Source organism: Alnus glutinosa, chromosome 1 (assembly GCF_958979055.1).
Source record: "Alnus glutinosa chromosome 1, dhAlnGlut1.1, whole genome shotgun sequence".
In the NCBI taxonomy this organism is placed as follows: domain Eukaryota; kingdom Viridiplantae; phylum Streptophyta; class Magnoliopsida; order Fagales; family Betulaceae; genus Alnus; species Alnus glutinosa.
The window spans coordinates 18,112,572-18,182,663 of NC_084886.1; the positions used below are offsets into that span (position 1 = coordinate 18,112,572).

The 70,092-nt window shown below is 38.0% G+C and overlaps 8 protein-coding genes and 1 pseudogene across 9 annotated transcripts in view; 3 read left to right on the forward strand and 6 right to left on the reverse strand.

The window, feature by feature from the left end:
• The window catches only part of LOC133875775 (acetolactate synthase small subunit 1, chloroplastic-like), an 11,615-nt gene extending 353 nt beyond the window's left edge, over positions 1-11,262 (forward strand). Inside the window, exons 2-12 of one of the 2 annotated variants that reach the window (XM_062314012.1) lie at positions 662-875; positions 1,532-1,615; positions 1,743-1,811; positions 2,146-2,229; positions 2,365-2,511; positions 4,931-5,017; positions 6,838-6,942; positions 7,056-7,178; positions 8,297-8,449; positions 10,491-10,556; positions 10,897-11,262. In XM_062314012.1, coding sequence (XP_062169996.1) covers positions 662-875; positions 1,532-1,615; positions 1,743-1,811; positions 2,146-2,229; positions 2,365-2,511; positions 4,931-5,017; positions 6,838-6,942; positions 7,056-7,178; positions 8,297-8,449; positions 10,491-10,556; positions 10,897-10,980 — 1,216 coding nt within the window. In that variant the 3' untranslated portion in view covers positions 10,981-11,262. The remainder of the gene's footprint in view (positions 1-661; positions 876-1,531; positions 1,616-1,742; positions 1,812-2,145; positions 2,230-2,364; positions 2,512-4,930; positions 5,018-6,837; positions 6,943-7,055; positions 7,179-8,296; positions 8,450-10,490; positions 10,557-10,896) is intronic. The other variant, XM_062314020.1, reaches the window with a different exon arrangement.
• A 5,460-nt stretch (positions 11,263-16,722) lies between these two features.
• Positions 16,723-20,703, reverse strand: LOC133875810 (2-alkenal reductase (NADP(+)-dependent)-like). The gene is made up of 5 exons (XM_062314050.1): positions 20,365-20,703; positions 19,547-19,724; positions 18,747-18,913; positions 17,955-18,037; positions 16,723-17,302 (listed from the first exon to the last, which is right to left on the reverse strand). The coding sequence occupies exons 1-5, from the start codon at positions 20,593-20,595 to the stop codon at positions 16,924-16,926; spliced, it is 1,038 nt and encodes a 345-aa protein (XP_062170034.1). The 5' UTR covers positions 20,596-20,703; the 3' UTR covers positions 16,723-16,923.
• Positions 20,704-28,839: 8,136 nt separating this feature from the next.
• On the forward strand, positions 28,840-32,271 carry LOC133881329 (uncharacterized). Its single transcript, XM_062320276.1, has one exon. It carries the CDS (start codon positions 28,840-28,842, stop codon positions 32,269-32,271), a length of 3,432 nt encoding a protein of 1,143 aa, XP_062176260.1.
• Positions 32,272-38,912: 6,641 nt separating this feature from the next.
• Positions 38,913-42,933, reverse strand: LOC133875819 (2-alkenal reductase (NADP(+)-dependent)-like). Its single transcript, XM_062314061.1, has 5 exons — positions 42,598-42,933; positions 41,754-41,931; positions 40,948-41,114; positions 40,150-40,232; positions 38,913-39,490 (listed from the first exon to the last, which is right to left on the reverse strand). The coding sequence occupies exons 1-5, from the start codon at positions 42,826-42,828 to the stop codon at positions 39,112-39,114; spliced, it is 1,038 nt and encodes a 345-aa protein (XP_062170045.1). The 5' UTR covers positions 42,829-42,933; the 3' UTR covers positions 38,913-39,111.
• Positions 42,934-48,663: 5,730 nt separating this feature from the next.
• On the reverse strand, positions 48,664-51,096 carry LOC133875790 (chitinase-like protein 1). Its single transcript, XM_062314030.1, has 3 exons — positions 50,619-51,096; positions 49,787-49,946; positions 48,664-49,366 (listed from the first exon to the last, which is right to left on the reverse strand). The coding sequence occupies exons 1-3, from the start codon at positions 51,007-51,009 to the stop codon at positions 48,949-48,951; spliced, it is 969 nt and encodes a 322-aa protein (XP_062170014.1). The 5' UTR covers positions 51,010-51,096; the 3' UTR covers positions 48,664-48,948.
• Positions 51,097-54,738: 3,642 nt separating this feature from the next.
• Positions 54,739-57,606, reverse strand: LOC133858624 (2-alkenal reductase (NADP(+)-dependent)-like). The gene is made up of 5 exons (XM_062294096.1): positions 57,116-57,606; positions 56,798-56,975; positions 56,171-56,337; positions 55,557-55,639; positions 54,739-55,371 (listed from the first exon to the last, which is right to left on the reverse strand). The coding sequence occupies exons 1-5, from the start codon at positions 57,353-57,355 to the stop codon at positions 54,993-54,995; spliced, it is 1,047 nt and encodes a 348-aa protein (XP_062150080.1). The 5' UTR covers positions 57,356-57,606; the 3' UTR covers positions 54,739-54,992.
• A 1,409-nt stretch (positions 57,607-59,015) lies between these two features.
• Positions 59,016-60,136, forward strand: LOC133881411 (uncharacterized). The gene is made up of 2 exons (XM_062320373.1): positions 59,016-59,030; positions 59,765-60,136. The coding sequence occupies exons 1-2, from the start codon at positions 59,016-59,018 to the stop codon at positions 60,134-60,136; spliced, it is 387 nt and encodes a 128-aa protein (XP_062176357.1).
• Positions 60,137-60,355: 219 nt separating this feature from the next.
• Positions 60,356-62,145, reverse strand: LOC133875802 (2-alkenal reductase (NADP(+)-dependent)-like). The gene is made up of 5 exons (XM_062314039.1): positions 61,745-62,145; positions 61,457-61,637; positions 61,184-61,350; positions 61,002-61,084; positions 60,356-60,914 (listed from the first exon to the last, which is right to left on the reverse strand). Exons 1-5 carry the CDS (start codon positions 61,979-61,981, stop codon positions 60,536-60,538), a joined length of 1,047 nt encoding a protein of 348 aa, XP_062170023.1. The 5' UTR covers positions 61,982-62,145; the 3' UTR covers positions 60,356-60,535.
• A 6,198-nt stretch (positions 62,146-68,343) lies between these two features.
• On the reverse strand, positions 68,344-69,333 carry LOC133881503 (2-alkenal reductase (NADP(+)-dependent)-like; annotated as a pseudogene).
• Between the last annotated feature and the right edge of the window lie 759 nt (positions 69,334-70,092).

A 70,092-nucleotide genomic window follows, 5' to 3' on the forward strand; every position in this document is an offset into this window, starting at 1 on the left:
ATTTGATATATTTGCCATTTTTTTCCATTAATTACTCGAGTGCTGTGATTGTTTATATGTTATTTATTTAAATCTGAGCTCAAAGTATGAAACAAACACACACTCTCAATGCAATATTATAAATATATTTAAGTTTTGTGTTTTGTGTTCTGGTTTTATAAATATGTTTGAACTAGTGATCCCTCTGGTGGGTCGTGATAATCCTCCTTTTTTTTGGGTTAAAATTTGTTTCTAATTCCATAGTCCAACAATGTCCCTTATATGTACAGTAATTCCTTTTATATATAACAAGTGTTACTATCTAATATACAAAAGGGATAAGGAAGATATGATTCATTTCATATCGTAATTGCACTTTTTAGTATAGTATCTTTGAATTATGTTTCGGCACCAATGTAAAATCATTCCATTTTACCTTATAGGATAATGGATTTTTCTTGCGTTTGTCTTAATTTATTTTTCTTTTTGGCAGATCAAAAATATAAATGTTTCTTGGACCTTGATTGATTTTTTTTTGCTTTCTATATAAATAAGATGAATTATAATGTCATGTTTTGGGTGAAATGAAACAATTAGGTAATTAAGTTCTAAGTTGTTTGTAGAATGCTTGACTTGACCTCCTTACTTGGTTACCATACTGCCTTTTTGTTTCTGCATCCAGGGTGAGACGACACACAATTTCAGTGTTTGTTGGAGATGAAAGCGGAATGATAAATCGGATTGCAGGGGTTTTTGCAAGGAGGGGATATAACATCGAGTCCCTTGCTGTTGGTCTGAATAAAGACAAAGCACTCTTCACAATAGTTGTGTCTGGGACTGAAATGGTGCTACAACAAGTAGTGGAGCAGCTTCAGAAGCTTGTAAATGTTTTGAAGGTTATAAGATAGCTCTTGAATTTTTATATTGCACTTTTTGTTTGGCACATTATCTTTTCTTAATGAGACATTCATATTAGTCTATTGGGGAAGGTATACATATATACTCACATAGAGATATCGTTCCCTCCCAACTTTTCACACAACTAAAAACACAACTATTCTATGTGGTAGGGAATCATAGGATAGTTGTGATTTTTTTTTTTTTTTTTTTTTAAAGACCCTGTGATTCCTTGCCATATAAGATAGTTGTGTGAAAAGTTGGCAGGGAATCATATCTCACTCACATATATCCAGTAAAAATTGTTTTATTTAAGTATAATTTGTTATAGATTTCTTCACTAGTTAAGTTTTTGTCTAATATTGTAGGAAATTTAAGATGTGGAATCATATATATCACATTTTGAGATTCTCCATTAGCATCACGTGTACAACTGGCATACTGAGATGCAAAATCATGACTAGCACGATCGAGCCCCAATAGTTTTCAATATTTTCTGTCTATACCTGGATCTTTGTCCCAATTAAATTTAATCGAAGTTTCTCTTAACTCATTTATGTTTTTGCGTGTTATGTTTATTTTTTTGGTCTTTCAGATTATTGCTTGCATCAAAATCCCAAATTCCTTAACTTTTCACTTTTGATCTCATAACCAGGTTGAAGATATATCAAATGAGCCACAGGTAGAACGTGAACTAATGCTCATAAAAGTTAATGCAGATCCAAAGTACCGTGCCGAGGTAGTTGCATAGGAAATTTCTAAATATTGAACATTGAGATTTTTCTTGAATCTGATGAGATATTTTTGTATTTGATTTTTTTCCATTTTCTTCAATTTCCAAACCTGGTTTCTTGGTTGATCTTCAGATCATGCGGTTGGTGGGCATCTTCAGAGCAAGAATCGTGGATATCTCAGAAGACTTGCTAACCATTGAGGTGATCATTGGCAAAGTTTTACCATTCCTTTTTATACCATATATCATCTACACATTGAATGAGCAGTTGAAAAGTTGAACTCTTACATATAACTTAGTTAGAAACTCATAATTTTGTGTGTACGTGCACGTGTGCGTATGTGTAGAGAATAGGGTGTGTATAAAGCGTCCTTGGGAAATTATTGTTTAAATTAGCTGTTGCTTGTTAAATTGACCCGCTCAGCACTCTCAGACTGATCATCTTACTGCAACAAAGCAAGCTTAGGAATGAATCTGATGGAAATTTAGGTCTTTGTTGGAAGTTTTGCTTGATGATCTATTCGGAATTGGTACAGGTAACTGGAGATCCAGGGAAGATGGTTGCTATGCAAAGGAATTTAAGCAAGTTTGGAATCAAAGAAATTGCCAGAACTGGAAAGGTTCACAACTTCCCTCGAAACTACTTGATAGATTTTCTTCGTCATTATCCTTTTCTCTTTTCTTATGGCACATTGGTAATTTATTATTTGAACATGCATTCCATATGTTAATGTCTGAAATGTTACACCTAGTAGATTGCATTGAGAAGGGAAAGAATGGGTGCATCTGCTCCATTTTGGAGATTCTCAGCAGATTCATATCCAGATCTTGAAGAAACAATACCTACTCGTACACCTCTGCGGAATACAGAACTCGATGGCGGAACTGATATGTCTGTAGGGGTATGAGCTTCTCTAAGCTTTGACTCTTGTTTTTTTTTTGGGAGGGGGGGAGGTGGAGTTCCTAACAAATTATACCATTAGTAGTTACCTGTTTTTGTTTGAGGATGTGGCGCGTGAGTTGAGTTTGGATACTTTTCATAGGTGACTGTGAGTTTTAGAATCGGACATTGGTATGGAATTGTAATGATTGGGGTTTGTAGATTGGGCTTTGTAAATAGATATGGGGGAAGAAGTGGTTACCAGAATTAGCTGTTATTAGTTGTATATTTATTAGCCCTAACAAAAGAGATTATTGCAATTGATTTGTAGTTACCTTCAGTTATCTTTACAATGGCCTTGTTAAGCAATTTTTTTTTTGATAAGTAATAAGTTGGTCTTATTAAAAGCGTAAGGCGCCTCTAATACACCGGTAGTATACAAGAGAACGCACCTAGCTAGAAAGTGAAAAACGAACAAGAAATTCATCAAAGGTAAACGACAACGGTGACACAAAAGCCACCGTCCAAAGATACAACGTATAAAAAAAAGAAGCTAAAATATCCTCCGAGGACCTCTCCAAATCCTCAAAACACCTATCATTTCTTTCCTTCCAAACACACCAGAGAATGCATGTCGGCACCATCTTCCAAATAACAGCACTCCTCGACCTACCAGCCGTCCACCAACACGCAAACAAGTCAAGGACTCTCAGAGGCATAACCCAAGACAAACCAAAATGAGAAAAAATAGCACTCCACATAGCGTATGCAACATCGCAGTGAAGGAGAAGATGATCCACTGATTCCCCGCTTCTCTTGCACGTGCAACATCTATCCACCACAATGACATGCCTTTTCCTGAAGTTATCCACCGTTAGGATCTTGCCGAGAGCCGCAGACTGCGCAAAAAAAGCCGCCCGCGGAGGAGCCTAAGTCCGCCAAACACTCTTCCAAGAAAAGTAACTTCTCACATCGCAAGCCAGAGAGCTAAAGAAAGACCCAACCTTGAACAAACCTTTTTTGGAGGGGATCCACCACAATTTGTCTTCACTACCTCTATTAAAACTGACCGAGTGCAATACCTGGAAAAAAGCAGCAAAGGTATCCACTTCCCAATCATGTGCTTCTCTAAAAAAGCACACGCTCCACTAATTGAAGCCATCCACAAGCTCCACATTATCCGCAACTGAAGCATCCTTCGCACGAGCAATTCCAAATAAAACAGGAAAAGCTTCCTTAAGAGTTGAGTTCCCACACCACAAATCATGCCAAAATTTTGTTCTAGTCCCACCTCCCACCTCAAATCTAGAGAATCCTACAAATTTCTTCCACCCTTTCCTGATGTTCTTCCACAACCCCACCCCAAAAGTACCTGTAGGCTCTAGGGAGCACCAACCTCCCCATAAACTTCCAAACTTGGAATCCACCGCTATTCTCCACCAAGCTTCCCTCTCAATCCCATAACGCCACAGCCATTTACCTAATAGAGCCTTGTTAAACACCACCAGATTTCTAATACCCAACCTGCCTTCTGAAACTGGAGAGCACACTTTAGACCATTTCACCAAATGATACTTGAACTCATCACCAATTCCTCCCAAAGGAAATCTCGTTGTAGCTTCTCAATTCGAGCACCTACACTTGCCAGGATAGGAAAAAGAGACAAAAAATACGTGGGCAAGTTGGCAAGAGTACTCTTGATGAGGGTAACTCTACCTCCCTTGGAAATGTATAACCTTTTCCAGCTGGCCAACCGACGTTCAACCTTCTCAATAACACCATCCCAGATATGAATAGATTTGTAGGAAGCCCCCAACGGAAGGCCAAATTATTAAGTGTTGAACTCTTTTTATATATATATATATATTTGACAAATATCATTAAAAGCGTAAGACGCCCCTAAGTACACATGAAATATACAAAATGAAACACCTAACTAGAAGGAGCAAAAAGAACAAGGAATAGTGCTGAACTCAATTTTTTTTTTTTTATGTTTATAGCCCTGTCACAAAGGTTTTTGCCACTTCTGCATTTTGTATACCTGTATCTGAACCATAGTCTAGATACATTTGTCATGACAGAGTTACTAAAGAAAGTTATCTGTCCTACTATTTGAATTTGTGCTATTTGTTGCTCCTTTCTTTACTTATTTACTCCTCCCATCACATAATGAGTGGCTCCGTTGATAAATGCACGAATTTGAGGAGAAAAATCAATTCTAAAACAATTCATACTTTTAAATAAAAGTTTCGAAAATTGTCCTCTTTTTGTCATGGGTGTTGTGAGAAAGTACAAAAATTAAATGTTTTAACTTGTGCATGTGGACATATGTAATGGGACAAGCAAAGAAGCTAATTCAGCCTCTAATCATGGGATGGAGGGAGAACATATGAAGGTAACCTTTTATTGAGTATTTGATATATTTTTATTTCTTCATGAAGGGAGATGTTTATCCTGTAGAGTCTTATGATGGATATGCAATCAACCAAGTTCTTGATGCTCACTGGGGTGATCTCAATGATGAAGATGTAAGATAACTTATCGTTGCTTATGATCCTTCCATCTTCTTCTTCTTCTTCTTGGAATCATGGTCCAACTTGACTGATAACTTGGCTGAATATGCAATCCCTGTTGTTTATTTTGGAAGAAATTGTAATAGTTGATTTCTTGATGGAAGCTATTGATTTCCTTTTTGAGAACTATAAATGGGCTAGATGAGACCTGATCAATCTTAGTTGGGCAGTCTGACATAAAAGTAATTAGTTATTTTGAAACACATGGTGAAGCCATTACAGACCACCTCACTTTTAACTTTTATACAATATGCTAGACACATTTAATTTGTGGTAGATCTGTCCAAACTGGTTCTTGAGCTTCCAATTCAATTCTAAGAAAAATAGTGATGGCTCTTCTTAGTATAAAAGATGCATGCTGTTGCATTTTGTTCCACCATTTCATGCTCAGGAAAGACCAGAAATCCCCTGGAGCATTCTGGTAGCTTCTGAATGAATCTAGCTGCTGATGCTTGTGGGATGTTCATGTGGATGAAGAATATATATACCAACAAATTGCATTCTATTTATCTGTTGTGATAATTAAACAATCTACTTTCTACTTGAGTTTCTTTTACTTCTTATCTTTCTAAGGAACCTTGACTGCTTTGTGGATAGTTCATTACATGTACCATCTAACATGAAGAAAAAGGGTAATTTGAGTCTAGTTGATTTTAGCAGGAAGCTCATAAGTAATCTTATAGAACATTTGATGTCTTAGTCAACAACCTTAGCTGTGTATAAAAATAAATAAATAAAAAATAAAAAATTGACAACTTGGGTTTTAGCCTTGAGAGATTCTAATTTGAATTTGAAAGTTTCATGAGCTTTTTCAGAAATTTAACATTGAAGCTCAGTGGAGTGGGCCATATTCTACAAGTTCTGGATTCACCTCTTTTTTGATAAGTCAAGTTCTGGATTCACCTCTAAATGGTGAATCATAAATATGTTTGATGTTAAAGGGATATGTCTAATCTAATTTTTTTTTTTTTTTTTACCTTATGGCCTTATTGCCTTATGACTATATATATGTTAAAATAAAAATAAAAATATAAAATATAGAGAGAAAAAGCAGAAGAGGAACACCAGAACTTTGGGGTAGTTCGGCCTTAGAGGCCTATGCCCACCACTAGAAAGTGCCCTATAGGGAAACATCTTGATCTTATTGATTAAATTTATTTGTGTTACAGATGACTCGATTTATAGGGAAAATTAGATTGGTGAAGTGAGCTAAGAAAGTAATCAAATCTATAGATTTGATTAGAGATAGATATGGTAAATACATAAATAGAAAATCAACAAAAATATAGAGAATATCTATATTCTAACATCCCCTCAAACTCAAGGTAGGAGCTTGAGTTTGGAAAGGAAAATAATTGGCATTTTCTTTAAAGATATTTCCTTTTCCTGTCTGAAGCGGATCTGGCGTGGCAATGACAGAAACAGATCCAGTGGTGGAGTGTGGTTTGGCCTTAGAGGCCTACATCTACCATTAGCAAGTGCCCTATAAGGCTACATCTTGATCTTTTGACTTGATTTATTTGTGTACTGATAACTCTAATTATAAGAAAAATGAGGTAGGTAAAGTGAGCTAAGAAAAGTAATTAAATTCCTACTTATTTGATTACAAATAGATATGGTAAATACATAAAAAAGAAATCAACACAAATATAGAGAATATCTTATATTCTAACAATGCAGCCACATGACAATTGGTCAGTTGGTGATAGTGAATGAAGTGGTTATTACCATTAGTTGTTTTATGTGATGCACATTAATGCTGGGGCTATTTTCAGACAAGTGGACTTCGATCACACACTTTATCCATGCTTGTAAATGACTCTCCTGGAGTTCTCAACATTCTCACAGGGGTTTTTGCTCGAAGGGGTTATAACATTCAGGTACTCTCCTTTTGTTGTTTTTCTCTTCTCTTTTTTCTTTTATTATTAATGAAGTTTTTGTTTGCGAGGTTTACTCATCTGTTCTCTCACTTTTCCTTATTTTTTGTGATTAGAGTTTAGCTGTTGGACATTCCGAAGTTGAGGGGCTCTCTCGCATTACAACTGTTGTTCCTGGAACAGATGAATCAATTAGCAAGTTGGTGCAGCAACTCTATAAATTAGCAGATCTTCATGAGGTGAGGAAACTCAACTATGAGGAAGGATGCATTGCATCATTAAATAAGAAAATAACATGTGTAGAATCTCACAGTTTTGACAAGCATGGAAATATTGGATGTAATGCCATCTTCATGCATGCTGTGGACCACCCCCCCCCCCCCCCCCCCCCCCCCCCTTCCCCCCCCACACACACACACACTCACACACAGAGATTTATATTGGTGAGGCTTCTATTCTTCTAGGTAATAACACCCACATTAGTAAATGATATTTTTTACTCAAAAAAGTGAATAAATATCTAGGAGATACATTACTTAAACTCTCACTTCCTTTTCCTCCTCTCCTTTTGTTCACCCCCCCAGGTAAATATTATAGCTGACATCAAGGGGTAAAGCTAGCCATCAAAGAAAAAGATAAACAAAGCATTAAAGATCGGGATTTTAATTAGTCAATGTAGAAAAATACTGGCTTGATGGAAATTGCAGTGAGATGTCTTGTGTCTGTGGAAAAACTGGATTAGAAATCTTGGTGCCTTTTCAATTATTTGAGTTCATTTGTGGAGACCTGCTAGTCAGAAGGGTCCTGATTTTCTATCTTAATCAGTAAATTGGAATGACTTTATCTTAATCTCATACATGAAGCATATACTGTATGACTTTAAGTAGATATGTCACACATGTTTTGTGATGGGGGGCCCCGCCCAACATTTCCCTGGGAAGGGAACTTGCCATTGCCTTAATACGTAATTGTTCTTAATAAATATTTCTCGTCTGGAACTTTTATCACTATCCAGATGTGATGTTAATCGGTTAGTGCATAAACATTTGATCATTTTAGATCCCTGATTTTTAATGTTTGTATGTCTTAGGTGGGAACTAATTTCCTGTAGGTTACTGTTCTAATGCTTGTATGAATTACAGCAATCATAATGGGTCACTCTATATCTGACAAATTACAATTGGAACCTTTGTCCTGATGCTTTTGTGGGTACTCACTGGTCAAGTTTGTTGATGATTTGGACTGGCTGTGAGGAAGTCTACTTAAAGGGCTCAGAGTTATGTCCGAGTTTTTATAACTCCCATGGCATGATTTCTGGTGGTCCAATGGCTAACTGATGGCTGGTTGATTCTTTCAGGTTTGTGATATTACCAACTTGCCATTTGCTGAGCGAGAATTGATGTTGATAAAGATTGCTGCTAATGCTGCTGCTCGACGGGATGTCCTTGACATTGCCCAAATTTTTAGGGGAAAAGCTGTTGATGTGTCTGATCACACAATAACCCTTGAGGTAATCTTTTTAATTCCAATAGAAATTTCTCAAGTCTTATATAAGAGTATCTCTTGTCCATGTATTTTGATGCCAAGTATTTGATAGAGAATGTGGGAGTCTTTGTTTAGCAGGAGCTACATTTATGAACTTACAAGCTGCATGCTAATTAGTTTTAGAATGAAGAGGTGGAATTGTTTATTCTTCACATCAATCCATGTCTGTAGCTAGTTAGTTTCCTATTAAGGAGATGGGATTGGATATTTTCATTTAGCATATTGGTCAACATTCGAAGTCCACAATTATGCCCTACAGTCTGCATTTTGTTTTGAAATTTTGTACTTTCAATTCTTTTTCTGTCTGCCTTCTTTGGAAAGGCATAGTCTGCAGTGGTTTTAGAGCTGTAATGATAAAGAAAATACTCCATTTGTAACTTAGATATTTTGTACTTCCACTTCTTTTTTTGTCTGCCTTCTTTGGAAAGGCATAGTCTGCAGCAGTTTTAGAGCTGTAATGACAAACAATATTCCATTTCTAACTTAGATATTTTATCAGGGCCCTCTCTCGTGTAGCTATGTTTTACTCAGCTGTAGTGCTTTTCAAAACAGGTCCAAAACAATATTCCATTTCTAACTTCTTAGATATTTTATCAGGGCCCTCTCTCGTGTAGCTACGTCTTACTCAGCTGTAGTGGTTTTCAAAACAGGTCCAAAACTAAAAAGAACTTTTTAGCACTTGCCAAACCCACCTCTCCATATATTGTTCATATCTGTCTGCTAATTTCAAAAGGACCATGAAGAGAGGCTAGAAGTTTGTCTTTTCTAGCGTCCCATCCACATTCCTATTGGAAGGTATCAGTATGATAATATTTGCACACTCATCTGCCCATTTGCCTTGGTTAGTCCAGTTACTAATACTATGCATTATTTTGCAGTGGGTATCCTAAAAAAGCGAATAGTATTTCCAGAAGTTGTGTCGTTTATTTCGTTCTATGTAGAAAATTTTACCTTCTGTTTTATATGAAGTTCCTTTGAAAGATTAGGAGTGAGAAAAATGCTTAATCAAATTAAAATGGCTAATCAAACTGAATTTAAGTTTTTATTAGAGACCAATACCCAAGGACGACTAGACCCATTTAGAAGAGGAAAGATTAGATGGCCTCAAAACTGATTCCTAATAGTCGCTCTCTCTCTCTTTCTCGCTTTCACACACACACACACACGGAATTACTACAGTCAGATTGCTTCTGGTTGCTCACCCTTTGAAAACATCTCTGCTTGACTTAGGCTGCTCATTACCCTAGCCTAACTGGTAACCGCATCATCATCTTGCCAGCTTGTCTTTAGTACTTCTTCCATTGTCTACACTTCTTGGAAATGCATTCGTTTTCTTTCTCAATTGTTGATATCCTCTCTATTTCATTTTCCTCTTATAATGTGTACGTTCAACTTTTAGGTGGGTGTTCAAATTTTGGACCTTGCCATGAAAATTGGAGTCCATTGTGATTATGTAATGCAGTATGAGGATATGAAAGTTGGTAGTGTGATATGTAGGTATTACACTATATATGGATATCAATAGAACTATGAGGCATTTTTGACTTGTAAAGAAAAACTAAAGGATTAAATTGACGGCATTTCATATTCTATGGATAAGGCAATGGATGTGCAATAGGTAGAACTTGAGTAGATACCCTGGCCTGAACAAGTAAACTGATCCATTACTGGTACAGATCATTGTTTTCCTTATTGAGCGAGGAAAATTGACAATTATGAATTCTTTTTAGTAGTGCATCACATACCTTGAAATTCCCCACTTGTTTTTTTTACTATATTTTTTTTGCTGGTGTAGTGTAAATCTAAGGACTATTTGAAATAGTTGCTACATAATAAATGCGATCCTTGTGAAGAAAGATGCATGTTGCTTAAATACGGTGTTAATGGTGTATTATCTTCCTGCTGTCAATATGAATGAACTTTGTACTTTCTTGGTTTCTTCTAGTACTTTCAGGCGTTTTTTAAACTGTTGATACTAAAATTTGCTTCTGGTACTTGGATATCAGCTGTCAGGGGATTTGGATAAGATGGTTGCACTGCAGAGATTATTAGAGCCCTATGGCATTTGTGAGGTTTGTCTCGCAATCTTTACCTTAAGTTGTATTTTAAAATTTTAGCGTAGATGCTATTGTCTTAGGAGCCTCCAATTGAACCAATTGTTCTATCTTGAGTGCCAAAGATGGATTCCACTACGACCACTACGGAAAATGTGGTTGTTCTAAAAATTTCAATTTCAATTTCTTTTGGGTCCACATGAGCAACTGCAAATAAGTTTTGAGAACTCATAGCTTTCAGTTGCATTGTGCTATTTTGGATTCTTGTTGCCATTCTTGTTTTATCTTTGTAACGTGCCTTGATGCACTACCACAGCTGTATGCAGACTTTTATGATGATTTTGCCTCTTCTATGTAGGTGGCACGAACTGGACGAGTAGCACTGGTCCGCGAGTTGGGTGTGGATTCCAAGTACCTCCGTGGATATTCTTTTCCTGTATAATTTGAGGACTTGGGGAAGCTTCTCTTGCAATGTTGGAGAAGCTTGGTGAGGTAGATGAGTGCCATGCGCACATGCAGTTTCTGTATTTATAGGCTTGTGTTTCTTTATTTCTTTCTTTTCTTCTTTTTTTCCTGGGGGGGGTGCGGTTCTTCTCTTTTGGTTGTGTTAGGATGTCGACTGGGAGGAAATTTTGTAAGAATGGGCACTGGAAATGCTGAAATGGCTCTAGCAATATGACTATAATTTGTGATAGATTTGGTCAAAAGTCTTTTCGTTCTCGTAGCTTATCTGTTGGATTATTGTAATGCTTATTTGCATTAAAATATCTTATCACGTCCGTCCTTCAATGAGGTCAAAGATTTGGAGCTCCCTCCTATAATATGTATTAGATGTAGGATGCATGCTTTTACGGGAGAGAACACTTTTTTTTTATTATTATTATTATTATATTTTGTTATTTTTCAAAAACATGTTAGGGTTGTTTTTTTGAATTCAAATTCTACTCAATTTTGATCTCTAACATTTTCTAATTTTGTCTCGTATTCTCTAAATCATCCAAACATAATTTCAAAAAACAATTTTTTTTCGATATTCGTAATTTTGAATATAATACAAAATAGTAGAATATAATATGAAAAAAGATTCAAAACTCAAACGAGCTAACATTTCAGGGGGCCTATAGTTTTTGGGAAATGACAGTATACATGACGTCGGTCACTCTCGAGCAACTACAATAATTTCGCAAATCATTTTTCGAGTTTGAGTTTTTTTTCCTCAAACCACCGAATCACCGCTGGACTACTATCAAGCCAACATTGGGCCATCCCTAGAACAACGTCGAGTCACTCCGGGCCATCACCGAGCCACCAACGGACCACCGCCGAGCCAGACCACCACCTCGAACCATCATCGAGTCACACTGAACCACCACCGAGCCACCCTTCGAACTACCGTCAAACTACCACAAGGGTACCGCTAGACCATCACTGACAACCGACGGGCGTCCTCAAGAGCACTGTCGGAACTCAAATTCTAAGATTTTTTTTTTTATATTAATATTTTTATGTTGTGAATAAAAATTGATTTTTATATCTTAATATGATTAAATGAAAATATAAAACAATATTTGTGCTTTTCCGTACGCGCCAAACGCCGATAAATATTTTTAGCGAAAAACATTTTCTGAGAACTGATTCCCTTGAAAAACAAGCGGAGCCTTTGGAGAGCAAACCTCATAAAATCCAGCATAAGCAGTAATACCAGGCATACCTAGACATAGCAATCCAGAATTGTGAAATATTGTAGCCTACTTATATGTGAAGAATTAGGATGAATAAATGAAGAAACTTGCCAAGAATTCTAGTATAGTAGGACAGAGGCACATCATTGCGTTCAATTTTAGTCGGTTTCTCTGCAGGTGGTGTAATGAGACTATATTCTTCCCACCCTGTTATTCCCCTCACCAAGTCGCCTTTCCTGAAGTTTGGGTGACCAGAATCCAAAACTTTAGCCACTCCATACCCTCTGATTGGCTGCCTTGTTTAAACCACAAATTCATCAATGCAAGCACTATTCGCCTAAGCTAATGGGTTTATGAGCTTGAAAGAAAATGGGGTTGGACTGATCATGCCTCCCCGAACCGGGCTTGAAGGAAACGAAAGAGGTGGAAGTTTCATAGTTTGTCATAGAGGTTTTTCAGCAGGATTGCGTTGGAGCCTTGAGGAACCTTCAGTTTTATGATCTCTTGGTTAGTTATAAATAACCAATGAGAAGGGGTGTTTGTAACAACCTTGACCTTCTATTAGGGTAAAATGTACGCTTTTAGCACATAGAAGTGGCTTTAGGGAAAGTACAGGCTCGGTCTAGAACATGATTATATGGTAGAGGACGTGTTGGGAATCAGCTCCTATACGCTGGCCCAATTCCTTAGTCGACTACCAGGAGGTCCACCCGAAAAACTCATTCATGATCGAAGCCCATTAATGGCTCTCACGAAGGGTGAATCTCGATCACTAATCGGGATCAAGAATTCATTGGCCGAGACTCGGTCAACAAGGCCGATTGATATAAAGACTTATCTGTTGTTCAGTAGATGAAGAGCTCTAACAATGATTTAACAAGACTTGTACTAAAAAGGGAATCTTTGGACCATACCTTTTTAGGATCCCAAGATACAGACATGTCACATCCAGTAGCTTATAGTACCTAGGTGTGATCAGTCTATCATGTGTTCCCTAAATCAAGGGAAAACGTCATCATGTCAAGTAAACATATTGAATTTGACAACTTAACCACCTTACCTAAATATGGGGGATGGCAAGAGATGGCCAACATGCCACCTCGAACGTTCAACTAATACGTATAAGCGGATGAGAGAAAGGTAAAGAAATTCTTCAAATACTCCTTAACTTCCTGCAATTCTTTAAGCCCTTTCTCAGACATATCTGAAATAGGCATCCAAGCTATAATCCACCGGCCTGCTGCAGCAAGCTCCTTTAACTAATTTTCCTTCTTTTGCAAGATCTCAAGAGCTAAGGATACTCCTTCAAAAGATCTTACTCGAACACCAAAAAACTGTCTCAACAGAATGGATCACTCCATATGATTTGAATAATTAAATTTTAAGACCTTCAGATTAATGACATGGTTGGTTGAATGGAATGATTCGCAAGTTAGCAATAGATGGGCACAACTTTGAATATCCACAGGACAAATTTTAATAACGTAGTTTAATTCTCAAAAAGGATGTTAAAAAAACAAAAACAAAAACCATAGCCTACACTGCCGTATCCGTCACTCACACTTTTGAAGCACAAAGAATTTAAATTTCAAAACTGTGGAAACATGATATAAATTAGCTACAAAATGGTTCTCGAAGCTTAGTGTTTTCTTAGGGTGATTTTTTTTTTTTTTTCGTCAGTTTTTATGGCCGGTGGTTGTAGTCATGGTCGGTGTAGAGAGGTTCCGAATGAGGAAGTCTCCTACCATGAACGTAGTGTGCAAGACGTGATGATTAAAGACTTGCATAGGCAGGTTGGAATATCAATAAAATTTCAATATTTCAAAGTTATTCTATGTTTGCTTCTTTGGGGTGACTATGTTTTTCTCCTCCCTAATCGTTATTTTATTTTTTCTTGAGTTCCGTTTTTAGGGAAGAGAACGACCATAGTCGCCTCAATGAAGCAAACAAAGAATAACTCTGAAGACTAAAATATTATTAATACTAAAAAACTGAATTTAAAAACAACATATACTAGAGGCCTTTATAAAGGCTAGGTTTCGAGTAATCTCCAAGCAAAATACTTGGAGAAAATGAAAATATAAAAACACAAAAATATTCCTAAACTTGGAGACAGTAAAATTCTTGTAGACAAATAAATAATCTTCAAATATTATTACAAATTCTTTCCATTCTTGTGCTGATCTTATTCCCAAAATATTCTTCAAATATTATGTCTAATTCTCCTCCATCAGTCTTCCCAGGGTGGAAAGAATTCGTCCTCGAATTCAAATCAACTTTACCTTGATCTTTCGAATGTCCAATCAATTCCTTCAAACTCGTACTTCTCAATACTAAAATAACTTGATATTGGAAGAGAAACAACTTGCAACCCATCACAACTTGTCTTTGAATATTAGATATGAATTTTCTCGCACCAACTTGAAATAAATCAATCTTCACACGTCGTTCATTTATTTTCTCCGATTCATGTTCCATAAAAGTCTCCCAAAAAGGAACAATTCTTTCTTAATCACAAAAATTAAAATCATCTTCCAACACATTGAAACCAACATCCAAACTATTATTAGGAGATTTTGATAGAAAATTTTCAATCCCGAGAAAATCAACATAACTAATTTTCTCATGTCTCAACTGAGATCCTTCATTGTATAGACTTTCATCAAACACATAGTAGTACATACCTGTAATAAATCCTCTTTGTTAGGATAGATGTCACAGATTGGTGGAGAGACCCAATCTACAAAAAAATCTTCCTCAATAAATTCATCTTCATCTTCCACATGAGATGAATTTGGTTGATAGGTTTGAGACTTATTAACAACAATCAAGGCGGTGAGAGTGCTCGAAAATTCTGGAAGCTTAACTTTGAAGCCTAAGTCTGCATGTTGCTTATCTCAACCATGTTGTTCTAGAACCAGAACAGGGTTGTGATACGGGTTCTCAAAATTAGATTTTGAATCGCGATCGTCAATATAGATCTCCAAGTTTTGCCCTGGTAGATGCTAGGTTAACTCTACAACCTATCTATGCAAATCTTTAATCATTATGTCTTGTACACTGCGTTCATTGTAGGGGACTTCCTGATTTAGAACCTGTCCACGCCGACCACGATCACCAACCTTGAAAAACTGACGAAAAGTTGATCCCAAGAAGACTCTAAGCTCTAATACCATCTACGCTGCACAAAACTAAGATTGTTCTGATAGCGTATGATAGCCGTAAAAGTTAAAGAATTGAAGACTGAAAAATGGAACTCAGGAAGATGGAAAAGAATGATTAGAGAAGAGAAAGACCTTAGTCGCTCTAAAAAACCAAATAGAGAATAACTCTGAAGACTGAAACATTATTGATATTCAAAAATTTAATTGAAAAACAACATAGACTCGATGCCTTTACATACTGGGAGAAAAAGAAAATACAAAAATATCCTTAAACTTGGAGACAAACAAAAATTATTGTAGACAAAGAAATAATCTTAAGATATTATGCCAGATTCTTTCAATTCTTGTGCTGATCTTATTTCTAAAATATTCTTCAAATATTATGTTTGAGTCTCTTGCATCAGTGGTTTGTAGCTAATTTCTACAAACTAATATAATAAAATGACATGTATTCTTAAAGCATGTGAGAATCGAATTCTTTCTTATTAATGATATTAAGAAAACATATGAGAAGTACATACTATAAGAAAAACATGTGATTCTGACATGATAAGGGACACATGTTACTTAATTAAACTAGTTTGTACGAATTAGTACAAACCACTTTGTAGCTAATTTCCGTCTGTGGAAATAATGGTAGATATTAAATTAGAGAGAAATTCTAGCTTTTCCAAAAAAATTCCCCAAAAATTTAGTTTCCAAATGATGTATCGCCATCTCATGCAGCTTATGCCTCTATTTACTAAGACAATAGATCACATAAGATGATGATACATTATTTAGGAACTAAATTTTTGGAGATTTTTTTTTTGGGGGGGAAGCTTGTGTTTTCTCTAAATCAGATCATTTCTTTTCTTTGACATGTCCACACAAAAAGGGGATAGGAAAAATTCGAACAAGTGACATTCGCTTCATGAGACGTGATCCCCATCCGAATGAGCCACCTCTTAAGGATTAAATCAAATCACTTACTTAAGGAAAGAGTATGTCAACCAATTATATTTCACAAAAATACCCTAAGTGGCCGGCCAAAATGGCTGGATAGGGGGGTTTCCCCCTACCTCACTGCCACGGTCGATTATGAATGAATCGACACTTGTCAGGAAAGCTTTCAAGAATTGAAGAAGCAGTTGGTATATGCACATGTATTGATAGAGCTGTAATCAAGTTGAGCCAAGTTTAAGACTTTTAAGACTAGCTCATTTATGAGGATGCCTATTCGAGCCGAAGTATGAAATGTGTGTTCATATCTACATTCTCAACAATTGTATGGTAGTCGTATAATAATATACTAAATAGCATTAGTCGTCAAATAAATATAGTGCAGCAATTCAAAGCTATAGGGAACAGAAGTACTTCCAACTCAAATATATTCGTGATTTAAAGGACACAACAACATAACACTTATTGTTCCAAAAAAAAACAACATAACACTTACTATTATGGAAACACAACTCCTTTGAGAACCAAACACTTCCCAAAAAGACCTATAGAAGGTACATTTTCAGTAGATGACCTTCCAGGGGACCTGAAAGTCATTCATTCACGAGCAACCACCACTACCTGTTTCCCAACATTGCGGCCAGTGAAGAGCCCTACCAGAGCTGCTGGGGCACTCTCTAGGCCTTCAGCTATGTCTTCCACGTATGTAATCTTCCCTTCTTTGATGGAAGGCAGAACCAACTCAAGATAATTTGGGTACTTGTCATAGAAACTGGGAGCCAGAAATCCTACCATTCGGGCCTGTTTCAGAATCAGAGCTGATAAATTATGCACACCTTCAGGGTGCTCAAGGTTGTACTGTGAGATCATCCCACATACAGCAATGCGGCCATGGTCCCTCAGGTTCTGTAGCACCGCATCAAGCATCTTTCCCCCAACATTCTCAAAATATATATCAATACCTTCTGGAAAGTACCTGGAAGAAAAACACAGCAAGGCACTAGATTTTAGCAGCAGCAAATACCAAATAGCAGATCGCAATCTCTTGATATTCCTTGCTCATTATCAGACAATCGCCTATTCACAAACCTCATATGGGGCTAAAAGGACATCAATTCAAATCCTGGATATTCAAATTTAGAGAGATATTGAGAGATCAAGAATTCTCACTATTTCATAGATCTGTTATGGATCGGCTATCCCCCCTAGCTGAGCCGGTTTCCCAGGTATAGACTAAAATGAGCATCAAACCCCTTTCTTTTTGTTTACCTTTTCTCTTTCCCTTTTTCTTCAACAGAATTAGGGCACTATTCTAAATGGTTTATCACCAAAAGTGGTAATCAACACCGATTTTGGACAAAAATAATACAACTTGATTAGCTTACAGATTTGAGCATCCCACTGTTTCTAGCAAATGGGTAGCAGTGTATATTGCATTGAAAAGTCAAACTAATCCACTATTTAAACCTTGTTTTTCGACTGTAAAAGTTTCAAAAGCAATATGAAGGGATGTACTATTTCTTGAGAACAGGGGCGTCCAGTATTTACTTCAGTATCTAACCAGAGGCCATCATTGAAAGCCTCATATGACATTTTATATTCTGATTAGAACACGTATTAATACTAACCTTTGCAAAGCTGCAACCAAGTCAGGCTCTTCTTTGTAGTTGAAAGCCTCGTCGAACCCAAACTTGCTCTTCAGCAAATTGACCTTATATCGTAGACAGGATAAAGGAAAGCAACAAAAGCAAACAGCAAAAAAAAGAAAAGAAAAAAATGCTGGTTAATGAGTTTTCCCCTCTGGTCAAGTACACTAACTCTTAAGATTAAAATTGCCGAAGAATGATAATCAGCACGATTCAGATCAATTATCTAACATGATTATTGGATATTGATATAAAGTCAATTTTGACATGAACACATGGCCACTCCCGTAGAATTAAACATAAGTGACACAGGAATTAATCATCTTAAACATATATGTTCATAGATGTTATGGTATTATGTTTGCATGCAAAGGAACCATAAATAGTAAGACAATTTTGATAACTAATAACATTATGTTTCTTCTGCTAATAACAAAAATTCCATAGCATCTTCATGGCTCTGCACTGATCTTAGGTAAACAAAAGAGAATTTCTTTAAAAGTCTTGAAATGAGTGTAGGGAATGAGTGGATACAAGAGCCTCGCATCCACTTGTGCCTGACAGTGTCAAAAATCATATGCTCTAGCTATGAAGAGAATGAGAGTTCTTTATGTAGGAGTTCAAGATGCAGAATATCACCATTATAACTATTTATTATGGATAGCAGATGAGTTGAATGATACTAATAACCAGATCAGCCACATTGCATTATAAAGGGAACTGCAGGTACTCTATTAATTAAATTGACAAGTCGAACACACAATCAGGACTCACCTTATCATTGGTCCCAGCACTTCCAACAACATAGCAGCCCAATAGCTTCGCAAACTGTCCAACAAGCTGGCCAACTGCCCCAGAAGCTGCTGAAACGAAGACATACTCTCCTTTCTTAGGAGAACAAATCTCATAAAGGCCAGCATAAGCAGTCATACCAGGCATACCTACATAAAACAAATATTTAGATGAGCTTCGAGCATCAAGAAAGATACAGCATAATAAAATGCCCATCAAAATTAGTTGCTATAAACGATCTATAATGCTTATAATCACTATGGACAGCTACAATCTTCAAAAGTAACTTCAGCTCAGTAAGCCAACAATGCCAGAGATCTAGCCAGGTAATTGTAAGTGTCCCAAGTGCAATGGCTCAGTTTTATTGCCATACTCACTGAAAGATTCAAAATTAAACAAGTTGTCTTTTGAAGTAACAGCTGATCATTTTATTACATTCTCAAAAGAGAAGAGAGAGGAACATACAATTGTACAAATTCATATTCTATTTCACAAGAGCATAAGAATTCAGAGAGAGAGAGTTCAGCTTAACCAAGAGCTGTGACAACCATTGGGGCCAAGCTATCTTAAAATATTGAGATGCATATTCCTAGACATCACCATAAACGTAACAAGGTGACTTAACAGTAAACACTGACAAATGGGCGTAATATACTCAATGAGAATCCTTAGCATTGTATAGCCTAAGGGGACGATAATCGTCAACTTTTTTCTCCTGTTTAGCACACCAAACAGCTAGACAAAACAAGATTAGAACTGGGAACCCGAAAGCATTAACTTACCAAGAATTCCAGTATAGTAGGAGAGAGGCACATCAGTGTCGTGAATTTTAAACAGAGACTCAGTTGCTGTAATAAGACTATATTCTTCCCATCCAGTTATTCCCCAAACCAGGTCGCCTTTCTTGAAGTTTGGATGCCCAGAATCCAAAACTTTAGACACTCCATACCCACCAATGGGCTGTAGTTTCAACATCAAGGAACAATCATTAAAATCAAAAGACCCAACATTTTTAGGCATGGTTATATATAAATTTAAGCTTCTATTTGGCTACCGGAATCCAATTACTTAACTAACTCCTTAATTATATTTAATTTATTCGACCCATGGTTTGAAAAATTTGACAACCACTTGTAACTAACTAATCCTTGCAAAATAGATCTTTTTATTGGGTTCCAAATGTCAAGGTAAAGTAATAGCCAACTGCAGGGTGATCATTCAAGGCCATCAAGATTCACAGCAAAAATTGTGACTTTAGTGAACAAAGTACAGACTAAAATTATGTGAAAAGAAAAATTGAAAATTGAATGAAATCCAGCCAGAGTATCAATAGAAACAGAATAATCCCCATTAATTCACAGTTTTTTTTTTTTTTTTTTATGAAAAAATAATCAAAGAGGTTCCTTTTTTTTTTTTTTTTTTTTGGTTGTTTTTCTTTTCACATAAACAGAGGTAGAAGAATCAAAACCCATCTATGATCTAGTAATTGCCTCCAAACCCAGAATTTCATTTCCACTTTTGAGGCAAACAAGTAGAGAATAAAAATAATTCCCTTCATTCAAAACTCTGAATCATAACATGGGACAGAGAATCCACTGACCGAACCGGGTTGGAAGGAGCCGATGTAGCTGGCAATAAGGGGCCGGCTCATACGGCCACGCATGTAGGGATCACAGGACAAGTAGAGGTTCTTCACCAGAACCGCCTTGGAACCTTCGGGGACCTTCAACTTTATGCTACTTGTCGTCACGCACATGTCGGACTCCTTGGGAGAACCACTGACATAGTCCCTGAATATCACCTGCTTGTTGCTCACTTCCTCGCCTGCCATTCCAAAACTCTCTCTCTCCGCGTAAAAGTAAAACACAGAAACACAAAGCTTTCAGAGCGACCGTGTGTATTGTAGGAGTCCGAGTGATTATTGAGGGAGTGGTCCGAGTGGAGTAGATATACATCCATATATAGGTGGAAGGCTCCTCTGCTTATTATATCTTTAATTTAATGGATAGAGTAGTAAACGTCAGCTAAAATGATTTATCATATTTTTAAATACTAAAGAGAAACATTATTATTATTATTATTATTATTATTATTTTTCCTATTCTATGAGAAACATTGAAATATTTTGATGCAATAATAACGATGGGACCAAGTTATTTGGAATTAACTTTTTATCTAGCTAGGTAGTGACAAGTGTTTTCTTTTTTTTATTAAAACGTGAGAAGTACTTGTTTTTTCGATTGTATATGCTTCTCAAATGTTTTTTTTTTTTTTAATAGTTTAGAAGGCACAAATCACTTTTAGAAGCCGATATGTATGAATTTTTGTGTCCAAGTAATCATTTACAATGTGTTTGAAATGGCGGGGCTAAATAATTTGTAATAATTAAATGGAAATCTACACTTAACTTTTTGATGATTTATCATTTTAAAGTTTTAAATGTATCAAACTTTTATATGCTTGTGTTTCTTTATTTCCTTTTCTTTTTTTTTTGTTGGGAGGTGCGGTTCTTCTCTTTTGGTTAAAAAAAATTATCACACATCTTTCAATAAAAAGACATTAAAGGTTAAAACTCTTAATTTTATTTTTATTCATATAAAGTAAAACATTTTAAAATATTTGTTCACGTAAGTGTAATTTATAACGAAAAGAAGTATAAAACAAAAATAACAAAAAGAAAATCTAAATTCTAAATATTACAATATAAATGTTGTAGTTTTTTCAATAATCAATGTGGTGCTGTAGCTTTTTCTTTTTTCTTTTTAGCACCTAAGCCAAATCCTATAAAATAAAACAAAATTTTTCACTCAACATTTTAATGCAATCAAATTAATCCTCTCACATCACGTTCATTATTGTTTAATTGAATAAATTTTTACCTTAATTTGCTTTCAAAAGCACGTAAAACACTTCTATAATTTTTATTTTTATTTTTATTTTTTATTTGCCTTATTTTGCTTCTAAGAAAGCTAGAGGTGACGGTTTCCTGTCTCCTTCCGGTTGCCGGGGTAGGAGGTTATTTGTCTCATTCCTCTCTAATCTCGCCTTCTTCTTCAAGTGGTGATCATGACGGAGGCATATGGGGGTTTTCACAAGTCCTCATTGACGGATGGGGAACAGAAAGGGATCGAAATCAGTTACCTTGAAACAGAGAATTTACGAGCAAAGGGTTCAAAGTGTCTTGTAGGAAGGCTAGGTGTTCCAAAGAAGATCCACAAAGAAGCCTTCAAATCTCTCCTTGTTCGGATCTGGTGTACGGTGGGCAAAGTTTAAGGAGATCCAAGAGAACTTATGGTTGTTCAAATTCTCTGAAGATAGCGACAGGCAGCCAGTTTTGGATGGTAGACCTTGGTGCTACGATCTGGGTTCAGATCCATGATATGCCGTTAGGGTGCATGAACGGTGGAATTGGTCACAAAATTGGAAGTTCGCTGGGAAGGGTGGAGGATGTTGCTGTAGCGGAGGATGATGTGGGATGGGGTCGGTGTCTCCGGGTCAGAGTGGCAATCAACTTGTATTAGCCATTGGATCGGGGTCGAGCACTAATCCTTTCGGGGAGTTCTTGCTGGGTTTCTTTTAAATATGAGAAGCTCCCGGTGTTTTGTTCCAAATGCGGTAGAATTATTCATGACCCAAAAGGCTGCCCAGTGATAGTCTCCAAGAAGCAGAATTATTCGGAGGGGGCGGCAGCCTGGGGATCATGGCTGAGGGCAGATGATGGCTATAGAGGACCAGGGTTTTCTGAGGGGCAGCGGACACGATCAGCCTCTCCGGTTCACCCTGATATCGCATTAGCTGAGGCGGTTCCGGCGGCGGGTGATACAGGAAAGGAAAGGAGTCATTCCCGAGATGTGTCTGACGCGAGTTCCGCTCCTCAGCCAGTTTCCAAAAAGGGTGGCCATAATCGACGCAGTCATAAGGAGTTTCAAAATGGAAAGGAAGAAAACGGTCAGGAATTCAAAAAAAGGAAGGATTCGGGAAGATTCTCGGAGGATGCAGTGGAGACTCGTGGCAAAATCTTTGAAAAAGCCCGCCTGTGACGCGGCAAAGGATGGACCACGTGGAAATCTTGGTGGGCCGCATTCTAGAGGTGAGACGATTTATAGGGCTAGTGGACCATCCAAGGGGCCTGTGTCCAGTACGTAGGGCCAACCACAAGCCGAAAAAGAGCCACACTGTGTCGAAGATTCCAGAATCTTTTGCTCCTACTTTGCAACCCAGTCAATATGCAGCAAAGTCAACAACAACTGCCGAGCTGGGTTCGAGTAAGACAGTAAAAGGAGGAATTCAAGGAGGGTCGCCTCTTAGTTCGACAATCCATTCGAGCGGAGGAGGGAGCCTAAAATACTGGAAACGGGTGGCTTGGGGGGTCATTGAGGCTCCAACGACAGGAGTCGATTCTGGACCGGTTGTGCTTGATCAAAATAACCCTACAGCTTTTGAGAGGTATGCCTTATTAGCTAATGGGGATGAGAATTGTGAGGCGGTGGATGCGAAGCAGCCTCGCCCTTCGCAATGAGTTTGATAGCCTGGAACTGCCGAGGGCTGGGGAAGCCTCGGACAGTTCGTTAGCTTCTCGGGTTGGTGAAGACTAAGTTTCCCCACTTTCTTTTCCTTATGGAAACGAAGGTGTCTTTGGTTTATATGCAGAGAATAAGGCCATCTTTGGGTTTTGATGGCTTGTTTACGGTGAAGCCTGTGGGGAGAAGTGGAGGATTAGCTTCGTTATAGAAAGATATGCACTCTGTTTCTTTACAGAATTACTCCCGATGTCATATAAGTGCATATATCTATTTACAAGGCTCGGAGGTACCATGGAAATTTACAGGTTTTTATGGACACCAGGATAAAGCTCAACGTGATGATTCATGGAAAATCCTATCCTTTCTACATCGCCTCCAACCATCAGCTTGGCTATGCATGGGAGATTTTAATGAATTGTGGACAACTCCAAAAAGTACGGGACTACCTAGACCTTACAAGCAAATGGAGAGCTTTCGTAATGTCGCGCACACTTGTACCACAAAGAATTTAAATTTCGAAATGGTGGAAACATGACATAAACTACTTATAAAATGGTTTTAAGAGCTCAGCGTCTTCTTGGGATAAATTTTTTTTCATCAATTTTTATGGCTGGTGGTTGTAGTTATGGTCGGTGTGGACAGGTTTCGAAAGAGGAAGTCCCCTACCATAAACGCAGTGTGCAAATCGTGATAATTAAAGACTTGCAGAGGCAGGTTGGAATATCAATAAAATTTCAATCTTCCAAAGTTATTCTGTGTTTGCTTCTTTGGGGTGGTTAGGTTTTTCTCTTCCTTAATTGCTATTTTATCTTTTCTTGAATTCTCTTTTCAAGAAGAGAATGACCATAGTCGCCTCAAAGAAGCAAACAAAGAATAATTCTGAAGACTAAAATATTATTAAGACTCAAAAACTGAATTGAAAAACAACATAGACTAGATGCTTTTATAAAGACTAAAGTTTTGAGTATTCTCCAAGCAAAATACTTGGAGAAAATGAAAATATAAAAATACAAAAATATCCCTAAACTTGGAGACAAAGTAAAATTATTGTAGACAAATAAATAATCTTCAAATATTATGATAGATTCTTTCCATTTTTGTGCTGATCTTATTCCCAAAATATTCTTCAAATATTATGTTTAATTCTCCTTCATCAGTCTCGCCAGGTTGGAAAGAATTTGTTTTCAAATTCAAATCAACTTTACCTTGATCTTTCGAATGTCCAATCAATTCCTTCAATCTCGTACTTCTCAATACTAAAATAACTTGATACTGGAAGAGAAACAACTTGCAACCCATCACAACATGTCTTTGAATATTAGATATGAATTTTCTCGCACCAACTTGAGATAAATTAATCTTCACATGTCCTTCATTTATTTTCTCCAATTCATGTTCCATAAAAGTCTCCCAAAAAGGAACAATTCTTTCTTAATCACAAAAATTAAAATTGTCTTCCAACACATCGAAACCAACATCCAAATTATTATTAGGAGTTTTGATAGAAAATTTTCAATTCCGAGAAAATCAACATAACTAATTTTCTCATGTCTCAACTGAGATCCTTCATTGTATGGACTTTCATCAAAAACATGGTAGTACTTATCTCTAATAAATCATCTTCGTTAAGATAGATGTTGTAGATCGGTGGAGAGATCCAATCTACAAAAAAAATCTTCCTCAATAAATTCATCTTTATCTTCCACATGCAATGAATTTTGTTGATACGCTTGAGACTTATTAACAACCGTCAAGGCAGTGAGAATGCAAAAAATTTCTAGAAGTTTAACTTTGAAGCCTAAGTCTCCATGCTACTTATCTCAACCATGTTGTTCTTGAACCAAAACAGGGTTCTGATACGGGTTCTCCAAATTGGATTTTGAATCGCGATCGTCAATATACATCATAAAGTTTTGCGCTGCTAGACGCTGGGTTAACTCTGCAACCTACCTATGCAAATCTTCAATCATTATGTCTTGTACACTGCGTTCATTATAAGGGACTTCCTCATTCAGAACTTGTCCACGCTGACCACAATCACCAGCCATGAAAAACTAATGAAAAGTTGATCCCAAGAAGGCGCTAAGCTCTAATACCAACTGGCGCTGGACAAAATTAAGATTGTTCTGATAGCGTATGGTAGTAACAAAAGTTAAGAATTGAAGATTGAAAAATGGAACTTAGGAAGATAGAAAATAATGCTTAGAGAAGAGAAGGACCTTAGTCACTCTAAAAAAGCAAACAGAGAATAACTCTGAAGACTGAAATATTATTGATTATTGAAAAACAACATGGACTCGATGCCTTTACATAGGCTAGGTTTTGAGTATTCTCCAAGCAAAATACTTGCAGAAAAAGAAAATATAAATATACAAAAATATCTTTAAACTTGGAGACAAAGTAAAATTATTGTAGACAAAGAAATAATCTTCAAATATTATGCCAGATTCTTTCAATTCTTGTGCTGATCTTATTCCCAAAATATTCTTTAAATATTATGTTTGAGTCTCATGCATCAGTGGTTTGTAGCTAATTTCTACAAACTAATATAATAAAAAGACATGTATTCTTAAAGCATGTGAGAATCATATTCTTTCTTATTAATAATATTAACAAAACACATGAGAAGTACATAATAATAATAAAATAAAAAAAATGCTTCTCACATGCTAAGAGACACATATTACTTTATTAAACTGGTTTGTAGGAATTAACTACAAATCACTTTGTAGCTAACTTCTGTATGTGGAAATAATGGTAGATATTAAATAGGAGAGAAATGCTAGGTTTTCTCATATCAATAATGTCTAAACAAACCCTTATCACTTGTCTCATTCTATGGTCGACCCACATAATATGCTAACCTCTCCCCTGCTTTCCACCTTACAACCAAAACAAGGGGATCCTTTTTATTTTTTGAAACACTCAAACAATGAAAACGGACAACTATTGTCTCTATTCTCCCTCCAAACTTCCCAACAATTTTTTTTTTGATAGGTAAGAGATCAATTTTATAGAAAAAGCGTAAAGCGCCCCTTAGTACACTAGCAATATACAGGGAAAACACCTATCTAGAAATAGAAAAGCGAGTGAGAAAGTCAGAAAAATAAATAATCAAATGATGGACATAAGCTGAAGTCCAACAATACAAAGAATGATAGAGCAAAGAAAGGATATCTTCCAAGGATCTTTTCAAGTCTTTAAAACTCCTATTGTTTCTTTCCCACCATAAGCAACAAAAGATATAAATAGGCGCCATTTTCCAAACAGCAGCACTCATTTATCTACCAGATGACCACCAACATGCAAGCAAGTCAATAACCCGTCTAGGCATAACCCAAGACATCCCGAAACGGCTGAAGAGAGAATTCCACAAGCTAGAAGCAACATCGTAGTGGAGAAGAAGATGATCCACAGTTTCCTCGGTCTTCTTACACATGCAGCATCAGTTGATCACGATAACATGTCGTTTCCCTGAGAGTCAAGCCCAAATACCTACTGAAGGCCAACAAAAAATGATATTGACTGACTGACTACAAGTTAATAAAAAATTTCGATGGCTAAAGAGACTATAAATTGGAACTACAACATATCATTGAAAGCATTTTATCCAAACCCTACTGCCATGTCATTTCAACCCAGACGTGTTTCGTGGATCAGCTCACTATATAGAGTACAAAACATGCACGAAATACAGAGTCTGTACTAAGAGAATACTCAAAAAAGCAGCACGTGTTTTCTAAAAATTTAGTTCCCAAATGAAGTATCGCCATCTCATCCAGCTTATGCCTCTATTTACTAAGACAATAGATCGCATGAGATGATAAGACATTTTTTGGGAACAAAATTTTTGGAGATTTTTTTGGGAAACCTTGTGTTTCTCTAAATCAAATCACTTACTTGAGGAAAGAGAATGTCAACCAATTATATTTCATGAAAATACCTTTAAGTGGCTGGGTAGAGGGGTTTCTGCCTACCGCATTGCCAAGTTCAGTTATGAATGAATCGACACTTGTGAGGAAAGCTTTCAAGAATTGAAGAAGTGGTTGGTGAATGCACCTGTATTGATAGAGTTGTAATCAAGTCGAGCTATCAGTAATATTATCTCTCCCTCAACAACCGAGAATTCAAATCACACTCAAGATCAAGATAAAACTCAACTAAAATTGAATGACCTATTATTATGTAAATTCAAATATAAGTTTGATTGTATAGTTATCTCACAACTCTTGTATAACTGAATATTCTATATATACATCATCCTAAAACACATTATGGTAAGGCAGTAACAACAAGCAAATATAAGATTTTACATGGAATCAGAGCCCTAATGACTCACGTCCAATTTTCTCCACATTCAGTTTTTTTTTCTCCACCATGTCTGCTCCTAACCCGATCCTTGTCTTAGTTCCTGCTCCGGTCTCTAACCCACCACTGATTCCAGCCCCTCTCCCTACCCCTACTCTGGTTTCCACCCACTACCAAACCCCTCCCCTTGTTACTTTCTCCAATTATAATCCTATCAAACTCACGAAGGACACCAATCCTATTTGGCTACCTCAGATTGTCCCACATCTCAAAGGTGGAAATGTATATGGTTATGTTGATGGATCCTTCCCATGTTCACCTCAAACTATCTCTCCTCAACCGCTAATGGTGTTACCTCTGCCCAACCCAATCCAGCATTTCTCCACTGGACCATGCAAGATCAGATTATTCTTAGAGCCATCAATTCTGCTCTCACCAAAAAGATGCTCATGCATGTCACACGGTGCACCACTTCTAAAGCCACCTGGATTCTTGAGACTCTCTTCACATCTCACACCAAAGCCTGCACCATGCAAGTTCATTTTCAGCTAGCCTCCTTGAAGAAAGGTAACTCTACTATTGTTGACTATTTTTAGAAGTTTCATGCCCTCGTCGATGCCCTGGCTATTGTAGAAAAACCCATTGATGATTTCGAACAGCAAGCTTTTCTCCTTGCTGGCCTTGGATCCGACTACTATCCCTTTGTCACTTCTATCACCACTCGGGCTGATCCACTGTCCATAGAGGCACTCTATGGTCACCTTCTCACGCATGAAATGCGCTTGGATCAAAACCAGACTTTTGTGGCTTTATCTGTTTCTGGTGCAAATATTGATGCTCGTGTCAGCTCCTTCCGGGGTGGTCGTGGCTCCCGTCCATTTCGTCCTCATGCATGTCGTGGTCTTCTTCCTTCTCTGTCACAGGGCGTTGGTGATTGCGGGCTAAACAGAACTGTTGAAGTCAAGAACTGAAGATATGTGAAGAAGAAGATAGAAGTGAAGTATTGTGGTCGTGCAGAGCTCATCGAAATGCTCATGGAGATAGGCACCCTCGAAGTTGCCATATCTGTAATTGTTTATTGATTCAGTGTTAAATCCATTTTAATTTCTTCTTCCATTTCTCTATTTCTCTCCATTTCTATTCTAAATTCCCATTAAACCAGAAAACGTGTTACAAATTGGTATCAGAGCCTCTAATCCCACTGCCACTCTGATTTCCTGTCTATGAGAACCCGCTCCACTACCATGGCTGAAGGAAATCAAGCCCGATCTCTACTTGATGCCGTTACCCATGACCAATTAACAGGAGCCTTGCAAACCCACAGTGCTTATCAGACTGACTGGAACAACAGGACTGCTGCCCAGATCCAGAATTTGCAAACGGATATGTTGAAACTGCAGAGAAATCAGGAGGAGATGAAGCTCCATGCCGAGACTCAATTTCAGCGTATTCAGGATATGATCTCGGGAATTCCTGGGTGCAATACGCGGGGTAAGGAGAAAGAAACAATTCCCCCGTTGCCCACTCAACCTCTCATTTTCGGTGGAGGTGAAGGTTCCGGAGGAGGAGAGGGAATTTTAAAACCGAAATCAGTTCGGTTGGACTTTCCCCGATTCGATGGGGACGACCCAGAAACGTGGTGCTGCCGGGCAGAGCAATTTTTTGAGCTCTACAATACACCAGCCGAGCAACGGTTGTCTATCACTTCCTTCCACATGGACGGAAGAGCGTTAGTCTGGTTCAGGGAGATGCGTGCCAGTAACTTGGTCACTACATGGCCCGAATTCATTAGATCCATGCAGGTTCGTTTTGGTCGTGGGTCATACGACGATCCTATGGAGAAGTTGTTGAAGCTGAAACAAGAAGGACCGCTGGATGATTATAAAACGCAATTCGACACCCTAGCCCTGAAGGTTCAAGACCTGCTGGAGTCACATAAGTTGAGCTGTTTCCTTGGAGGCCTCAAGGATGACATTCGGCTACCGGTGCGAATGTTCAATCCCAAAACATTGGTGGACGCCTACTCGTTAGCACGAATGCAGGACGAATGTTTGCATAATTTCAGGAGGTATTCTAGACCTTCTTTTAATTCTGGTAACTACCAACACTCTACCCAAGGACTAAGTGTTAATCTGCCCGTTGGGTTTAGCAAACCTAATCTGGTTCCAGGATCAATTCGGACCTCCTATCCGAGTCAATCCAAACAGAGTTTCCATGCCCAATCAGGGAGTGGCCCACCTGGCAAGGAGGGACTCAAACCGAGCCAAGCTCTGGTTCCGGTTCAAAAAATCATGCAGGCCCAGGCAGAGGAGAGGAGGCGCAAAGGGTTGTGCTATTCCTACGACTCGAAGTGGACACGGGGACATGTTTGTGCAATACCGAAACTGTTTCTAATAGAAGCAGTTACGGAAGAGGCAAGTGACCAATCTAAAGACCTTGATAAAGGTGAAGAAGACCCGGGTGAATTTTTTTTAGAAGAATTTTCGGAAATATCTTTGAATGCCATAACCGGGGCCCCCAGCCCGCGCACTATGCGAATTATTGGAATCTTGAAGCATCACTCAATAGTCATCTTAATCGACTCGGGAAGCACGCACAATTTTGTAGATACAAAATTAGCGGCCTCGCTTGGTATCCGGTCATCGATTCAAGATGAAATACAGGTGAAAATTGCTAATGGGGATGAAGTTCCTAGTCCGGGACGTTGTAAGGAAGTGAAGGTTAAAATGCAGGGGTATACTTTTCGTACTGAACTGTTCTTCCTGCCATTGGCGGGCTATGATGCAGTGTTGGGAATTCATTGGCTTCGAACATTAGGGCCCATTCTATGGGATTTCAAGGAACTAAAAATGGAGTTCCAGTATGAAGGAGTCCGCTGTCTGCTACAGGGGCTGAAGCAAGGTCCACCAGTGTGCCTAGAAGAGGGTGACAATTTCCGGCTCCCTAAACATGAACGGAAGGGTGTGGTTTTACAGTTGATGGACATCACCACAAATGACTCACAGTCGAAAGGAAGCTCAGCCAAGACCAGCCAGCTGACTGTGCCACCACCGGTGGCCGAAGTCCTCCAACAATTTGAAGATGTTTTTCAAGAGCCCCATGGACTACCTCCACGACGAGTACTTGATCATGCCATTACCTTGCAGGAAGGGGCGCAGCCGGTTTCAGTTCGTCCATACCGCTATCCCTTTTACCAAAAGGAAGAAATCGAGAGAATAGTCCAAGAATTGCTGCAATCGGGAGTTATTCAGCATAGTCATAGCCCATTTTCCTCCCCGGTGCTGCTGGTGCGCAAAGCGGATGGCACGTGGCGCATGTGCATGGACTACAGGGCTCTAAATAAGGTAACCATCAAAGACAAGTTCCCTATTCCAGTAGTAGATGAGCTTCTAGATGAGCTTTGGGGAGCCAAAATTTTTTCTAAGCTAGACTTACGCTCTGGCTACCATCAAATTAGGGTTGTAGATTCAGACTTCCCTAGAACTGCCTTTCGCACTCATGAGGGCCACTACGAGTTCTTAGTTATGCCCTTCGGGCTAACTAATGCTCCCTCCACATTTCAGAACCTCATAAACCAGATATTCCGCCCTTACTTGAGGAAATTTATTTTAGCCTTTTTTTATGACATCTTGATTTATAGTAAGGACCTCGACACCCACATCACTCATTTATCCCTTGCACTGGACACCTTAAGGCGGAATCAATTATTTGTTAAGTTGTCTAAGTGTCGGTTTGGGTGTTCAGAGGTGGACTATTTGGGCCACATTGTCTCGGCGCAGGGGGTCTCAGCTGATCTGGGAAAAATAAAGGCAATGGTGGATTGGCCTTTCCCTAAGACTCTTAAGGCACTGCGGGGTTTCCTAGGGTTGATAGGTTACTACCGTAAATTTATAAAAGGGTATGGGTCAATAGCTGCACCTCTCACTTCTCTACTCAAAAAGAACTCTTTGGGTTGGACCCCTGCTGCTCAGGAGGCTTTTGAGGCTCTCAAACTGGCTGTTACTCAAGCCCCTGTCCTAGCTTTACCCAACTTCTCCCAACCCTTCTTAATTGAATGTGATGCAAGTGGGGTGGGAATTGGGGTTGTTCTCATGCAGGACAACCGGCCTATAGCTTTCCTTAGTCAAGCCCTCAAAGGAAAGGCTTTACACATGTCCACTTACGAGAAGGAACTCTTTGCTTTGGTCACCGCTATCCAAAAATGGCGTCCCTACCTGCTGGGAAAACCCTTTGTGGTTCGGACTGACCAACAAAGTCTAAAATTTCTGCTTGAGCAGAAGGTGGGCACCCCTTTTCAGCAGAGGTGGCTCACTAAACTCTTGGGGTACGACTTTATAGTGGAATATAAGAAAGGAGTAGAGAACCGCGTTGCGGATGCCCTATCGAGGAGAGAGGTTGATGCGGGTGAAGTATCTTTAGCCTTACTCTCAATTCCTCATTGCAGCTGGGTGGATGATCTCAAAGCCCAATATCAAGAAGATGAAATACTTAAACCCTTGTTGGAAAAGTGGCAGCAGCATGAGCTGGATACCCATAGGTTTTCTCTGCGGGATGGTCTCCTTTTCTACAAAAACAGAATTCTCCTAGGGGGGTCACCTACTTTGAAAGCTCAAGTTTTATCGTATGTGCATAGTGATCCCATGGCCGGGCATTCGGGGTATGACAAGACCCTATAGATGGCTAAGAGGGATTTTTATTGGAAAGGGATGCGAAAGGATATTAAGAAGTTTATCCGTGAGTGTGACACTTGTCAGCAGAACAAGTATGAGAACACCTCACCAGCTGGATTACTCCAACCACTTCCAATTCCTACCCGGGTCTGGACCGATATCACCATGGATTTTGTTGAGGGATTACCTTTATCCCAGGGACACTCGGTGATTCTAGTGGTGGTGGACAGGTTGTCCAAATACGCCCATTTCACCTCACTGTCACATCCCTACAATGCAGCTAAAATTGCCCAGTTATTCATTGCAAATGTGTTTAAGCTACACGGCATGCCTACTTCCATAATTTCTAACCGAGATCCAACCTTTACAAGTACATTTTGGAGTGAGTTATTCAGGTTGCAGGGGACTACATTGAAGTTAAGTACTAGCTATCATTCACAAACGAATGGACAGACAGAGATCGTCAACAAGTGCCTAGAAAACTACCTAAGGTGTTTTGCTCAAGACACCCCAAAAAACTGGACTTTTTGGTTGCCTTGGGCAGATTTTTGGTATAACACTACCTGGCATGCATCTATAAAGATGACACACCGTTTGAAGCAGTTTATGGGGTACCCCCACCCCACCTATTGAGCTACATCCCCGGAACCACCAGGGTAAAGGCTGTGGATGAAGTTCTCCGGAACCGGGAGCAAATCCTCAACCTTTTACAACTCCACATCAAACAGGCCCAACAGAGAATGAAAAGGTATGCAGATCTACGAAGAACAGAGCGGAAATTTGAAATCGGGTAGCAGGTGTACCTCCGTCTGCAGCCGTACCAACAATCGACCGTGGCTCATCGCCGGTCCCTGAAGCTAGCTCCATGCTTCTACGGCCCTTTCCTCATCATCCGCAAGGTGGGCGAAGTCGCCTATGAGCTTGATCTACCATCGGACTCCCAGGTACACCCGGTTTTCCATGTGTCCCAACTGAAGCTGAAATTGGGATCCTCCACCTCTACTCTACCTCAGCTTCCCCCCGTCGACTCTAATGGGGTTTTTCGACCTGAACCCGCAGCAGTCCTGGACTGTCGCTCTCGGCCATGGAATAACCGGCCTCTCATCAAGTTGTTGATCCGTTGGGAAGGCCAGTCCGTCGACGACGCCACTTGGGAAGAATTTCACGGCCTCCGAGATGCCTATCCACACCTTGTGGGCAAGGTGTTTTGAAAGGAGAGAGTATTGTCACAGGGCGTTGGTGATTGCGGGCTAAACAGAACTGTTGAAGTCAAGAACTGAAGATATGTGAAGAAGAAGATAGAAGTGAAGTATTGTGGTCGTGCATGAAGCCACGTGGCTGAAAATGGGTGGAGCTATTTTGGTGTTATGCAACTAGGTGTCTATACGGTGCGTTTGAGGGGAGTAAGCCTCCTGTGGTAGTAAGCCTCCTGTGGCGTTTTATCCCTTTAAATTGCCGTTTTATGCTATTGTCGTTTTTTACTCTTTGTGGTGCGTTTTGGCCTGAGCTGCTTTAGGGATGTATATAACCCACAGCTAGCACAGTATCGAGTAGCTTTTGAATTGTATTCAGCAGACACTTGGAGGTTTTGGCATCCTCGAAATTGCCTAAGTCTATGTTTTATCAGTTTTATGAATTAATTCTCTATAATTCCTTTCCTCCATTTTCCTTTATTCTTCCCAAAAATTCCTAAACAGGAAAAACCTGCTACATTCTCATGGATATTCTTCCTCTCAATACAATAGAGGAAGGGGGCGTGGCAAGTACTCTTCTTTAGCATCTCGCCCCATCTGTCAACTATGCCAGAAACCGAGCCATGTGGCCTATGATTGCTATCAGTGATACAACAATGGTTTTCAAATGAACTCAGCTCCTCCTATGAATGCGTTTGTAGCTTTTCCATCCAACATAGTGGATGCTAATTGGTACCTTGACTCAGGTGCATCTCACCATCTCACCTTAGATTTAGTCAATCTTAACATCATTGTTGAAGACTATAATGGTTCTAATCAGATCTGTGGCGGTAACGGTACTATGTTATCCATCGAACACATTGGCAATGCTAAAATTTTCACTCCCACTTCTCATTTTTTCTTACAGAATGTTTTACATGTTCCACATATCACCAAAAATTTACTCTCTGTTCATCAATTTACTAAATCTACTGACACGTACTTTGAATTCCATCCTTTTCATTTCTTTGTGAAGGATCGCGTGTCTGGGAAAATTATTATGCACAGGCAGAGTAACAATGGCCTCTACTCCATTCTCACTTTATCTGCTTCAAATAAATCACCCTCAGCTTCTGCCTTGATGGGTGAATGAACCACTATTTCGAACTGGCACTCCAGATTGGGTCATCCCGCTCTACAAGTTGTGTGTCGTCTTCTATCTAGTTTTCAGCTTCCCTTCAAGCATGATCTTGCTCCTTCCAGTTGCTCGGCATGCCTCAGCTCCAAAAGTCATTCTCTACCTTTTTCTTCATCTCATATTCATAGTGATGTTCCTTTAGCACTTATTTACAGTGATGTTTGGGGACCATCTCCCATTTGTTCTTCCTCGGGTTTTTAATACTATGTCTCGTTCTTAGATGATTATAATAGGTACTCTTGGCTTTTTCCCATTACGTGTAAAAGTGATGTATGTGCCATCTTTAATCAATTCCAAATTTATATTGAACAATTTTTCTCTTATAAAATCAAATGTGTCCAATTTGATTGGGGTGGCGAATACTGCTATCTCTCTAAAATTCTTCAACAAAAAGGCATTACTCATAGACTGTCGTGTCCCCATACTCACCAACAAAATAGTGCTGTTGAACGTAAATATCGTCATATCATTGAAACTGGACTTGCTTTACTTTCTCATGCTAAAATGCCTCTTCATTTTTGGGATGATGCCTTTGTCACAGCTTGTTACCTAATTAATCGCATGCCAAATCTCAATCTTCATCACAACTCTCCCTTTGAAATTTTATTTCACTCTACTCCTGATTATAATTTTCTTAAAGTCTTTGGTTGTGCTTGTTGGCCTAACCTTTGTCCTTATAATAAACACAAACTCCAACCTAGGTCATTGCAATGCATTTTTATGGGTTATAGTCTGCGTCATAAAGGATACAAATGTGTTCATCTCCCTACAAAATGTATTTATTTTTCTCGGGATGTTATCTTTCAAGAAACCATTTTTCCTTATGACTAACCCGTCACCTCTCTTATCCTCTCCGCACAGTAATCTAAATTCCTATCAAACACTTTCATCTCATCAACCCTCTGCTACACGTTTCTCTCTCCCTTACGTGAATTCAAATTCACAACTCTCTCTTATACAGCCTCTGTCAACTTCCCAATCTCCAGCTCATGCTACACGTCCTATCCCTTGCTCACTATAGTCGAAACAGTCCTATCCCTTACTCTCTTTGGGGGTTGGGCCATTCGTCAAATCGACGTCAACAATGTATTTTTGCATGGCACCATAACTGAGGAAGTCTTTATGTCTCAGCCCCCTGGCTTCTCTCATCCTTAATTTCCAGATCATGTCTTTAAACTACAAAATGCACTCTATGGACTCAAGCAAGCTCATTGCACCTGGTTTTCCAAATTGAGTACTCGTTTATTGGAACTTGGTTTTTGCTTGCTCTAAATCTTCTGCCATTAATACACTATTGACTCTGCTCAACACTGATCTCTCCATCAAAGATCTTGGTCCACTGCATTTCTTTTTGGGTATTGAAGCCATCAATAACTCTGCTGGGTTTCTTCTCTCTCAGGAACATTATATACTAGATATTGCTGCACCAAAATGGTTGCAGCCAAGCTTGTGTCTTCTCCTATGTCTACTACTACCAGTTTATTTTCATTTGATGGAACAACTTTTGATGATCCCACCCCATATAGAAGTATTGTTGGAGCTCTCCAATATCTATGCATCACTCGTCCAGATATTAGTTACACAGTTAACATGCTCTCTCAATTCATGCAGAAGCCATCAGTTCTTCACTGGCAATCAGTCAAATGCCTTATTCGGTATCTCAAAGACACCGTTCATTTTGGTCTACAATTTCAGAGGTCTCATTCCACAACGCTACAATCTTTCATTGATGTAGACTAGGCAGGCAGTCGTGATGACAGACAATCTACCGGAGGCTACTATATATTTTTGGGCCCTAATCTCATCTCTTGGAGTTGCCGAAAACAAGCTACAGTTGCTCGTTCCAGCACCGAATTTGAGTACAAAGCTCTTGCAAATGTTGCTGCTGCAGAAATTACTTGGCTCCAATCTCTCCTCAAAGAACTTGGAATTCCTACCCATCTTGCACCAATCTTATGGTGTGACAAAATTGGAGCCACCTATCTCTCCTCCAACCCCGTCTTTCGTGCTCGGACCAAGCATGCGGAAATTGACTTCCACTTTGTTCATGACATGGTTGCTTCTAAATCCCTGGATGTTCGGTTCCTCTGCAGTCGCGATCAACTTGCAGATATTTTTACCAAACCACTTTTCGCTTCATGATTTGCTCTTCTTTGCAGAAATCTTAACATCATTACATTACCGTCCAGCTTGAGGGGGCGTATCAGCAATATTATTAGGGGTGTGCAGATTAACCGATTACCGCCTACCGACCGCCTACTGAACCGCGACCGAACCGAAATTGACCGCCTATCGACTTAACCGACAAAATTCGGTTCGGTAGTCGGAAGAGAATCTTTTTACCGAAATGTGGTCGGTTCGGTAGGCGGTCGGTTAAGCGGTTAACCGAATTTCTGAACCTTCCCGAACCGAAAATTAACCGACTGCCTATATCGAAACAATGTCGTTTTAGTGATAAAGAAACGACGTCATTTTGTATGGAGTATATATTCATTGCATTCTTCTGCTCTTCATCAGTTTCGACTATTTCGTGAATCGTGATTCGTGAACCTCCTTGCCCAGTTGCCCTTGACCTAACCTTGACGGCATTGATGCCTTGACGGACGGCTTTTGGGCTTTGGCAATCCGACTATCCCGATTCCCAGTCCCGACTCCAGTGATTCGGCCATTCCTGGATCCCCTCTCCGCCTACCGGTTGCCGCAGCGCCTCCCCGGGACCCAGAGTCCCCACGACCCCACAGTCCCCACCTGGCCACCTGTGAGTCGGTGACCTAGTCACTTGCCTAGTGCCGAGTCGTCGACTGCTCAGTGCAGCAGTGCTCAGTGACGAGTCTGCCAAGTGCCGACTGCCCTCTTCTCCGTTTTTTTTTTCTTCTTGCTTTTTCAATTTTTTTCCCTACAGGGTGCAGACATGCAGCTAGCTAGTAGCTGATTCAGTTGAACATTAAGTAATTTAAATTATTTTTATTCAAGTATTATTGCATTAATGTATTATTGAAGAAAAGTGAAGTAATTTTGTAATTTATTATGAATGTATGATTGCGGATTTGTGCCTTTGTGGACTGTTGTTTGCACTCAGTAGTCAGCACTGACTCACTGAGTGTTTGAGTGCATAACAGCATAAGTGAATCAACTAAATCAAGTGATAAGTGCTGAGTGCATAATGTGCATACAATGCGTTTGAGTATTTGACATTTTAACTCATTTTTCAATTTGGGCTTTGGAGTTTTGCACAAAGGCACAAAGCATTGAAAGCAGTGAAACTTGAAAGCACAACACAATTGCACGTAATGCATGTTTCAAATTTTCAATGTTTCACATTAGCAGTCACCAGGACCACTGTCAATCTACCAATGGACCACTTTTCCAATTTTTTCTTTTTATGTATTATTGTTTTTTTAAATTTTATTTTTTTATTTTTTATGTAAAAAAGTAAAAAGGACTCAAGGTATAAGAAATTATGAAAATAATTTTGGACAGTGGACTAGTGTCAGGTGTGTTGGACTGGTGGTGCTGCCGTGCTGGGCCTGCTAGCCCAGACTGCCCAGTGGCCTTGCTGGCTGGGCTTGCTGGCAAGTGGCAAATAGCCAAATACTAAAAGTCTAAAAAATAAAGCATATTGATATGGGCCTTAAAAATTAAAATTATTTTGAGTCTTTTTGACCCATTAAAAAATGAGGCCCAAATTAAGAAGGGTTAGAAGGCCCATTTTAAGGCTTAATCTTAACCATAACCGATTAACCGACCGCTTTAACCGATCGTTAACCGACTCTTTAACTGATCGCTTACCGACCGCATTAACTGCTTTAACCGCCTTAACCGAATACTTCGAAATTTTTTCTTGTCGGTTAAATGTCGGCGAATTAACCGACTTAATCGACATGGTCAGTTAATCGAACCGACTTTGCCGATTTAACCGACTTTCGAACTGCTGCACACCCCTAAATATTATCTCTCTCTCAACAACCAAGAATTCAAATCACACTCAAGATCAAGATAGAGACTCAACTGAAACTAAATGACCTATTATTATGTAAATTCAAATATAAGTTTGATTGTATAGTTATTTCACAACTCTTGTATAACTGAATATTCTATATAGACATTAGCCTAAACCACATTATGGTAAGGCAGTAACAACAAGCAAATATAAGATTTTACACGAGTACTGCTTAAGAATTTCAAGATTGCCTCATTTGTGAGGATGCCTATTCGAGCCAAAGTATGAAATGTGTGTTCATATCCAAATTCTCAGCAATTGTATGACAGTCGTATAATAGTATAATAAATAGCATTATTCGTCAAATAAATAAAGTGCTACAATTCAAAGGTACATGGAACAGAAGTACTTCCAACTCAAATACATTCGTGATTTAAAGGACATCAACATGACAACAACATTACACTTATTATTATGGAAACACAACTCCTTTGAGAACCGAGCACTAAACAAAAAATTCTATAGAAGGTACATTTTCATTCACGAGCAACCACCACTACCTGTTTCCCAACATTGCGGCCAGTGAAGAGCCCTACCAGAGCTGCTGGGGCACTCTCTAGGCCTTCAGCTATGTCTTCCACGTATGTAATCTTCCCTTCTTTGATGGAAGGCAGAACCAACTCAAGATAATTTGGGTACTTGTCATAGAAACTGAAAGCCAGAAATCCTACCATCTTGGCCTGTTTCAGAATCAGAGCAGATAAATTATGCACACCTTCAGGGTGCTCAAGGTTGTACTGTGAGATCATCCCACAGACAGCAATGCGGCCATGGTCCCTCAGGTTCTGTAGCACCGCATCAAGCATCTTTCCCCCGACATTCTCAAAATATATATCAATACCTTCTGGAAAGTACCTGGAAGAAAAACACAGCAAGGCACTAGATTTTAGCAGCAGCAAATACCAAATAGCAGAATGCATTCTCTTGATATTCCTTGCTCATTATCAGACAATCGCCAATTCACAAACCTTGTGTGGGGCTAAAAGGACATCAATTCAAATCCTGGATTTTCAAATTTAGAGAGATATTGAGAGAGATCAAGAATTCTCACTATTTCTTAGATCTGTTCTGGCTCGGCTATCCCCACTAGCCGAGCCGGTTTCCCAAGTATAGACTAAAATGAGCATCAAACCCCTTGCTTTTTGTTTACCTTTTCTCTTTCCCCTTTTCTTCAACAGAATAAGGGCAAACTAGTCTTAAATGGTTTATCACCAAAAGTGGTAATCAACACCGATTTTGGGACAAAAATAATACAACTTGATTAGCTTACAGAGTTGAGCATCGCACTGTTTCTAGCAAATGGGTAGCAGTGTATATTGCATTGAAAAGTCAAAACTAATCCACTATTTAAACCTTGTTTTTCGACTGTAAAAATTTCAAAAGCAATATGGAGGGATGTCCTATTTCTTGAGAACAGGGGTGTCCAGTATTTACTTCAGTATCTAACCAGAGGCCTTCATTGAAAGCCTCATATGACATTTTATATTCTGATTAGAACACGTATTAATACTAACCTTTTCAGAGCTGCAACCAAGTCAGGCTCTTCTTTGTAGTTGAAAGCCTCGTCGAACCCAAACTTGCTCTTCAACAAATTGACCTTTATATCGTAGACAGGATAAATGAAAGCAACAAAGCAACAAAAGCAAACAGAAAAAATAAAATGCTGGTTAATGAGTTTTCCCCTCTGGTCAAGTACACTAACTCTTAAGATTAAAATTGTAGAAGAATGATAATCAGCACGATTCGGATCAATTTTCTACCATGACTAGTGGAAATTGATATAAAGTCAATTTTGACATGAACACATGACCACTCCCGTAGAATTAAACATAAGTGATACAGGAATTAATCATCTTAAACATATACATTCATAGATGTTATGGTATTATGTTTGCATGCAAAGGAACCATAAATAGTAAGACAGTTTTGATAACTAATAGCTATTATGTTCTTTTTTTTGGTAAGTTAATAACAAAATTTCATAGCATCTTCATGGCTCTGCACTGATCTTAGGTAAACAAAAGAGAATTTCTTTACAAGTCTTGAAATGAGTGTAGGGAATGAGTGGATACAAGAGCCTCGCATCCACTTGTGCCTGACAGTGTCAAAAATCATATGCTCTAGCTATGAAGAGAATGAGAGTACTTTATTTAGGAGTTCAAGATGCAGAATATCACCATTACAACTATTTATTATGGATAGCAGATGATTTGAATGATACTAATAAGCAGATCAACCACATTGCATCATAAAGAGAACTGCAGGTACTCTATTAATTAAATTGACAAGTCGAACACATAATCAGGACTCACCTTATCTTTGGTCCCAGCACTTCCAACAACATAGCAGCCCAATAGCTTCGCAAACTGTCCAACAAGCTGGCCGACAGCCCCAGAAGCTGCTGAGACGAAGACATACTCTCCTTTCTTAGGAGAGCAAATCTCATGAAGACCAGCATAAGCAGTCATACCAGGCATACCTACATAAAACGAATATTTAGATGAGCTTCGAGGATCAAGAAAGATACAGCATAATAAAATGCCCATCAAAATTAGTTGCTATAAGTGATCTATAATGGTTATAATAACTATGGACGGCTACAATCTTCAAAAGTAACTTCAGCTCAGTAAGCCAACAATGCCAGAGATCTAGCCAGGTAATTGTAAGTGTCCCAAGTGCAATGGCTCAGTTTCATTGCCATACTCACCGAAAGATTCAAAATTAAATAAGTTGCCTTTTGAAGTAACACCTGATCATTTTATTACATTCTCAAAAGAGAAAAGAGAGGAACATACAATTGCACAAATTCATATTCTATTTCACAAGAGCATAAGAATTCAGAGAGAGAGAGAGTTCAGCTTAACCAAGAACTGTGACAGCCACTGGGGCCAAGCTATCTTAAAATATTGAGGCGCATATTCCTAGACATCACCATAAACGTAACAATGTAGGTGACTTAACAGTTAACACCGACAAATGGGCGTAATATACTCAATGAGAATCCTTAGCATTGTATTACCTAAGGGGACGATAATCATCAACTTTTTTCTCCTGTTTAGCACACCAAACAGCTAGACAAAACAAGATTAGAACTGGGAACCCAAAAGCATTAACTTACCAAGAATTCCAGTATAGTAGGAGAGAGGCACATCAGTGTCGTGAATTTTAAACAGAGACTCAGTTGCTGTAATAAGACTATATTCTTCCCACCCAGTTATTCCCCAAACCAGGTCGCCTTTCTTGAAGTTTGGATGCCCAGAATCCAAAACTTTAGATACTCCATATCCACCAATGGGCTGTAGTTTCAACATTAAGGAACAATCATTAAAATCAAAAGACCCAACATTTTTAGGCATAGTTATATATAAATTTAAGCTTCTATTTGGCTACCGGCATCCAATTACTTAACTAACTTACCTATCAAAAAAAAAAAAAAAAAAATTACTTAACTAACTCCTTATTTATATTTAATTTATTCGACCCATGGTTTCAAAAATTTGACAACCACTAGTAACTAACTAATCATTGCAAAATTGATCTTTTTATTGGGTTCCAAATGTCAAGGTAAAGTAATAGCCAACTGCAGGGTGATCATTCAAGTCCATCAAGATTCACAGCAAAAATTGCAACTTTAGTGAACAAAGTACAGACTAAAATTATGTGAAAAGAAAAATTGAAAATTTAATGAGCCCCAGCCAGGGTATCAATAGAAACAGAATAATCCCCATTAAAATTCACAGTGTATTTTTTATGAAAAAACAATCAAAGAGGTTCCTTTTTTTTTTGGGTTGTTTGTCTTTTCACATAAACAGAGGTAGAAGAATCAGAACTCATCTATAATCTAGTAATTGCCTCCAAACCCAGAATTTCATTTCCACTTTTGAGGCAAACAAGTAGAGAATAAAAATAATTCCCTTCATTCAAAACTCTGAATCATAACATGGGACAGAGAATTCACTGACCGAACCGGGTTGGAAGGAGCCGATGTAGCTGGCATTAATGGGCCGGCTCATACGGCCACGCATGTAGGGATCGCAGGACAAGTAGAGGTTCTTCACCAGAACCGCCTTGGAACCTTCGGGGACCTTCAACTTTATGCTACTTGTCGTCACGCACATGTCGGACTCCTTGGGAAAACCACTGACATAGTCCCTGAATATCACCTGCTTGTTGCTCACTTCCTCGCCTGCCATTCCAAAACTCTCTCTCTCTTTCTATCTCTCTCCGAGTACAAGTAAAACACTGAAACACAACGCTTTCAGAGCGACCGTGTGTGTTGTAGGGGTGTGAGAAATGAAGGGGGGGGGGAGTAGGTATACATATATAGGTGTAGGGCTCCTCTGCTTATTTCTTTAATTTGCATGGATAGAGTAGTAAACGTCAGCTAAAATGATTTATCATATTTTTAAATACTAAAGAGAAACATTATTATTATTATTATTACTATTTTAATTTTTTTTTTCTTTTCTAAGAGAAACATTCAAACATTGATTAGATTTGAATTATTTTGATGCAACAGTGGGACCAAGTTATTTGGAATTAACTTTCTAGCTAGCTAGGTAGTGACAAGTGTTTTTTTTCATTTGAGAATTAAAGTATGTTTTTTTTTTTTTAATTGCGTGTGTTCTCACATATTTTTTTTATTTTTTATTACGTTCATATATATATATATATATATATACACGTAAATTGAGGGAGAGAAAATGACATTATTTGTCATGACCGACGACTTCAAGAGGGGTGGTTAGAATAAAATGACATGATGGTGATATTTTGAAGAGATAAGGAGGTTGAGAATTAAGTGTAAATTGACTTTGTATGCAGTTTGAAAGCAAATAAAGAGGATCTGCCGAAGGATGTGTGGTTGTGGGTGGGCGTTAGACCAGAGACTATTGGCGGAGATAAGCGACCTTCTTGAACGTTTGAATTTTGACTTATTTGATTGCGGAAATCTCTCCCTTTTTTTTTCTTTTCTTTTTTTTTTTTTTTTTTTTTTTTTTTTTTTTAGCTTAATTTTAGCAATTTATGGAGCAAATAATTAATAAGAGAAATATATATGTCGTAAATATATCTTTTATGGGAAGGGTTTGAAGTTTGAACCACATATTTCTTCTATGTGGTTTTTCCCACCTTTTTAATGCGTGAGTTTGATTTTTGGGGAGACATTCCAGAAGAGAGAAATTCAATTGGCCTTTGTTTGGTAAGGGAGTGTGAGTTAGGGATGGTAGTAAGAGTAATAGATGGGATATAAAGTAAAAAAAAAAATTTGTATAAAAAAGTGAAAAATAAAAAATAAAAATTGTATTGTAGTGAATTTTTTATTTATTTAAATTATAATAAAAAATTATTGATGTGATATAAAATTAAAATATTTTGAAAAAATTGTTTTTTAAAAAAGTGAAGAAGAGGAGGGAGAATTTTCTTTCTTTTACCAAACAAGCCAAATAGGATTTGCTTAAGAATTTTCTTTGAATTTTGAATAGTAACCATACTTTGACCCATTTGATTGAAACCGACAAGAGCGTTCAATCCTTTAAAATTTTCTTTGAATTTTGAAGTACTACCCAATTCCTGTCTCCCAAACTACGGAGAAAGAATAACTCTACTTATTTATTTATTTATTTTAAGATGCGCCGTTAAAATATACTCTACATCTCATTACTTATTTTGAAAAATTATTGTTTCTTTTAAGCTTAAAGAAAGACTAATTAAAAAGCGAAGTAAAGTTTAGAGAGAAATTAATAAAATAAGAGATAAACAATCCGCGATGATTCTTCATTCGTAGCATTTTCTTTAATATGATTCTCGCAAATTAATTTTATGTCCCATTTTGACATTTTTTGTGCTCGATGTTTTAAGAGATATATTACTAGCAAAATAATTTTGTACAATAATATTGATGTGTCCATCATTTTTAATTTTTTTTTTTTAAAAAAAATATTATTATATTAGACATATCAGTATTGCTATGTAAGAATTATGCAAATAACATATCTCATGTTTTAAAAGGTTAAATTCAATTTTATTACATGTGGCTTGTCTTGTGTCAAAAAGCTATTTTGAGTTTTAGAAACCGACATTTCTACTGTTTGAGTTTTGCATATCTGTCAAATTACTATTTGCATTCAATTTTCAATGCAAAAAACAACAATTATGTTGCCATGCAAGCAACTAGCTACGTCAACTCCAATAAGATTGTGCCATATATATATGTCACACTATGTGATACTTAACACATCAATATCACTTGTCACATTAGTATTTGGTAATTATACCCTTATGTTAAACAATTTCTAAAATAATAAAAAATTGGCCAACTCCCATCACATGGTTGGTGTGTAGATCTATCCCTCCGTAAGGGGTGGGTCATGGGGCTTCCATGACCCACTAGCGGAAGCGACCCCGATAAGGGGTGGGTCGTAGGACCCCCACGACGAACTTGTGGAGGGTGCCTCCGCGACCTCCATGAAGGGTTGGTTACGAGGGCCATGCGACCCCCCTTGTGGTGGTCAATGAACTTCTCGACCTCATGTGCCTTTGTGGGGGGATTCAAATGCGTAACTTTTGCGAGGGGTTGTGGAGCCTTTGTGATTGACTCATGAAGGTTGCATTATTGTAAGGATTTGTAGAAGTACGACCCACCTCTCACAGAGGGGATCGTGGAGCTCTGCAATCCTTTGTAGAGGTTGCATCTCTGTGAGGGGTCATGGAGCCTCCGTGACCAACCCCTCACATAGGAGATCATGGAGCTCTGCGACTCCTTACTGCATGGGGTTGTTGAGGCACCGTAACAACCCACTCTCACAAAGGGTTGATCTAAATGTCAGCAACGGGAGGAGAATTAATTAGTGTTTATTTGTTTTTTAAATTTTTTTAACATAAAGGTATAATTGTAGTTTATTATACTTAATTAATATGTTAGATACTAATGTAGGAAAGGGAAGGCCATCTAGCTCTGATATTTTTCTCCAAAGGAAAAACTGAAGAAGGAAAAGCTTTGAGTTTGCTTGGTTTTTGCTCGGGGGGGGTGGGCTTCACGCCTTCCCCTCCGGGTGCTGGTGTCTCTCCTTAGCCTTTATGGTTAGGGTGGTTTTTTTGTTTATCCTTGACTTGTTTTCAGGGGTGGATGGTCCGTTTCTCCAAGCTTTAGGGCTGTTGGAGGTTTGTTTCTTCACGGTTGTTTTGAACCGGTGGAGTTTTTTTGGTTTGTTGGTTCTTTGTTTTTCTGTTGTTCTTTGGTGCAAGCAGAGGTTTCAGGTGCTGGGGTTTTCCAGTGAGCTTCGTGGGGAGGATGGCGTGTGTTGTGTGTTTTTGAAAGATTTGTTTGGATCGAAAATTTCCGATCTAGATCTACGCTTCTCTCTCCATGATTGCACAACACCGGCCTCACGTTTGGGTTCCCCGGCGTCCTCCGAGTCCCTCGACGTTCGGCGTGTTCTCCACCGCCCCCTCCTCACCGGCGCGTGGCAATCACGCACCAGAGACCTTCCTGGCGTGTGATGGCCATGTGCCACTCTCCCGGCTTCCTTTCCCTCGTCGGACGGCGGTTCTCGGAAGATCATTCCTTCACTTCACCGAGGCTCTGTTTGGGTTGTATTGGTTTTTTGGTTTTCTTAGTTGCAGTGGTCCGGCCATCTTCGTTTGTGGGGGTGTTTGTTGGTTTCTGTATTATTTAGTTAGATTTGCAAGCTACCTGTTAGATGCTTGGATTTTATTGGAGTTTTTCGCTTTTTAGCGTAGATCAACCATCTTTTTTTAGTAGTGGTGCTTATTTGGTTGGGTGGCTTCCAATGTATGATCTTATAATCTTTGGGTGTTTCTTAGGTAGTTTGCTCCCAAATCAGAACTTAATTCTGATTTTCTGTTTAGAGAGTCTTTGGTATTCTTTAACATTGTAATGAGATCTTTGCGTCTTTGGTTTGTTTTAATGAAAGCAGTACCCTTTTATAAAAAAAAAAAAGAAAAAAAGAAAAAAAGATACTAATGTAGGAAGTGATGCTGGCGTGTCAAGTATGAGATGGTGTGATGCAGACATGATGCAATCATACAAGAGATGATGCAGCTACTTGCCCCCTTGACAGCATGAAGTTATTTTTGGGATGAAAAATTGACAAAAAGTAGTAATTCAATAAACATGTAAAACCCACACGGTAAAATTATTGTTATTTTTGAAAAGCCAAGTAGCTTTTTGATAAAACTACAAACCATAGGTAGTAAAATTAGATTTAACCTTTTTTTCTTTTTCTTTTTTTTTTTTTAAAAAAGAAACACTTTACGTTAGACATCCATCCCTTAATCATACAACCAAGTTTCAAATTGACCATTTAATTTGTAGGACTCAATATGTGGGTCCTACCAATTCAGTGGTAGATTTAAAAATGAGATGTGTAGAAGATGGATTTGTATCATTTTTCATAGGAGTGGGCACGGGATGAATTTCTTCCATTTTTGCCCCCGAACCTGCACTTTGCGGGTTCCAAAATCCCTACCCGTGGCTCGGCAAAAATGTGTTGTATCCGGGGGTCTTGGGTAGGGGCGGGGCGGATTGGGTGAGTATTCTGCACAACCCACTCTTTCCTTAACCGGCTACTAGCTGCAACATAAACACAAATACCACAACCAACACAAACACAAACACAACTACACCACCACCAACATAAAAACATAACTCTCTTGACACTTGAAAAAAGAAAATAGTAAGAACAAATAGTTTGAAAAAAGAGGAATTGAAGAATACCCATTTTGTATTTGGGTTCTGCATATTTTTGGAAAGAGTGGAGCTTCTGAGGCAACAACGGCTTCTGGAAGCTTCGATATCCAACGATCTAAGGTTGATGATGGAGTGCATTGTCAATCCATTTGTGGATGTGAACTTCGTTGGGGTTGTGTGCCTAAAGAGCGGCGCAGGGACTGAATTGGAGAAGAGCGGAGAATGACTAAATTGGAGCAACTTACGGAGAGGCAGAACCATGAGCTTTTTCATACTCAGAAACCCTCAAGTTCATATTTGGTAGAGGAAGTGAGGAACATGACCAGAAGATTCTGGTGAGGAGAGACGAGAGAGGGGTGAGTGTGAGGCATGACTTGAGTTGTGGTGAGTGGTGTGGCGCATAGTTACTGGGTTAGGATCTTAGGGTTTTTTGACAAAGGAGGGACTTGGCTAAGCAGCACAGGAAAAGAAGTGAGGAGCAAAGGGGGGGTGGGGGGTTAGGGTTTTTTTTTAGTTCGTTTAAGTTTAGTGTGGGGCGGGCGGGAGGAGTACCTGGGGTTTTAAAAATCCTAAATCCACAACCTGCCCCCACAATTTTACAAGAATTTGACCTCTACCCCCAATTTTCAAGCCAAAAACCGGTCTTGCTGGCCGGGCCGGGTTGGGTTTTGCCCACCCCTAATTTTTCATTTTATTTAGACCTAAAACTATGGCATGCACATGGCTCCACCCATGCATGCTTGTAATGTGCTCTACACATTACCGCATTATTATGTACGATCTTCTCAATTTTTCATTCTTTTTAAAGGTCCAATGGGCACATAAATGGACCATATAACGAGTATTTTGCATTCTCATCAAACAATGGTGTCAAAGACGGTGAAAGTGGGCCTTAGAGCAATGTTAGCAGCTTGACAAATACTACTATAGTAAACTGAAAATAATGCTCATAACCACTCTAATTATGTTATGATAGTGCTCATAATAGTTTGCTTGTTTGTTTTGTGTAATTCGTGTAGATTGCATCAGATTTAACAAATATACATTTCCTTCCATGAAACATCCTTAGCTCAGTTGCTGGAAGTCATTAATTATACATCACCATCTAAAATGAATGCATTTTGAGGTGGTTGAAAATTTCCTACAAATTAGTTTGTAGGAAATGTCCTATAAACCAGCTTTTAATAGAGACATGTCCCTTGAAATGCTTTTTTTAATAGCTTAATACCTGTACCACTTCTGAGCACAATACTTGTAGTCCAAAATCAAGCCACACGTCCTAATCAAAACAAAGAAATTTACCAAAGGTAGCACCAAATTGGGACGAGAAAGCATGTCTAAATAGAACATATTTTAACTTTACAAATTTGTAATTGAAACACAGAACAACAAGATGGTTCATAGGGTGGTACATATATTGCACAAGAACATACTCCATAGAAACGAATGGGTCTCAAAATCTACAAAGCAATAACAAAGGGCAGCGGTAAATCAATACACACATTATAACTGACCTTGGTATGGGTATAACACCATCTTTGCCAACTCTTATTAATGGTTTCTCCTTGAAGAGGCTCAGTCCAACAATACCATCAAATAGAGCTCAAGAAGACGCAGTGTTGGGAGATTTAGTAGGGTTAAATGCAGCCTGCTCGGCACAAGAGACCGCCTCACTGGGACCTGCCTGCTCTCGGCTGAGTCCCATGAGGTCAAGGTAATATAGGTAATGGGAAATGATTGTGTTCATAGAATCATCATCACCCTTGCCACAAAGGAAATCGCCGTAGAGAATGTTCATTGTGGTACCAAAACCAGGAACACGCTTAGACAAAGTGTCATTCTTAGTAGGCTTCCAGTTGCCAACAAAGGCATCATGGGCTGAAGGCTGTGACTTCTTGATTGGGGTAACCCACCTCCAAATTGCAGCCTGGAAAGCAAGGGTAGCATTCTGCTCAATGTATTCTGGATGGTTCAACAGATCTACTTTCAAAGCCTCTCCTGTTGCACCGTAGTTGTAGTTCCTGTGGTAACAACATCAATGCCAGATACTTAATAATGTGATCAATTATTATAACTATTATTACTTTTTCTAGGAGTTAGTCCATATATCCATGCAAAAAAGGCAGGCAAAAAAGAACAAATTACGAACTATGAGTGAAATGAAACATCATCTTTGACCTATAAAACAATTCTAACCACTGTATGAGCCAGTTATCTAGTAAAAGATGCTTCATTTCATCAGTGAAGATGCTTAGTAAGGCAATCAACAAACTTATGTACAAGTAGTATACAATCATCAACATTTCATATTCAGTATTGCCTCTTCAACTGACTAAAATCTTTCACAACCATAAAAATTAAGTTAACATTAAAAGATTAAGGTAGAAAACAAATAAAACAGCTGGAAATGGAAGTGGGTTCTAAAATATACGTATACAGACCAGTAGATCGGCAAGGCACCGCGGCCATAGTATTCAGCTCCAGGAGTACAAGGGTAGGTGTATTTGTAGGTGTCGTCGCAGTACGTCTGGCTGGGACTCATTTCCCTGTTGTAGCAAAGACCCCAGGCCAAGGGTCCTCCTGTCGCCACTCCATAACCACCTGGTGATAGAACCCCCCAGTTATATTCACCATTTTTACCATAAATCAGATTATGTCAACACACAAAAAGACCCCAAGTAACTGACTTCCATTTCCTCCAATCCAATACAATCAAATCAAACACTCAGGTAATCAAATTCTAAGATTTCCTATCTATTAAGTAGATACCGACTTCCTCCAATTAATAAAAGGAAAACACATACATACAAACATAACAGACAGACATTCAGACAATCAAGTCAAACACCCTGGTAACCGAATCACCTCAAAACCCACTCTAAAATTTCTATCTATTAAGTCAACACAATTTCCTCCAACTGAAATAGGAAAAACAAATACAAACACATAAAGAGACAATGAAATCAAACACCCAGGTAACCGAATCCCCTCAAAACCCAATAGACTACGGTCCCAGTACTTACAAGGAAAAAAACACACACAAACACAGACAGATAGAGACAATCAAATCAAACACCCAGCTAACCGAATCACCTCAAAGCCCACTCTGGATTTGCACATCCAATTTCCTCCCATTAACTTAAGAAAAACACACACGCACACAGTCACACACCGAGACAGAAAGCCAAATCACACACCCAGGTAAGCAAATCCCCTCAAAAAACCCCCAATAGAATAAACAATAACAGTAAGAGTAATAGTAAAAGTACGTACAAGAGGTCTTGGCGCCGACATGGCCGAGGAACGCGGCGATCTCCATCATCTGCATGTGCTTGCCTCCGGTCGTCCCGAAGCCGAGGGGCTCGTAGAGGGCGGCGGCGGTGATGAAGGACTGGTAGTCCCAGAAGCCGGCGGCCTGTGCCACGGGCGAGTTCCTCTTGGAGAAGAGGTTCTCGAACTGGTACGTCTGGAAGAAGTCGGTGATGGTATCGTTGCAACAGTATATGGACCACCCCTTGCACTCCCAACCCTTGTCGCACATCTTCTTTCCCCTCACCGTCTTCACCTTCGTCACCGTGTCCGCATCACATTCCACCACACTCGCCACCACAAGCAAAACCAACCCCACAATTGCCACAATGCCCTTCCCCTCCATCTTCACCATCACCAGTTGATTCGCAATGCCAGGAAGGAAGGAAGGAAGGAGAATAGTCGGTGTTGGGTGGAAGGTCTCTTTCTCTTCTTCTTTTCTAAAGAAATGAGTGGACCAAGGTAGTGCTTAAATCATCTGCAAGTTTCGGGATTGGACGGTGGATCTTTGGGAGAAGTTGTTCGGGGTTTAAGACAGATCACCAGGCTGGAATGACTTGAACCTCACCCACCAAACTATTCCAATTTCCACCGACAAAACCAGGTTAAGTTTCCAGTTGGGCCTTCGGCTAATCCACTTTTGGGCCCATCAATTGATATCAAAACGAGTTTGTTAATATGCAGTGAAAAATGATAGATTCTTAAATTATCGCGTTTTGGCTGTTTCTAGGTATCGAAACGCTTCAAAAAGTTATATATTTAAAATGTTGCATGTTAATCGAAACAACGAGAAATAATTTTCTTTTCAAAATGCTTTTTCTTTATTTTTGTAAAAACGCTTCTTATTCGGAAAACCAAATGATATTTTTTTGCTTAATTTTTTGGGTTAAATACCCCAGAAGCACTTGAGTTTTACGTGTTTTTAAATTTAGTACCTCAGTTTCATTTCGTATCACAGGTAGTACTTGAATTTGAAAGAAAAAAACCCTAGGTAGTACCTGTCAGATTTCTTGTGAAAATTTCAACGTCTCGCCACGTGTCAACTGCTGAAGTTGACACGTGGCACCACATAAAAAAAAAAAATTTAAAAAAATGTTTAAAATTAAAAAAATGAAAAAAAAAGAGGGGTGGCTGAGCCACCCCCTTGGCCGGTCTGGCCGGTCTGGGGTGGCCGAACCACCCCCTAGGGCCAAAACCCTTCAAATTTTTTTTTTTTTAATTTTTTTTTTTCAACTGTGGGGTGGCCGAACCACCCCCTATGGGGTGGTTCGGCCACCCCAGACCGGCCAGACCGGCCAAGGGGGTGTCTGGGCCACCTCCTTGGCCAAAATGGGGGTGGCCGGCCACCCCCATGGTGGCCAAGGGGGGTGGCTCAGCCACCCCTCTTTTTTTTTTTTCTTTTTTTTTTTTTTTTTAATTTTTTTAATTTTAATCATTTTTTTAATTTTTTAATTTTTAATTTTTAATTTTTTTTTTTTTGGTTCCACGTGTCAACCTCAGCGGTTGACACATGGCGAGAAGTTGAAATTTGGACGAGAAATCTAACAGGTACTACCTAGAGCTTTTTTCTTTCAAATTCATGTACTACCTGTGATACGAAATGAAACTGAGGTACTAAATTTAAAAACACGTAAAACTCAGGTACCTCTGGGGTATTTAACCCTAATTTTTTTTTACAACATAAAGAACAAAAATCTGATGAAAATATACTCAATTTTCAATTGTAACATGCCACCTTTTTAATAGGTGATGTTTTCCAATCGTTTCAACGCCTAGAAACAACTTAAATTTCATAATTTGAAAATCTATTATTTCTTTTATAATTGTAAGGAATTTTGATCCGAAAAGATCAATCCAAAATGAAAAATTGGTCCATATGCTCTACATCTTAACAAAATCAATGCAAGTGGTTTTAGATTGTCACGTGTCAATATATTATTAGTGCTGAGATGTCCTAAGTGGTCATGTAACATTAATTTCAATTAAAAATAGAATTTATTGTATAAAATTCAAACTACAAGGATTGATTGATTATAAGGATGCAAATCACAAAGACTAATTTTTCATGTTTCCTTTTTTTTTTTCAAAGAGGGAAAGGGGAAATGATTCTATTTTTCCTTAATATGTAGCTTTGTTGTATTCTATTTGGTGCTAGCATATTTATGCATTTAAAAGTCACACCGACAGCAGGCAGGACCCTTCCAAAACAAATATATATATATATATATATATATATATATATATATATATATATATATATATATATATATATATGTGGATTATTGTAAAATTATTTTGATGGTGCAAAAGTTCTTGTTGATATTAAATAATATTAATTTGAAAAATAAACACAAAGATAAATAGAATGTAAATAACTAAAATTAGAGCAAATCTCACAATACTATAAAATCACATAGGCCATCTCCAGCAGGAGAGCTACTTTAACCAATAAGTTAAATTTGGCTTCTTTCTTTCTTTCTTTCTTTCTTTCTTTTTTTTTTTTTTTTTTTTTTTTTTTTTTTTTTTTTCTTCTTCTTCTCTTCTAGCAGAGTAGCTATTCTAACTTTTTTGCTAACTTCATGAAAATACTGTTCACATATCTACTATTTTTTTTTTTTCCTTCCCTCTTTCTCTTACTCCTCTCTCACCCTCTCTCTCGCCCACCGGAGAAGACGAGTTCCGACGCCGACGCCGATGTCGCTCCTCTGAATAGGCACCAATCTCCTCTCTCTGCGCCGACGCCGAGATCCGACCGATCCTCCCAAAGCTCCGGCGCCGAACGAGGCCGTCCTTGACGATCCAGATGTCGACGCCGTCTACGTGCCCCTGCCCACCGACCTCCACGTACGCTGGGCCATTCTCGTTGCCCAGAAGAAGCAACGCCTGCTGCTCGAGAAGCCACCATCGATCGCACCGATTCTGGGTCTTGGGTGTGGGTGGGCAAGTGGAGGTAGAAGTTGAGGGATTTAAGGAAGGCTCAGTAAATGCAGACGTGGAGGCCATAGATGAGCTCATCCTCGTCGACACCAAGCCTGACAAGCTTCGCGGCGAGATGCTCGACCTCCAGCACACCTTTGCCTTCCTCCCCCACACCAAAATCCACGCCTCCATCAACTACGCCGTCACCGTCGGATCCGATCTCTGCATCGTCACTGCCGGAGATGGGTTGGGGATGGGGGTTGGAGGAGAGTGGAGAGTGAGAGGGAGAAGTGAAAAAAAGTAAGAAATAAAGAAAAAGATTAAAAAAACAATATTTTAAGAAAATGAAGAGTGAAATAGAGATTATTGTTGGAGTGTTTTTAAGATAGCCAGTGGTTAAAGTAGAGATTGGTACTTTTTGAGTAGCTATTTTAATTCCAACTGCTAGAGATGGCCTAAGAGGGTCGACTTTAGAACATCTCCATAAAATATGGTCATTTTACCTACTCAAAAATACAATTTTTCCTATTTTACTTGCTTTTCACTATACACTCTAAGAGAACATCTATTCATCTCTTTATTTTTTATTTTTTATTTTTTTATTTTAAATATTTTTTTTTATTTTATTTTTTTATCCCTATCCTTTCCTCCACCTCTCTCGTCTCAAGGTGGAATCGTGCAAGGTGCTACACTAACTTTTATATATGAAAGTTTACTATAGCAAATTTTAACAAAATTTTATTTTGAAGGGTCTGCTGGAGTTAAAAAAATGCTTATAATAGCTAAAACTAACTAATATGGGACTTTTAAAAGAACTGTTGGAGATGCTCTTAAAGGTTAATTTTGTGCTTATTGAAATATTCAACTCAATAAAATCAGGTTTCTTGACACGTAGTTTCTTCAGATTAAAATATAGCGTCTACCTTACTTAAAGATGCACGTTCAAGTAAAGAGGCCAAATAACAACCCTTCAATCTTTCCTTGTGAATAATAATCTCATAATTTTTTTATGGTGCCAAAGGATGAGTAATGGAAGCATATAAAGTATATGCCACTAATGCTCTTTGGCGAACCTCTTTGGCTCTTTCTATACACGTGAATAGTAGCTGCTTTGTTTTTTAGAGCGATAAAACGTTAGAATATCAAGGTATGTTGATGACCATAATTAAAAGAAAAAAAAATGGCTAAAAAAATAAATAAAATTGTTTGTAACACAGACTACAACATATATATATCTCAACATATATAACAGAGCCACCATAATGGTGGTATGCTAGTATTAGACATCAAAATTGGAGGCTGAATGGTCACTCGGGACTCGGGAACAACAAAAACTACTTGTTTTCTATCGTCGAAATAAAATTAAATGAGTCAAACTTGAACATTCAATACTCAGTTCGGTTTGGCTCGATTACGGCCCTACTCGGGAGCAACAAAAACTACTTGTTTTCCAACATTGCGGCCACTGAAAATTCCTACGAGAGCTGCAGGGCCGCTCTCGAGGCCTTCAGCTACGTCTTCCGCGTACACTATTTTCCTTTCCCTTATGTAAGGCAGCACAAGGTCTAAGAACTTGGGAAATAGGTGATAGTAATCATACACAGTAAATCCTTCCATTCGGACGCGCTTGTATACAAGCGTCAACAAATTTCTGATGCCTTCACCCTGATCAAGATTGTACTGTGAGATCATTCCGGCTGTAGCAATGCGGCCGCGGAGTCTCATGTTGAGAAGCACTGCATCAAGCATTTTGCCTCCAACATTCTCAAAGTAGATGTCAATGCCTTGAGGGAAATACCTAACACCATTTGGAACAACATCAATGTCTCTCAGTTCTACTCATACATGGCAAACATTAATGTCTGCTGACTTTCATTTCCTTAATTTTATGCAACCAGCTGCCTTGTCATCATTTATGAGTACTCTAGTTAATGCAGCATGGCAATATTTCATCTATTACTTGTATGCATATTGTGCACTGACCTTTTTAGAGCTGCATCCAAGTCATGCTCTTCCTTATAATTGAAAGCCTCATCGAATCCAAACTCGTTCTTTAGTAGATCAACCTTGTTCAACACAAAAGAAGGACATCAGTTGATGTTTCATGTTAACAATGGACCTGCTCAACAAGGATATCCCAAAAGAAAAAAGATAGAAAAAAATGAAGCAAAAATTTTAGTAACCAGAATGGCCATCCTGTCAGTGTTGTCTGTGGGAAGTTTATAGAATTATTCATCTGTGATCATTGTTTATTGACATGCCTCAAGTTTCACATCTCCTGCTTTAAAACAGAGGTTTAGGCATGCATGCAGCAAAAGAGATTGGGTCCGAAAGGGTAATTTAAAGCTTAATGTCTTTGAAATTTTATGTGAATTTGTGATTACTGTGAAATGTCTAACCAGAGGCAAAGAAATTACATGCCATTCAGGGATAAAGAAATAATTTACAATTATTATATACTAAAACGACCAGGTTGTGTCTCAAAGAACAGCAAAATATTATTGGTTTCAGTAATCAAGCAAAGAATAGCTTGTACTTTTCCAATTTTTTTTTTTCTTTTTTATTATACACAAAAAGAAGCCGATTACAGGCAATACCTTTTCTTTGCTTCCAGCACTTCCAACGACATAACAACCCATCAGTTTAGCAAATTGCCCAACGATCTGACCAACTGCGCCAAATGCTGATGAGACAAAGACATATTCTCCTTTCTTAGGAGAACAAAGTTCATAGAAGCCCGCATAAGCAGTCATACCAGGCATACCTATGCACAAAAAGAACATGCAGTTTTTGAATATTAATTAAATGATTAACAAGTTGAAGTTATGAGATAAATGATGATTTAAGATGGTTTCAGAGCAAAAGTTTTGACTTGTCAGCTAAATTTGATGATTGCAATTATCTTAGTGTGGCATATACACACACAAAAGGAAAAATAACTCTCAACTTCACTTGTCCAAATTTTTAGTGCTGTAAATACTTGATCATTAAACTGGCAATATGTCCCTATGATATCTCTGTTTCCAATCGTGTAAAGACTACTCATATTGTGGCCAAAAGACTGGTTTCATCAACAATATATCCATTAACTCTTTAATTGAGAGTTTCGTTGGTTGAGACATGCCAATCCTATGAAAGATTATGCAGTAAAACCAGTAATTTTCTTCTGAAATCCAAATTGATCTAAAAAACTTCATCCAATTGTTAGCAAACGACTTAATTACCAAGAAGTCCAGTATAGAAGGAAAGGGGCACATCAGTATGCTGGATTTTGAAGAGGATTTCTGTCATTGTGATGAGGCTGTATTCTTCCCATTTGGTTACCCCCCAAACCAAGTCTCCTTTCTTGAACTCGGGGTGCCCGGAATCCAAAACTTTCGCCACTCCATACCCAACTATTGGCTGCATGTTTCACCACCAAAATAATATGTCAATTAAACCAAGCAAAAGAGCAGCAACTACGAGTGAAAGGAAGGAAAATATTCTATATATGAAAGAGAAAGAGAGAGATAGAAAGAGAAGCCCAAGTGATCAGAGCTTACTGAATCAGGGACAAAGGAATAAAAAAGGCGATCTTGGACTTTTGCCTTGATGCCTCGCATGTAGGGATCGCAGGACAAGTAAAGGTTCTTCACCAGAACTGCATTTGAGCCCTCTGGTACCTTCAGGCGCACGGTAGCAGTGCTCAAGTACATGTCTGATTCTTTGGGATTGCCATCTATGTAGTCTCTAGCCAGCACCTGTTTGTTCCTCACTTCTCCACCATCATGATCACCCGCCATAATTACCAATCTTCTCTCTCTCTCTCTTTTCTACAACCTCTTGCAGCGCAGCATATATACGAATGGTTCTTTTTTTATAGGCAGGTTCATCAATGAGATATTCAAACGTATGTGAGTTTTCTTCCTGATGAAAGAAACACAGATGGGACACTAAAATAATTTGAAAAATAAAGTCTCATCTATTAAAAAATAAATGTATAAATGATGGGGTTTCGCAATTTTTTAGATCCATTGTTAACTTTAAACAGGAAAGATTGTTTGGAATATAGAAATGGCATATTATCTCATCACCGGGAAATCGCCAAAACGGATAATATATCACTACCACAGCCGCCGGTGAGACTAATTAAGTTGAGAAGTCGTGGAAGATTTGTACAGGTAGAGGCGTCAGAGCTCATAACTTCATCGTATGTTTGAATACTTCGTTTGATGAGATCACGAGGGTGAGGTAGGTGGGACAAGTGTAAACGTATAAGACAAAGTGCGAACATATAGATCCAATGGTGGAAATAAAGTTCATCTTTTGACAATTTTTCTTTTTGGTTAATTATTACACTTTGTCCTTGTTGATTACCATCTTATTTGCACTTATACTGCTAAATTTTTGACATGGCGTGAGAGTTCACGTGGTACTGTCACGTTAGTCACAATCTCATTAGCGTCGGATTACTAGCGGCAAGATCATTAGCAGCGGTGATGGCAGGATTAGAAAAGTGAAAAGGAGAGAAGAAAGCAGAGGGCAGGAGATGAAAATCTACACTTGCGGGAGAGCTTGTCTCTCTAGGTTTTCTAGACAGAAAATAGTTTTTTTTTTTTTTAGAAAATTCAGTCATTAATATTTTTGCAAATTTCGTTAAATCCTAACCAATGCTTAAATCATTGTAATTTTTTTTTTTTTTTAAAAAAAATGAGGGGTATTTTAAAAATTTTGACACCCTTCAGTTTGGATTTAACTAAAAATTCTAATATATAGGAGAAATTGAAAAAAATAAAAAGATTGATACACTAAATTAACACTTTTTAAAGTTTATGAGTATAAATACAAAAGTGATAAAAGATAAGAGGGCGGTACATAAGTTTTCTTAGTTTTTTATTTTATTTTATTTTATTTTTATTTTTATTTTTATTATTATTTGGGAAGAATCATATTTAACCCCTAAGTTTTCATTTGATTTGAGGGTTAAATACAATTTACCTCCCCAAAGTTGTCACCCATTTTCAATTCGGTTATAAAAAGTTTAAAAATTTGCAATATGCCCCTCAAGTTTCAAAATTTTCAATTTAGCCATTTCGTCTGGGTTGACCAGCAAACCAGACAGAATTTTGTCTACGTAGGTGTCACGTGACTTCTTTTTATGCAAATTTGTCCATTTTACCCTCACTCCAAAATGATGTCGTTTTGCCCTTTAGGAGATGAACTGAAAATTTTAGAAACTTTGTAGGGGCAAATTACAAATTTTTAAAAATATTTGTTTTTTTTTTTTTTTTTTTTTTTTTTTAAAAAAAAATAAAAATAAAAAGGGGTGGCTAATTGGTAGCCACCCCAAAGGTCTCTAGGTGTGGCCCGAAGGCTACCCCCAACCCCCGGAGGCTGCGACGAAAGGTCGTTGCCGAGGGTGGCCTGAATGCCTTTGGGGGTGGCTAGGCCACTCCTAAAAAGATGGCTGCCGGTTTAGTATTTCTCTCTCTCTCTCTCTCTCTCTCTCTCTCTCTCTCTTAATATATATATATATATATATATATATATATATATATATATATATATATATATATATATATATATATATATATATATTTGTTTTATTTATTTTTATTAGATTTTATAATTTTTTTATTTTATTTTAATGGACATGTGTTGGCTTTTGATCTATTGGGTATGACGTGATGGACTAAAAGACAAAATGAAGTCGTTTTGGAGTGAGAGTAAAACGGATAAATTTGCATAAAAAAGTCATGTGGTCAAAATTCTGTTTGCTTTGACGGTTAAACCAAACGGAATAACTAAGTTGAAAATTTTGGAAACTTGAGAGGTACATTGCAAATTTTTAAACTTTGGTAACCAAGTTGAAAATGGGTAACAACTTCGGGAGAGGGGGAGATGAATTGTATTTAACCCTTGATTTGAATTTAGTTCTTCGGTTTTCAATTTTAAGAATAAGGTCCTTAAGTTTTACTCAAATTTTATATTGGTTTCTTTGTCAGCACTTTACTGTCAAAATTAACGATTTTCTATTTATACATATATCTCATTTCTCGCTCTTTCTTGGTGCCCCTTAAACCTTTTCTGGGTATTATAGATTTTAGCCTTTTTCTGGGCTTTACATTTGCCCATTTATTATTTCCTTCTTTGTTTTGTTTTATAATTAAGCTTCACTTTTTAGTCACATATTATATCTTGGTTTAAGGTAGGTTCTAAGCGATTCCCAAAAGAGAGCAATCTACGATCAATATGGTGAAGAAGGGCTCAAAGGCCAAGTGCCACCACCTCAACCTGATGCTGGGGGACCTGGTGGGGCCTCCTTCTTCCAAACTGGGGATGGCCCAACAGTTTTCAGGTTCAACCCCAGAAATGCAGATGACATTTTCTCTGAGTTTTTCGAGCCCGGCCACTTGGAGGAATGGGAAGCAGTGGTAGTGGAATTAATAAGGAGTAGTTCATTTGGGGATGATATGTTTACTTCATTTGGGGAGGGCAGGCCTACGAGTCAGGGTCCGCGAAAGGCTCCTCCTATTGAAAATACGCTGCCTTGTAGTTGTAGCTTCGAGGAGCTACATAATTAAGGGAACTACCAAAAGGAGGAAGATCGATCTCAAGGCAAAAAAATGTTAGCTAGACAAGTCAATGCAAGTCACTCTCTCTCTCTCTCACAAACATTAATTAAGGAAGAGGTTCCAATCCAAGCAAGTTCTTCCAATTGTCCACGATAGAAGCTCATCTAAAACAAAAAGAAATATTCTCATTAATTGGGGCATTTTCTTATCCGAACATGAAACTATATATTGAGTTAAATTGCATGCATATATACGCATGCAAACGCCAAATTATTTATTAAGCATAAGACATCTTATTCATATGTACGTATATATAGACGTACATATATATATATGGTACAAAGCTTTCCTTATAGCTAGGCATGACTATGATCATGAACATATATAGTACATTAATGGATGGTTGCATCATTCAGGAGCAACCGCAACCAGTTGTTTTCCAAAGTTGCGACCAGTGAAAAGTCCAACCAGGGCAGCCGGACCACTCTCAAGGCCTTGAGCTATGTCTTCCACATACACTATCTTCTTTTGTCTGATGTACGGCAGAACAAGGTCCAAGAACTTGGGATACAGGTGATAGTAATTGCGATGCGTGTATCCCTGCATGCGGATCCACTTAAATCCAATTTCCATCAAATTTTTTATGCCTTCGGGCTCGTGAAGGTTGTACTGTGAGATCATTCCACACACAGCAATGCGGCCATAGTGCCTCATGTTGAGAAGCACCGCGTCAAGCAATTTGCCCCCAACATGCTCAAAGTAAACGTCAATGCCATGAGGGAAACACCTGCTCGTGATCACAAACAAAATTTAGTATTAATATTGCACGATCATTTTTCTTTAATTACTGCTTGAAATGTGTTATAATACAGACCTTTTCAAAGCTGCATTCAAATCATGCTCTTCCTTGTAATTGAAAGCCTCATCGAACCCAAGCTTATTCTTCAATAGATCCACCTAATATTTTAGAAGAAAAGATTAGATTTCATTATTTGAAGAATAGGCACTTGTATGATACATTTCAAATTGCAATCATTGAGCACCATATATATATACCTTTTCTTTGCTTCCGGCGCTTCCAACAACATAGCAACCCGTCAACTTCGCGAATTGTCCAATAAGTTGACCAACTGCCCCAGATGCTGCTGAAATGAAGACATATTCTCCTTTCTTAGGAGCGGCAACCTCGTAGAACCCAGCATACGCAGTCATGCCCGCCATACCTATGGGGAAAAGAATCCATAGATTCGCACATGTACATCAGTCATGAGCTCGTGTCGCACAAAAAATTATTTTCAATATATTCTAAACTTGATCAAACGAGCTTACCGAGGATTCCAGTATAGTAAGAAAGTGGTACATCATCAGTGTGCTTGATTTTAATGAGGCCTTCAGTTTTGGTGATTAGGCTGTACTCTTCCCATCCTGTCATCCCCCAAACCAAGTCCCCTGCCTTAAACTCTGGATGCCCGGAATCCAAAACTTTACCCACGCCATAACCGAATATTGGCTGCAAGTTTTCGCCAAAAATGGTAAGAATATATATCAGTTTGTGTGCTAGCAGACCATTGCAAACCAAAAATGCAAGCTAAATGGGATTTTTTTAGATTGACTTACAGAGCCAGGGGTGTAGTAATTGTACCCGTCAGGACCTTCAACATCCCTCATGAAGAATTGCATGAGAGGATCGCAGGACAAGTAGACGTTCTTCACCAAAACTGCCTTTGAGCCTTGAGGAACCTTCAACTTTATGGTAGCAGTGGTCAGGTACATGTCCGATTCCTTGGGAAAACCGGCGACGTAGTCCCTGAATATCACCTGCTTGTTGCTCACTTCGTCTCCAACTCTCGCCATTGCGGAACTCTCCTCTCCTCTTCAAGAATTCTATGGGAGACTATTTGAAGAAAGAATGAGATATTTGATATTGGTTTGATCTTTGGTGAAGAGCCTCATGGAACAATCATGCATGTATATATAGATACATACATCACAAGGAAATTAATTAATTGACACAGATTGACAGACATACACAGCAAAGTTCAATTCAATATCGAATATCTCAAATTGATTTTCATATATGTCTGCTTACGTGCCGCAGCAAATTAAAGCAGTATTCCTCACGTAACTGCTTACGCAGATCAGGTCATCTGATCCTCTACCTCTCTCTCTCTCTCTCTCTGTCCTTTGAAGTTGTGAAGAACAGTGGCTCCAACCAGTAAAAGCTTAACACGAGGCACTCTACACCCGAAACATGAGGCTGCGCGCTGAGTTTTGGGCAGTTTGGACAAAATCAATATTAGCCAAAATAAGTTTGTTTTTTATGGAGACTTTTTGTTGAATGAATAATGAATTTATTATAATTGAACTTGTGATGATCATTATAGACGAATCTATATTTGAACAAGATATTACTTTTAATCTTTGTACGATGAACTTGTTTAGTCTAAATTTTCCATCAACACCTTCTTTCTCTTACATTATCCGTACATAACAATTATCTTTGAACTTCTAAATTATATTCGGTTGCCATAATTAAAAAAAAAAAAAAAAAATATCGAACTCTTTCTTCATAAATTATCATTAACAACATAATTCTCAGATTCGAATCCAACGGCCGGCCCCATTTTTATTTTTTAATTTTGTTTTGAATTCTTCTAAGTTCTAAGCTTCTTGATTATCAATTAAAGACTAAAGATCGAATAGAAAAGAATATATATATATATAAATATATGACTTGGTCTTTTCTTTGTAAGCTTCTAGGTTTTAAGCAAGCTTCTTGAGATATCAAGCTGGCCTTAGAGAGAGAAAAAAGAAAGAAGAAAGAAGATAGGTGTTCGAGGAGGAGGGAGGCTTGGCCAATGGTGCTTCCCTCCTGGTCCTTCTAGGGCTATGGAGGTTTTTTTGTTTTCCCTCTGACTTAGATCCAGTAGAGCTTTTGTTCTCCTAATTTTTCTAGGGATATGGAGCTTTTGTTCTCCTAATCCTTCTAAGGCTATGGAGCTTTGTGTTTTTCTTGTTTTTGGTTTCTTTAGGCAAGAAGGTTAATGCAAGACTTCTTGTAGGGAAGCGGCCCCTTCGTTTGTGTCGCCGACGAAAGTTTGGCTAAGCTTTCTTCTTCTATATCTACTTTTGAGGCCAGATCTATGTTTTTCCGCCGGTTCTTGCAAGACACGCACAATTTCTCTTTCGACGCCGACTTGTGTTAGGTGCTTTCTGTAGTTTTTTTCTCTGTTTTTTTAGAGTAGTTTTTTAAAGTATGTCTGTAAAATTTGCAGATTTTACTAGACTTTTTATGGTTTATTAGCTAGATCAATCATCTTTTCTTTGTTAGGGGTGCTTTATTGTTAAAGAGTGGCTCAAACATATGTCTTTATAATATTTGTTTATTTACAAGCAGCATTCAAGTTAGATTTTTTTGGCTTAGTGTGTAGGGTGTCGATGTGTCTTTATTCACTATATTTGTCTTTGGGTCTCTTCAAATTAATGCATGGTAGCTCTAATTATTTTGTTTAAAAAAAGGAAAAAGAAAAAAGCAAGCTTCTTGAGAGTTCTATTCTATCTATGAATAAAAGACTAATGACGGAATAAAAAAAAGGCTAAAAATCTCCTCACCTCACACCCTAGCTTAGACCGTAAGAGAAGACCTAGTCATATTATTTTTTTCTTTTCTTTAAAGTTTCAATTCTTTCTTTATCTCTTTTACTCTTTGATTATTTGACCTTATCTTTTTATCTTTTAGATTTTCACTCTCTGTTTTCACAATCATCACGCCTCACGAAAAAAAAAATGAAACACAAAGACAGCAAAAAATAATAATAAAAAAAAATTAAAAAAAAAAAATGGTGCCTTTCTCTTCTCAGCTCTCAATCCCTACTTGGCCATTCCCACCTTCAGACCTTCTTCTCCTTCTCTTATTGACCGGCTGCTATTTCTTTCAAAAAAAAACTCTAAATTTCAAAGCATAAATCATATTAGGGTCTAAAGCCAGAGCAGAGAACTCCCAGTCCATTGATGTCGTGGTGCGTAAACGGCTAACAGTGGATCGATATGTTGAAAGATTGACAAAACGACATATCGTTGTCTTTCCAATGCTTTTATCATAATCTCAATTCTCTCACCTCTCGGTATTTTCACAATCACAAATTAATGTTCTCTTCTTCTTCTTTTTTGGGTATGAGTGAAATCGAGAGAAATTTGAGAGCGGTTGAAAAAGCAAATTTTGCTCCTTTCTGTTGTGCACTGTGCGTGCTTTGATTACAGTTTGTAGCTGTGTTAGAGAGAATTGAAGGAACGTTTATTTTTATTTTTTATTGTTTGTAAAGTTTCAGTGCAGCCTATGTTCGTGTTGTGAGGGCCACATCTTTTTTTTTTTAAAAAAAATTGACATGGTAGTAGACTTGTAGTCTAGTAGAGTACCAGCCTTGTTTGGTTCATGAAAGGGGTATTTTATTAAGAAAAAAAGAAAGTTATCACCAAAAATGAAGGAATGTAGAATGAAATACTTATTCATATTCTTTAGTTTTGGTGACAAACGATATGACCTATTCTTTTTTTTTGAAGAGAAGATATGAGCAACTTAGAATTGAATCAAAATTACTAAAAAAATCTCACATAATTTTATATTTTTTTGAAACAATTTTTTTTTTTTTTTTTAAAAGAAAAAACAAGCGAAAAAACTTTTAATTGTTGTGGGTGGTTGGCCACCCTCAAAAAAACCTGGGGGTGATGTAGCTACCTCCGAAAGATTTTGAGGGTTGCAGACCATCCTCAGGTTGTGCTATGGGTGGCTGACCACTCACAACAATTCAACGTTTTAAATTTTTTTAAGGGTCGAAGGCGTATAATAAAAAAGTTGATGACTTAAATTTTAAGTTTATGACAACAAACCTTTATTGTTTATGATTGAAATTTGAAAACCATAATTTACCTTATTTATATATTCGTCTATTCTCCAATACTACATTTAACCAATTTAGTAAACTAATTTTAATCAGTAATTAAGCAACCTTAAAGAGAATTTACATAATTTGTTAATAAGTGGGTGGTCATTTGTCAGTAGACAGTAATCATTAGGTCTTAGATGATGGGGTTTCGCAGTTAATTATTAAGATCCATTGTTAACTTTAAACAGGAAAGCTTGTCGGGAATATAGAAATGGCATATTATCTCATCACCGGGAAATCGTCAAAAAGAACAATATATGATTGGCACAGCCGCCGGTGACGGTGAGACAAAGTTGAGAAGTCGTAGAAGATTTGTACAGTTGGTAGAGGTGTCAGAGCTCACGAGGGCGAGGTAGGTGGGACAATTTTACACGAATAAGACAAATTGAACATATAGATCCAATTAACGGTGGAAATAAAGTTTATCTTTTTGACAATTTTTCTTTTTGGTTAATTACACTTTGTCCTAATTGATTACCATTAATTTGCACTCGTGCACCATTAAAATTTTGACACGACGTGATAGTTCATGTGGTACTGTTACGTCAATCACAATCTCATTAGGACCGTATTATTAGCGGCCAAATTATAATTAGCAGCATTGATAATAGGATTAGAAAGGGGAACGGGGCAAAGGCTCCCACTTTGGGGATGGGGAAGGCGCACAACGGACACTGCAAAAAACTTTGACTTTTGTCACTGAGTTTTAGTGACCTTTCAAGATGTCTGAAAGGACACTATTGTTTAGTAATCTTTGATTAGTGGTATTTCTAGAAAGTCAATAATCAGGGAGTTAGTAATTTGAATTTAGTGACGTGTCACTTATTGACACCCCATTAATTAGTGACGTGTCAGAACGACACGCCACTATATAGTGGCGTGTCATCCAGTGACAAGCCATTAATTAAGGTAATTTTTTTTTGAAAAAAATGCTACAATCCATCTATTAAAGAGTCTGCATTCTCCAATCCATTCTATTACATTTTCATCAATCTATGATCAACATAATCACAACAAGCCTACATTTTTATCGATAATCAACTATCATAACTATTAAAAAATAAAAACCAAAGTTTCTACAATCTATTACATTTCCCTATATCCATGATCAACATAATCACAAAATTTGCATTTTAATCAAAGATCAACATTCACAAACATATATATATATATATATATATATATATATATATATATATATATATATATATATATATATATATATATATATATATATATATATATATATATATTCATAACAATTAAAACAAAAGTTTCAACAAACAAACTATACAATCACTTTCTGTCAAGTGGTTCATAACAAATTATATAGATTACAATAAAGGAACAAAATAACTCTAAATGTTACCCAATATTAGTTGTCAGCAAGATTTTCATGATCGGGTAACTGCACAACATTTTCCGCAGCAGCTGCGAGTAATAAAACAAACATAATTAACAAACAATATGATCGACTCATATCAAGTCCTAAGCATTGAGTAACACGTGAATTTAAACAAACGTAACCATACTAAGAAAAAAAAAACAATAATTATTACCCGATCCGCTATCAACAGACGATTATCATTAGAGACTCCAGGCACGGATAATGGCTGGCACTATAATGACTCTATTTGGCTAAAACGGGACATAATCTGAGACTGTGCTGCCAACACCTCATCCATTTGTGCCTTGTGTAGGGCTCGCTCACTCTCAAGTGCTTTCTCGATCTCAGCAGTGGCCATTTCTTGCGAGAAGATGGGTTGCCCTTGATTCTGTGATCGTGGTTGTGAGAGTATATGGTATGTGCGTATGGACCCCCGCATAAGCCAAATATTTGGCCCAACCTGCATACTCCAGCTTATTGCCGAGCATTTGGGCATACACGTCATCGATCATGTGTCCAGCGTATCATTCCTTGTGTCACGCTTGACGACTTACAAGGACAGTAAATATTTCCATTGGGGATCCGACAGTTACTAACTGCGAAGTCAACAAACGATCTACACCCATCTCTGTATTCCCTCGTACTCCTAGACTTTGTCATCGAAGTCTTGTCCATCTTTTTCTCTACGTAGAATACAAAATAGTAACAAATGAACATACTAAATTTATTAGACTTCATACTAAGTTTTAAAATTTGAACATTTCAATGACAAAGGAAGCTCAGTTTACAAGATAAAAGTTAATGTTGTTCTCGGTCAATTTTATGGGAAACGTTAAAAAAAAAAAAATGGAAAAGTTTAAACACTAGAAGGCAGAGATAAAATTGGTCAATTTTAGGGGATTATAGGAAAAAACACAAAGATGAAACATAGGTACGTAGTGGAGTCGGGGCACTTCAACCCTAATTTAATAACTTCAAATTAAATTAACTTAACTTTTTTTAAAAACTATTCTCACTAAATCTCTGCCTACTCCTTTTCTCATCTTCGCTTTCTAAAATCACGTTCTTTCTTTGCTCTTTCATATTTTATTTTCTAAAATCTCCCAAATCTTTTTTTTTTTGTTGTTGTTTGATTTTTACAATTTTGTTTACAAAGGAAGTTTTTTTTTATCTCGGCCTTATAAGTCCTTTTTCTTCGTGATTGTTCAATACATTTTTTACTTGGTGGTGGCCAACCATGGACCCTTCAATTCATATTTGCTCCTATTTCGAAAAGTGAAAGAAACGAAAGGACTATAGGAAGAAAGGAAGCATTTCTCATTTTTTTTTAAACCTTAAAAAGCTTATTATAAATAAGTACAATGACATTGGCTAATTTTATATTTTTCCCTTTATTTTTTAAAGCAGGAAAAGGAAATTTTAACCCATTTTTCTAAATCCTATAGTCCCCACCAACAAGACAAGAGTCTTGTATGCATACACAATTCACACCAAGGCCAAGAAAATGGAAAGAAGTCTATGAGATCCCCCATCCCCATCCCTCCCCAAAAAAAGTAAAAGAAGTCCATCACATTTTGGTAATTGCACATCCCCATGACAATATTAATATACAATCTCAAGATTTGGTAAAAAAAAAAAAAAAAAAGAGGTAAAAATAGTTTCTATTCAGCTCCCTTCTGTTTGTTTTTTGAACTCTCAAGGAAACAGAATTTACATTATAATTTACGGAGACAAGTTTGGGAGCAAGGATGAGATGAGACCAAAATCATAACAAGTTTTATGAAGCAAGAAAAGTAATACCAAAATCAAAACCAAACAGATAAACCCTTCTTTGGGCTTTTTATGATCAAGCTATAGTAATTTCTTTAATTACTGCTTGAAATGTGTTATAATACAGACCTTTTCGAAGCTGCATTCAAATCAAGCTCTTCCTTGTAATTGAAAGCCTCATCGAACCCAAGCTTATTCTTCAATAGATCCACCTAATATTTTAGAAGAAAAGATGAGATTTCATTATTTGAAGAATAGGCACTTGTATGATACATTTCAAATTGCAATCATTGAGCACCATATATATATACCTTTTCTTTGCTTCCGGCGCTTCCAAACAACATAGCAACCCGTCAACTTCGCGAATTGTGCAATAAGTTGACCAACTGCCCCATATGCTGCTGCAACGAAGACATATTCTCCTTTCTTAGGAGTGGCAACCTCGTAGAACCCCGCATACGCAGTCATGCCCGGCATACCTATGGGGAAAACAATCCATAGATTCGCACATGCACATCAGTCATCAGCTCGTGTCGCACACAAAATATTTTCAATATTTTTTAAACTTGATCAAACGAGCGTACCGAGTATTCCAGTATAGTAGGAAAGAGGTACATCATTAATGTGCTTGACTTTAATGAGGCCTTCAGTTTTGGTGATTAGGCTGTACTCTTCCCAACCTGTCATCCCCCAAACTAAGTCCCCTGCCTTAAACTCTGGATGCCCGGAATACAAAACTTTACCCACGCCATACCCGAATATTGGCTGCATGTTTTCACCAAAATGGTGAATCTATATCAGTTTGTGTGCGAGCAGACCATTGCAAACCAAAAATGCAAGCTAAATGGGATTTGTTTAGATTGACTTACAGAGCCAGGAGTGTAGTATTCGTGCCCATCAAGACGTTCAACATCCCTCATGGAGAATAACATGGTAGGATCGCAGGACAAGTAATGGTTCTTCACTAAAACTGCCTTTGAGCCTTGAGGAACCTCCAACTTTATAGAAGCAGTGGTCAGGTACATGTCCGATTCCTTGGGAAAACCGGTGACGTAGTCTTTGAATATCACCTGTTTGTTGCTCACTTTGTCTCCAACTCTTGCCATTGCTGAGCTCTCTTCTTCTCTTCAAGAATACTATGGGAGATAAATTGAAAAAAGAAAGAGATATTTGATATTTGTTTGATCTTTGGTGAAGAACCTCTTAGAACAATCATGCATGTATTGTTGGCGTGAGTTGTCATGGAAAGATCTTTACATATAAGGATCGATACTTTACATATAAGGATTGATCCCTGCAATCCTTTATTCTTTCCATGTTTGTAGTATAGCTTAATATAGGAAGCTGTTAGGTTATATATACATGTCTCGAGTTGTATCAAAGAGATATATGAGAAATAGTGAAGTTTCTATCCTATGAATTCTAACATGGTATCAAAGCGTGTTCTAATCCAACCCTACTCCCAATCCATGAACCTGCCGCTGCCGATTTCTTCTCCATAACCATTACTCCAATTCCTCTGTTTCTGACGTACCCGAAATAATGAGCACCTCTAACCAAACCAATGAACCTCAAACATCAATCCTCACCGAACTCACCACTTGAATGAACGAAGCTTTGACCAAAGCTTCAACCCCAACCCAAATGACCGACAATACAGCAGCTCCTATCGGCATCAAGTTGGATGGCTCCAATTATGCTCTATGGTCCCAGGTGGTTGAGATGTATATCTCGGGCAAGGACAAGCTAGGCTACATCATTGGCGACATCCATCAACCTCCACAAACGAACCCATCCTTTCGAAAATGGCGCACAGACAATGCCATTGTCAAAGGCTGGCTTATAAACTCAATGGATCCATCACT

Coding starts and splice junctions, on each gene's coding strand:
- LOC133875819 (XM_062314061.1), bottom strand. CDS start 42,828: ATGGCAGGCGAGGAAGTGAGCAACAAGCAGGTGATATTCAGGGACTAT. Junction 41,932..42,597: donor GCTCCTTCCAACCCGGTTCG/GTCAGTGAATTC, acceptor TTGAAACTACAG/CCCATTGGTGGATATGGAGT. Junction 39,491..40,149: donor TTGGTTGCAGCTCTGAAAAG/GTTAGTATTAAT, acceptor TTTTTCTTCCAG/GTACTTTCCAGAAGGTATTG.
- LOC133875810 (XM_062314050.1), bottom strand. CDS start 20,595: ATGGCAGGCGAGGAAGTGAGCAACAAGCAGGTGATATTCAGGGACTAT. Junction 18,914..19,546: donor CTACTATACTGGAATTCTTG/GTAAGTTAATGC, acceptor TGTTTTATGTAG/GTATGCCTGGTATGACTGCT. Junction 18,038..18,746: donor GTGCTGGGACCAATGATAAG/GTGAGTCCTGAT, acceptor CTACGATATAAG/GTCAATTTGCTGAAGAGCAA.
- LOC133858624 (XM_062294096.1), bottom strand. CDS start 57,355: ATGGCGGGTGATCATGATGGTGGAGAAGTGAGGAACAAACAGGTGCTG. Junction 56,976..57,115: donor ATTCCTTTGTCCCTGATTCA/GTAAGCTCTGAT, acceptor TGAAACATGCAG/CCAATAGTTGGGTATGGAGT. Junction 56,338..56,797: donor CTTCTATACTGGACTTCTTG/GTAATTAAGTCG, acceptor TTTTGTGCATAG/GTATGCCTGGTATGACTGCT.
- LOC133875790 (XM_062314030.1), bottom strand. CDS start 51,009: ATGGTGAAGATGGAGGGGAAGGGCATTGTGGCAATTGTGGGGTTGGTT. Junction 49,947..50,618: donor TGTCGGCGCCAAGACCTCTT/GTACGTACTTTT, acceptor TTCTATCACCAG/GTGGTTATGGAGTGGCGACA. Junction 49,367..49,786: donor GGTGCCTTGCCGATCTACTG/GTCTGTATACGT, acceptor TTGTTACCACAG/GAACTACAACTACGGTGCAA.
- LOC133881329 (XM_062320276.1), top strand. CDS start 28,840: ATGGCTGAAGGAAATCAAGCCCGATCTCTACTTGATGCCGTTACCCAT.
- LOC133875802 (XM_062314039.1), bottom strand. CDS start 61,981: ATGGCGAGAGTTGGAGACGAAGTGAGCAACAAGCAGGTGATATTCAGG. Junction 61,638..61,744: donor ATTACTACACCCCTGGCTCT/GTAAGTCAATCT, acceptor GAAAACTTGCAG/CCAATATTCGGTTATGGCGT. Junction 61,085..61,183: donor GCGCCGGAAGCAAAGAAAAG/GTATATATATAT, acceptor CTAAAATATTAG/GTGGATCTATTGAAGAATAA.